We start from the raw sequence: 72,089 nt of genomic DNA, 5'->3' as shown, positions 1-72,089 counted from the left end.
TCGCACCACCACGATACACAACTTGTTGATAAATATCAGATAGCCAGTCACCAATCCAATGCACTAATCTGTTATCCAACCCCATCTCTCTCTAGTTTAACTGTCAACTTAGATTAGATTTAGATTACTAAACATGACCTCCCTTTAGCAAATCCATGCTGTCCATCAAAGATAATAAAATTGTTGTCAACCCAACTCTGGATACAAGTTCTCACTAGTTTCTCCAACAACTTAACCACAACACCTGACATGCAGATAGGCCTATAGTTTGATGATTGAATTCGATCACCTCTTTTAAAGTGGCACAATCTTCCACTCCTTCTACTCCTTAGGAACTTGACTCGTATTAAAAAATATGTTAAGGCAGTGTCGCAAAGTGAAGCAAGACTCGTATTAAAATAATATGTCAAGGTAGGTGTCAACTCCCTGGCACATTCCTTCAGAATACGCAGTGATATATTATCAAGTCCCACAGCCTAATTTGGATCTAGTTTACTCAACTCCCCAAACACCTCTTGCTCACTTACAGTCAGTCTCTCCTCCCCATCTTCAACTGCTCTCAATCTCTCTATTAAGTGAGATTCAAAAGGTTGGAAGATCGTTATGAACTGCTCATTAAGTATCTCCACCACACATTATGCAACAGCTGGCTTTATACTATATTCTCCAATCAATGTCGTCCTTCCATAATCATTCTTTTTTTGCTGGCTACATATCGAAAGAACTCCATAGGATTCTTATTGGCTTCATTTGCTAAATGCTGTTCAAACCACTATTTAGTTACTCTCACCAACCAGGTCACCCACCTTGCCTGGTCTTTGTAGTCCTCATGAAATTCGTTATTTCCCCGTCTCTTATGCTGTCTCCACAATGCCCTTTTTCTCTGTATCGCATGCATAATCTCTTTATTCATCCTTCTTACACCTACCTTATTTAACTTCTCACCTTTGGAATACATTTAGACATTGTATCTACTAGATACTTTTTGAAAATCCCCCCAAGCTGCATTGATCTCTTTTCCAGCTAACTCCTCATTCCACGCTACACCCGCAAGTTGTCTCCTTAGCTCTTCACAGTCAGTCACCCCCTTGCAGTTCCAGATCTACCCTTTTCTCACAGGGGTCCTTGCACTGCTGGCAACCACCAAGGTATTTACCGCATGGTCACACTCACCAATTGGTGGATGATTTGACACCTCATTTATAATTACATCCTCTGATGAGATAACAAAATCCAAGACACTTAATCATCGTGTGCCTCTCTTATATACTGTTTGAGGTAGTTATCCTTCAAAAACTCAAGAAATTCATTTCTTTACTTCCAGTTGCTATCTCATCATTCCAGTCTGTATTGTCATAATTAAAATCACCCATAATGATCTCCCTTTTCTTATTTGCATGGCTAATTTGACTATACATTTCACTATCATCACCATCCACATTACCTGGTCTATAACCACATCCCATCAAGTGTTTCATTCCATTCCCCTCTATCTCACACCATACTGCCTCAAAACTACTGGTATTATTTTTGACTTGCACCTTTACTTTGTATGAACATAACTTTTTCTCTATCTTCTTAAGCACTCCCCCCTCCCCTTTTACCCATTCTATCCTCACGAAACACATTATACCCTTCCATCTCTATTTCTGCCATGATGGCATCCTCTTCCAACTATCTGTCACTTATTCCAACAATCTTTGTGTGAACAGACCCAATTAGCAGAACCATTTCATCTGCCTTGTTTCTTATACTTCTAGCATTGGTATTCAAACACAACAGCTCATTTCTTGATCTACAACTAGTTCCACTGATACCACTCACTTCATGTAATCTCTCCATGCTCGGCTGGGGCCATTTTCCTTCCTGCTTCTTTATTTTAGAACCGTTTTCAATTGCTGTTTTCTCTTGATCCCTGGATGACCAGGGATCAAGAGTATATGCCTACACATGTTCTTGCCGACACATGTTCTCGCCTCCTATTGGAGCATCCACCTTTCTCATGCTGTGTACCCCTATCCACCCTGAGCTATCCACTCTCAGTTTCCCTGCTCCTCCTGCACACCCATTCTCTCATTTTCTATACTCATTCCACTGACTTCCCCATTCATGTCCACCGCTTCAATCTCTCCTGTCTTACTCTCCTGCTGTTCCATGCCACTCCCCTCTCGATCTGATTCATTTTCTCTATTCACTTCTCTACCTTCCAGCAGCAGTCTCTCCAAGCAAATCACACCATAACCACTCAAATGCAGTCCATCGCTCCAATACAGCTCACTACATCCCTCAAACTGATTCCACACATTAATATACTGTACTGCTATCTCCTCACACATTTCAGCCAGCATATCGTTCATAATCCTTACTCTCCACCTCATTTCACCACTCTCATACTTAGGCAACACACTAACTACCCTACCCTTCCTGTCACACTGTTCTCTTTTATCCTTTCAAGCAGCCTACTGATATCCATTCTAACACGTGCTTTGTCCTCTCTCAAGTCATTTGTACCAATTAATTCTATTGACTCTTTTGCTCTATCCAGCCTCATATCCTATGCCTCAGTCACTCTAAGTTTACTGCCTGGAAAACATACATTGCACATTCTATCCTCTAGCACACTTTTAATAATGGAGTCGCCATGCAACACTACTCACTCATCTTTCGTTAACTCTTTCATGGCATCATGATTTATTTTAATAGTTTTGTCCTTAATTCTCTTAATTTCATTCACCATCAATTTCATTTCTTGCCTCATTCAATACAATTGAACTGCCAAATCTTGCAACACATTCTCTCTATCATTCAATCTTTCTAACTTTCTAACTCTCGACCCCCCTTCTCACTTTTATTCCCATTCATCTTTCTTTGTTACTGTACTTTCAGTCCAACATGCATCCAACTTTCTCCATCATTCATTCTTTTTTCGCTATCATTAATTCTTTCGATTTTTTCACTTTCAATTTCTGCATCAGGCCATTTCTAGTTTCATTCGTTCTCTCAATTTTGTTTCCTTCCATCACTCTCGCCTCACTTTCGTCCCTTTTAACATCCGTTATGGTTTTCAAATCGCTCTTTTTCTTTTTTACTGATTTTTTAACATTTTTTCGTCTCTCTTTCAAATGTGCACTCATGTTCCCCACGATATTCTCGTTACTAACACTTTTTGTCATCAATTTCATATTTGCATTCATCAGTTCCTCATTCAGGTTACACTCTGCACACACCCTTATTCCATCCATGCTAAACCTCCACAAATCATTTATGTAATCAAAAGAATACATATAACAGACTTCACACTTAATGAAATGACTGAAATTTAAATTAAAATCATGGCATGACAATCCCGCTGCCATTGTTTCCTTGCAGTTTACTAGGTCTAATAATAACGACTGTGCAATTAAGTTTAGGCAAGGAAAATCCCCCACACTAATAATACCGGTAACGCACAACGTTAACAGCCACTCTTACTCAAACAATTATGCATATATATATAATTATTCCTAGAATAACTTATCTCAATCAGGAGCTCTTATCAGACATGTCCACAATGCTTGGCTCACTAGCACCCTCCAGATCAATCACACCTCAAGTTTTATAACATACACAGCTCATCACACCATGCCTTGATCACATTTACCTAATAATTTACATATTCTCCTCTGTTCCAAATATGTTCATTAATTTCCTTAGGCATAGATTCTACCATTGTAAAACACATTTTTATTATTTATGCATCTCAAAACCATACTTTTATAAGGGATAGTGGGCCAGCCTAGGTTGGTCAAATGGTTTTCACATCTGATCTCTAGCCAAAAAGGCTGTGGGTTCGAATAGTGCCATGGAATGGATGCTTTTGATTGTCAGTGCAAATACTAGTGGTGTTGATGATGGGAAGTAAATGACATTAGTTTTGATGATGTGGTTCACTGTAGTTTGTGGATTGAGTGGCAGAGACAGAGAGTTGTAGAGTAGATGCCCTTCTCGAATGAGTCCTTGAACTCCTTGGAGGTGTCACGTAATAATAATATAGAAAAAAATAATAATATGAAGTTAACCTTTGTATCACAATTTAATTACCAAGTCTATCACTATGGCTGACAAATGTTCTATTGGGTTACTGTCAGGAGTGTTGTTTGACCACTGAAATAATTTTTATTTATTGATTACTTCATCATAATGTTCACAAGCTCAAGTGATCCTGGACTATCATGTGTAAGACAACCTGAGAGCATCACTTTAGCCAGGTGTTTAGGAGCTTGTTGATGTTGTGCAAGAGCAGTCTTCTTAGCTGCTGATTTGTGTAGATAATGTACTCGATCTCTGACAGAAATGGCTCTCATCTGAGAATATGACCTTCCACTTTGCAAAAGTACAATCTTTGATGGACTGTCTTGTCAGAAATATTAATCCTGCCAGCTGCCAAGTTTCTATTTACATGTAATCCAGGAAATCTTAGATTCCTTTTCCTTTCCTAACTAGTAAATGATCTTGAGCAAGTGTAGTTTACTTTATTCGCACACAGTTTCCTTTTCTGTCATGATTCCTGAAAGGTACCTGTTTATCTAAATCTCTTTAAAATCACATTAGCAATACCCAAATCAACACTAGACTGACTGTTAATTTGTCTTTGAGTCATGAATGTGTGCTGAGAAAATACATATTTTTAAAACATCCATTTTATGGCTACACAATATCAATAAAAACACTACAAATATCCACTTCTTTACACTGTTAAAAATGCACAATCCTATAATTGAACATTGCAGAGACAGCGAAAACATTGAAAGTATGCAGCATGCAACTCAAATCGGGAGCTAAAACAAAAATTATTGTTTACTGAAACAAAAACAAACCAAAAATAAAAACTTAGTGAAAATTCGGCTTGTTCAGATTAATTTGTTTGCTCTTGTCTTGTTCAGATGTCATCTCCTTCCAGGAGGTTGACTACCATGAGCTTCCACGATGTACAGTTTTGTGCTTCTCTCTCTCTTGCATTCTTCATAGGACAAAAAGATCTAGTCCTTAATATTTCCCATCCACAATGTTCTTTGCCTTTCTCTTCTTTTTCCTTGTATCATTCCTTCTAGAAGTGTTTTTGCAGGAATTCATGCCTTAGTATGTAACCAAGGTTTTCCTTTTCTGAATGGTGTTCACCAGATTCCTACCTTCTCCAATCATCTCTAATATTTCTAAGTAATTTTTTTGGCAGTCCATGGGTTTCTAAGATTTCTTCTGAGGATCCACGTCTCAAAGTCGTTTAGTTTATTTTCACATTATTTTGATGTTGTCCAGGTTTCTGCTCCATATAGCAGTGTTGACCATAAGTAAAATTTGGACAGCCTAATTCTTGTTTTTGTGTGAATTTCCCTTGAGGTCAGAATGGTTTTCATGCTAATGAAGGTTGATCTAGCAATTGCTATTCCTAATATTTCCTTATCACACTTTCCATTCTCTGTAATTAGTTGAACCAAATATATATAATTGTCTACTTGATCTAAAGTATTTCCTCTGATCTTTATATTTATATTGATATTTTCTCTTTTTCTCTTGTTACCAGCATGGTTTTCAGTTTTTTTGAAGTTGAATTTAAGTCCATATTTTTCACTATTAAGTCCACATTTTCAAAACCTACTAGAAGAGACAATCTTCTAGTAGGTTTTGAAGATTTTTTTCATTCTTAGCTAGCAGTACTGTATCATCTGCACATTTTAAGTTGTTTATATTTCTGCCTCCTATGCTGACTCCTTTAAATTCTTCTAATTGCTGGAAAATATATTCAGTATAGAGGTTAAACAATATAGGAGAAAGAACATGCCTTGTTCTATATAGATATTATATTATTATTATTATTATTATTATTATTATTATTATTATTATTATTATTATTATTATTTCCCAAGACCTCATGGTGTCAAAGATCATCTGGGTGGTCCTTTTATCACACACACACATTTCATCATACCATGTCTTACACACACTCAAACTCCTTGCAGACACCACACTCTCAGGCAAGGCATTCCAATCATTCACAACTCTGCACGAAAAAACCTGCTTCTCACTCTCCTACTCACACCCTCCTTATACAGTTTCCAGGGATGACCTCTGGTTCTCCACGGTTCTCCCACTATTCTCTGTAGAACTTCTCCACCATTGATCTTATAACAACTGCTTACCAACTTGTCTCTATCATATCTCCCCTCTTCCTTCTGTCCACCAGACTCTGCACATTGTTTGTTCTCAATCTTTCCTCATACTCAACATTCCAGAGGTGAGAAACTACTTTAGTCAGTCGCCTTTGGACCCTTTCCAACATCTCTTCATCCTTCTGAAAACCCAGTGACCAAATCTAGGCACAATAGTCCATGTGTAGCCTAATCAAAGCCTTATACAATGGAACAAGAATCTCCCTACTTCTACACATCAGTGTCCTCTGCATTATTCCCAGAAGTCTTTGTGTTGTCTTCACAATTTTGGCAATGTGTCCCCTAAATTTTAGATCCTTATCCACTATCACCCACAGATCTCTCATTTCCTCTACCTCCAACAATATATTCTCACCAAGCATAAATTCTGCATCCCATCTTTGTTTTCCAAATTTTGAAACCTTACATTTTGCAACATTGAACTCACATCCCCATTTGCTTGCCCAATCACTCAATTTATTCAAGTCTTCTTGCAAGGCCACAACATCTTCACTACTCTTTATGGTTCCCAACTTTGCATCATCTGCAAACAACTGAATATCTCCATCCAAATCTTCACCAATATCATTAATATACAAGTTATATAGTAATGGCCCTAAAACAGATCCCTGAGGCACTCCACTAGTGACTTTCCTTTTCCTGGATATTGCACCCCCATACACAACTTGTTGATACCTATCAGATAGCCAGTCTCCAATACAATGCACTAATCTAATATCCAACCCCATCTGCTCTAGTTTGACTGTCAACTTATCATGAGGTACTGTATCAAAAGCTTTTGCGAAATCCAAGTATATTACTGTGTATCCTTCTCCTCTGTCCAAGGAAGCAGTCATTTTATTGTAATAAGTAAGTAGATTACTAAAACACGACCTCGCTTTAGCAAATCATCCTCCCTTTAATCATATTACTAAATTTTTTCTTCACGTTGTATAGTAACCTGTACTTTCACTTTCTTGGTTTACTTGTATAATTGGTCGTTACAAAATGAAATTAACAGTTATGATTTAAATTTATATTTCCTGCATAATTCAGATATTTTATTCTCCAATTTTTAAAGTAAGCGATACATTTGCTTATTTTTATCATTAAAAATATGTATATCAAATGTAAAATTTCATTTCCATATTTTTACAATAGAATTGAGTTTTAATTCGCCTCTGATAGTTTAACCCCCCCCGTTGCATTACTATCACACACCCGAAAACTGTTAAGAAACATAGGTGCAGTTTTTATTTAATTTGTTTTATTTAATTCGTTTTATTTAATTTAATTTTTCTCTAGTAATTGTTCCACATAACTTTAATTTTTTGATACAGAAACTATGTGGTGATTATTATAAATTAGCAAATTATAAATCAGACAATATACATATTTCCTGATTATTATAAATCAGGAAATTATGTCATATTCGGATATAGGTGAAATTAATATTTAAAATCACTGTCATCCTTCAAATGCAATATCAGAATAAATAAAGTGGAAAACCCAAAGTTTCGAAATAAAGCGAAGTATGGAGTTAAATTTTTTATGCTTTACAAATCGGAAAGTGAATATCTTTGGGATTTCAAACCTTATACAGGAAAGCAAACTGTAATCGAGCATGATAAATATTCGAATCTCCCCTTGTCGATGTGTGCAGTAATGCAGTTACTAGACCCTTTAATGGGGAAAGGTTACTGCATTATAATGGATAATTACTATATATGTGTCCTGAACTCACTGATTTGCTTTTACAGCATTGTACAGATAGTTATGGTACTGTAAATGCAAAAAGGCGAGATATGCCTCCAGATCTGGCTTCAGGAAAGCTATCAAAGGGGGAAATCCGAACTTATCAGTGAGCGAAAGTCTTTGCACTATGTTTTAAAGACAAAAAAGATTTTTTCTGCTGTCTTCCCTGCACAATCCATCAACAGAATATGTGGAGAAGCATGGTTTGAAGAAAGAAAAACCCATTGCTGTGTGTGCATACAACTACATTATGGGTGGAGTCGACAGGTGCCATCAGCAGCTATCATTCTACTCTGTAATGAGGAAACAGCATAAAATATTACAAAAAAGTGTTTGGACATGTATTGGATTTTGTTATTTGGAACAGTTTCCTCCTTTACAAGAAAAAATGTTTGTCTACCATAACATCTAGAATACAGAATAGAAATTGCAAAAGCATTACTGCATGCACATGCACCTTCTTCAGCAAGCAGAAAAACAGGAAATCCTGCCAGACATCTGAGGTTGAACGCTCCTAACTCCAACCATTATCCTGAAAATCTACCACCAATGGCTAATAAAAAAAAACTGCACGAAAATATTGTGTATGTAATAAAAATAATATCAGAAAGGAAACAAAAATCTGGTGCTCTGAGTGTAAAACTGCTTTGTGTGTTTACCCTTCCTTCAAGGTGTTCCACGCTGTTCAAGAATTTTAAATTCTGAACAGTATGAAATAAAAATGTTTGTTTTCAAGACCATCAAGACAGTCCTTTTCAGGACTACAAATATTGATAGAGGGATACCCGAATGCATTGTTTCTTTATCATCCTAAAGGCTAAATTTTAAGTTCTTGTTATGACACAGAGAAACTGGAAAGAGTATTCCAGGTAAAGTAATTCATCAAAAGAATAAAAAATAATGAAATAAAATCTACCCTATATATATATATATGTATAAAATGATAAGCCTCTTTATGTCATGTTTATCGAAAGGTTTTGAAACTCAGGGGATACTCTGAGTGTCCAGTCTTCAAAATTCGAGTCATCAGAATTCAGGGGTGGAACTCCCTTTCAATTATCACAATTGAAGGAGAACTGGCCTACCATACCGGAACATGGGGGTTGGGCATATACCCCTAGTTAATAAATGAAATATATAAATAATAACGGGAACATTTTCACCTTGCCAACACACAACATTGATGTGATATGGGTTCCAAATTTCTTGTTTCAGATATATATATGTATATATATATATATATATATTACAAAGTTTTGTAATAAACATTTCTGCTACAATGAAGTTTGGCAGAATCAACAATATTATTACTACCTTATTTTTGTTTCTTCTGTGGGAGAAAAATGGTAAAATGTCACCCTTATAATTATATGAGATGTTATAATGGCAAAAATAGTAAGAAAAAGTCATTTGCACTTTCTCTTCAAAACACAAAGAGCATTGTAAATTCAGCCAGTGGAAAAGAAAATACTACATTTTTTTCTCCTGTTATCTGATTTTTTTCTTGTAATACAAAGAAGAAATCACTGCATATAACATGAAGTCTGCAGGAGGGATAAAAATCTGGAAATTGGTTACATTATAACGAAGAGAGAAATCATGTCAGAAAAATTATTCATGTAAGATTCTAATCTCATCAGACATAACATTTTCTTCTAGATTAGATATCTAAAGTAACTGAATCTTTGCTACTATTTTACACTAAAATGAATGGGTATGTTCCCAAATTTATTTACGTTTGTTACAGCTGTGTTGCGAACGATTTATGAAATAAATTATCTGAAATATCGCCAGATTGATTAGTTTAATACCCCCCCCCAAAAAAGAAGATTATGAAAAGCATATGCACCTTTTCTTTGAAAATAATTCAAATCCTCTTTTTCAAGATAATTGTATGATTTAATTTCTAATTTTTGATAATATAAGTGAAACTGATCATTATAAATTAAGCAATTATTTTGGCATAAATAATGTATAAGCATGTAAACGAAATATCAGTATTTTTGTTAGGATAGGTAATCAACAATCGAAAAGGAAACAACACATTCTTGACATATTCTGCACTACAGCCTGAGGCACTTAAGTGTTCTCCCCTTTCTTCTCAGTAACAAGCCTGCAACTTTTCCTCCAGCTAAGAGGATATTACCAAGTATTTACAAGACAGATTATTTCAGAAATATCTTCCAGCAGCAGAAGTAATATTTAGATTATTTTAAAGAAAAACAAACACAAATAATACTACTGAACTTTCTTTTGTGTGGTATGCATATAACCAATTTTGCATGGTGAAAATATACCATATTATTCTAAAATTTCACATAATTTCAGTGGACAGTAGAATAGCTGGTTTTAGATTGCAAATAAATAGAACAGATTTAGAAGCTTCGCGATACAATCTGATTGCCATATATCTATTGTCAAAATAGTAAAATGAAGTAATTGATTTTGAATGCTGTCTAGAAAAGCTTTCAAACCTGTATAGAAATTTAGAGTAATTATGCAATTGAGTTCCAGGAGAGAATAAGGATGGGGGGGAATTAGAAAATCTTCAAAATGAGCAAAAATGTCGAATCATTCCGTATATATTTTTCACATTATATTTTCAACATATCTACGAGATTATACACTAGATATTATCGTAATATGCATAATACAAATAAATAAATAAATGATGAAGGTGAAGATATTTCAGAAATATCTTCCAGCAGCAGAAGTAATATTTAGATTATTTTGAAGAAAAACAAACACAAATAATACTACTGAACTTTCTTTTGTGTGGTATGTAAACAATTTTGCATGGTGAAAATATACCATATTATTCTAAAATTTCACATAATTTCAGTGGACAGTAGAATAGCTGGTTTTAGATTGCAAATAAATAGAACAGATTTAGAAGCTTCGCGATACAATCTGATTGCCATATATCTATTGTCAAAATAGTAAAATGAAGTAATTGATTTTGAATGCTGTCTAGAAAAGCTTTCAAACCTGTATAGAAATTTAGAGTAGTTATGCAATTGAGTTCCAGGAGAGAATAAGGATGGGGGGGAATTAGAAAATCTTCAAAATGAGCAAAAATGTCGAATCATTCCGTATATATTTTTCACATTTCAACATATCTACGAGATTATACACTAGATATTATCGTAATATGCATAATACAAATAAATAAATAAATGATGAAGGTGAAGAATCACTGCTAAAATATCATTGGATATAAATTTTTGATACCAAAAAGACACGATCGGAAACTGAGTAATGCAATTTAGCATTTTAACATTTTTTTTTTATTTTGTCCTTATGAATAACAAAAAAGCATATATAAATCTGAAATGTGATGATCCATATAATGCTATTTGGCTAGAAATGAAAGAAAAAGGATATATTTATTTCAATAAATATTATTTAAAAATATAAATATTTGACATAATATTTTCAAAGCAAACATTTGAAAATTCGAAAATTCGAAAAAAAAATTCAATTATTATAAGTAAAGTCAAAGAACAATCAGTGCAACTCTTCCGGTGCACTGATTTGTAGAATAAAATGCACCAAATTTACTATCACTAAATAGATTCATTGCAAAAGCTGATCAGTGGTCATTTCAGGATTTATTTTTTTCGCATATGTGAAATTCGTTTCAATTTTTGGGAAGAGATACAATAAATCATTTTAGAGGCAAGAAAGGTCAAATAACTTAGGAGAGTAAATGAAATTCTAAGCAACACAATAGACGTAAAGACTGGGGGAGGGGACACAAGGTCGCTCAGAAACAGTTAATCCACAATGAGATTAATGGCGGAGGAAGGTAATGGCATGATAAAAGGTAGAATGTCAACGAAGTTTTGATCCATGAAAAAAGCTAGGGAGTGTTGAATATTTCATCCACACTGGCCAGTTGGGAGGTTAATAGTATAATTATTTATTATTATTTCTCAGATAAATTACATACATTATATGAGGACAATTATGCATAAGAAATACTTTCTCGTACTTAAATTTTTTTTTAAGTAATAATAATAACATTGTTTACAACATATATTATTGTTTACAACATGTATTATACTATTCATAATGATGATAATTACAGATGTTTCTTTGCAATTTTACAATCTATATACAATATCAATGGATATAATCGGGTGTATATTGCATACTCTTGTTACAGTTATTACATACATTTGATTACATATGATACATTACTTACATTTGTATACATATGATACCTACTTTACATACATTTGTTTACATATAATACATACATTAAATACTTTGGTTTACATGTGATATGTACATTACTTGCAGTTGGTTACATATGATACATCTTGGATGAGAATGTTTTATTACATTATATAATAATTTCTCTGCTTTCATCCTCAAAGCTTATATTTAAGCTTATCTGAGGATGACACCAGTTGGTTATTAGTTATTTTATTTTATTATCATTTTTTCCTGTGTTGGTAAGATATGAAATCTATGATTGAGAAATTCATGTGCATGCACGCATGCACGCGCGCACACACACACACACACACACACATGCACGCACGCACGCACGCACGCACACACGCACACACACACACATGTATGTCCTTAGAGCTCATTTCAGGCTATTGTTTTCTGTGTTCAAAAGGTAATTTGTTTATCATATCTGGAATGTAGAAGTTTCGCGATGTATATACGGTCGTTATTTTCTCTTTGTTCCCAAAAGATCAGTTTTATCATTTTGTACTGTAGCAACATTAATCTATTTAATTTGTTGGGTGCACAGAAAGCATATGTTGTCATACCATATCTTAGTATATTTTGGCATAGTGCTTTGTATATTAGTGTTTTTAGGTGTATGGGAACTATGTCTTTTAACCTGTAGAGTTTGCCATTTATTGTTCAGAGTTTGTTGTGTAGATGGGGGCTATTCCAGTTCATATCTGCATCGAAGTAAATTCCAAGGTATCATATTGTTTCAACCTGAGTGATTGTAGTCGTTTTGCTGTCCTGTGTGTTTTTTATGTTGGAAAGTGGATGTTGGATGGATATATATTTCTTATCAACTGGTCGAGTCAGTGGATTTCTGAATATCATGAATTTTGTCTTTTCTGAGTTTAGGTGTATGGAGTTTTTCGTGAGCCAGTCTATGATCAGATTTAAGTCATGTTGCATATTTGTTTGGGCTATTCTTGCATTATTATGGATGGATATTATTGCTGTATCATCTGCATATTGGAATATCTTACGTTTGAGTGGTAGCTGATTAATATCGTGCTTGTAAATGTTGAATAGAGTTGGGGAGAGTACAGCTCCCTGTGGTACTCCACAGGTTACTGGTAGCTCTCTGCTTCAGTTTGACCCAATATGTGTGATATGCTTTCTCTTTTGAGGGTAGTTTTTAAACCACCTGTGAAGAGGCCCATCTATTCCAACATGCCTCAGCTTTTCTAACAAGGTTTGATGTGTAAGTGTATTGAATGCTTTAGTTAGATCAATAAAGACTACCATAGCAATTTTGTTTTTGTCTAAGGCAGTTTTAATTACGGCTGTAAAGTCTTGCAAGAGTGATGTTGTTCCCTTATTTTTCTGAAAACCATATTGTGTTTTGGGGATAATAATAAAGATCTCAGTTATATGCTGTGAGTTTCTTCAGTATGATCCACTCCATAATTTAATTGATAATTGGTAATGTTGCTATGGGTCTGTAATTGCTGATTAAATTTCTTGTTTCCTGTTTGTATATGGTGTGATTATGGCGGTTTTTAACATACTGGGTAGCTGTCCTTTTTTTTTTTAAATATTTTATTTATTAATTTTAGTAGGATAGGACTTAAACTAGTTGCATGTTGCTTTATACATTTAGGTCTAATATGACCAATTCCTGGGCATTTGTTTGGTTTGATTTGAATCCAACTCTTTTTCTAAAAGAAGCAGAGAGAAGCAGAACTTTTCACTGCTTCTTTAATGGTTGGGAACCATAATGTCTGTTTTGATTGTGGTCCAAGTGGAGGGTCTTGTTTTGTGATTGGGGGAATTATTTCTATGCAGTTCTTGAATGGAGTCTGCAAAGTATTGGTTAGAGTCATTTGCTAGTTGTTGTTGGATAGGTTTTGATGAAGCTGTGTTTTATGGTTTCGGAGGCGGTGGTGTTGAGAACAAAATCTAGCATCTCATTGATCAGATGCCACGTTTGTTTCATGTTGTTTTGTGCAGAGTTTAGTTTGTCTCTGTAGTAGCTTCTTTTTGCATTTCTGATTTGTGTTGTAAGGCGATTTCTTGTTATTGTATATTCAGTTTTTAAAGCTGTATTATTTGGATATTGCTTTAATTCTTTCCATAAAGCCTCCTTTCTGTGTATTTCTAGGATTAAGTTTTGTGTTATCCAAGGATTTTGTGTTGTTTTTGAACGAATTTGGACTTTCTTTGTAGCTTTCTTATATATTTCCTCCAGTGTGAGTTTAATGTTGTTGTATAAGATATCTGCTGAATCTGATGCCAAGTGTTCCCAGTCTGTTTTTCTTATTTCGTGGTTGATTATTTCTTCGTCTATTATTGATTTTTTTCGCTTTTCTTCTGTGGGACATTGCATGGATATTGTCTTGGTGTGCAGGTTTAGAGTGGTGAAGTAATGGTCTGCTACTTTGCACTTTATGACTGATGCAGTGTAACTGTTTGGTGGTGCTCAGACTTTTATATGATCTAGACAGGAGGCAGTGATATTATTTCCAAATATTTCTTCTCTAGTACATGATGTTATTGTTGGTATTTGTTTATACATGGATAGCATGTCTAGGTATTGTACAGTGTTGTTCTGGTTTTCATTTGCAATATTTATGTTTATGTCACCAGTTATCATTAGGAGTTCGGTTGAGCATATTTCTTGGCTTCAAAGCCAGCAATTAAGTTCGTGTAAGAATTTTATCATGTTTAGGTTTGGTGGCCTGTAAATAGCATTTAGTATTATGGATGCTGTCTATTGGTGGTATTAATGATTTCGAGGCAGAAGGTTTCAGCATGCTCAAACTGATAGGCCATTTCTTTTGCTATTAATTTTTGTTTGATAAATATTAATATTCCACCCCCTCTTTTTGTTTGGCGGCATGATCTATGTTTTTGGAAGCCTGGAATTTGGAAAGCAGTCGCTTTGTTATTAGTTATGAATACTTCTGTAAGGATCAATATATCAATAATATCAGTGTAATTACTCAGATAAGCCTGTAACATTAACCAATGTTTTCTGATGCTTCTGATGTTAATATGCAAGATTAAGAGATCTCTCGCTTGTACTGTGTGTTGTTTCCATGCAGCAAGCGAATCGAAAGTACAGTTACCGAAGTATTCTGGTATAATTACATCTATCTGATGGTTCACATTCATTTTTGTTGTGTTGAGATCTTCTTATTGAACTAAGTTGGAGTCTTTTGTTTCACTCTGGCAACCTGTCTATATCTTCCGAGCTTTTTATTTGTATAGACTTTGCAGTCTGTGACTTTCTCAAGAATATTTTACCATCCATAAAAATTAATACTTTTTTCTGTTTTTTCTTTTCTTGCTTGGTTCAAAAGATTCTGATTGAAAGGTGTTAAATACTCAGATAGAAAGATTGGCATAGCAATGCAATTAAATCCTTGACTACTGGTTTTTTAAGTCTGCTAGCTTTTATGAGATTGTCTCTTGTAGCCTTGCTTGTCAGACGAACTATGACTGGTGTGGGTCATTGTGAGCCTTGTTTTTTGTTCTTCCTGGGAAACCGATTTATGGTCTGAATATCATTATGCTCTACAGGGATGTCAATTGCATGGCCTAACTTTAAAACTACATCTCTGAGATTTTCTGCGGATGCAGTTTCTGGAAGACTGTTTATGACAAGGTCTTCTTTATGTTGTTGTTGGTTTAAAACTTTGTATTGTAGTTTCAGGGAATTAAATTCTTGACGGAGTTCCGATGTCTTTTATCAATTTGTGCTGCCTGTCAGTTAATGCATTAATGCTGGTTTTAATGTCTTTTACCATTTGTAAGACTTCTTCATCTTTTGAATTATTAAATTTAACAAACTCTTGATATTTGCTAATTTTTTTGATATTTGTTTATTCTGTTTATCAATTAGTTCTTGGACAAGATCTTCCAAGCTGGCCTTTATATTTTCTAAACCTTTTTCTAGTAATAAATTTATGGAACTCAAATTATAAGACTCACCAGTAGTTTGTTATCTGTTCAGTGAATCGTCCAATTCTGCCTCTGGTGTAATCAGTTGCAATCATGGGTGGTGGCGTTTCTTTGTTCTCTCTACAGTTTAGGCACTTCCATTCTTCTCATTTGGCATTGGATTTGTGTTGCCAGGTTGTTTCTGAAAAAAAAAATAAAAATAAAAATTAAAAAAAAAAAAAAATAAATAAAATAATAATAATAATAATAATAATAATAATATATCCTCACTAAGTATAAAATCTGAATCTCATCTTTGTTTTCCAAATTTTAATACCTTACATTTTACAACATTGATCTCACTTCTCATTTCCTTGCCCAATCACTCAATTTATTCAAGTCTTCTTGTAAGGCCACAACATCTTCCGTACTCTTCATGGTTTGTCCTAACTGTGCATCATCTGCCAAAAACAACTGCATATCTCCATTTAAATCTTCACCTATATCATTAATATACAAGTTATCGTTAATATACAAATTAAGTGGTAATGGCCCAAAACAGACCCCTGAAGCACTTTACTAGTGACTTTCCTTTTCCTGGATATCACTCCCCCCATACACAACTTGTTGATACTTAGCAGATAGCCAGTCTCCAATCCAATATTCAACCCTACTCGCTGTAGTTTGACTATTGCATTAATCTATCAAAAGCCTTTGTGAAATCGAAGTATATTACTCAGTATCCTTCTCCTCTGTCCAAATAAGCAGGTCATTTTATTGTAATAAGTAAGTAGATTACTAAAGTAAGTAGATTACTTTGTAAGTAAGTAGATTACTAAAGTAAGTAGATTACTTTGTAAGTAAGTAGATTATTAAGTAAGTAGATTACTTTGATGTTGTCCATCAAAGATAATACCATTGTTGTCAACCCAACTCTGGATCCTAGTTCTCGCAAGCTTCTCCAACAACTTAACCACAACATATCACACACAGACAGGCCTATAGTTTGATGCTTGAGTCTGATCACCTCCTTTATGAAATGATACAATCTTGCCCTCCTTCCACTCCTTAGGGACCTTACTTTCATTCATTATTTTCAGTATCTTCTCATTCATCCAGGATTAACTCATCTTCTTCTCAAATTTGGGAATTGTTTGTTTTATTGCCTTTTTTATTCCCTCTTTAAATTTATGCCATCAATCCTCAATCGCATCTTTATGGTAAGGATACTTGGTGGGATCAGGAACATTAACAGCAGTGGATGGTACCAGTTCCTTTAAAAATTTACCTTTTATTTCTTGAATTTTAAGGAAGGCAATATCATATTTTTCTATGTGTAGAGGTTTCATTTTGTTTTCTTTAATTTTATTGCTGCTTTAATGACTGCAGTGCTGTAGTCTAATCCAATATCATCCTCAGGGTATGTTCTTTCACTACTGTGTGCTTATCCAAAGCATGATTGCAAGAACATACCATAGTCCATAATCATAATCCATTGACCATAGTCACGATCAGAGATGTATTTTTTTATATTATTCCATGCCGATTTTGACTGAATTTCCTGTCTGTCCATAGTAGGCCAACTTGCAGGAACAGGGAACTCTCTATACTTCAGGAACTGAGGGAGTAGGGTTTTCATCCTCAGTGAGAGCATAAAGATTGGTGTTTCAAGTAGGGCTTGAATGCCATGCAGAGGTTGTAATTTTTTTTACATTCTACCTATTTTTTCTGAAGTGTCTCAGACATTAGGAAATGAAGATAGTATTAAAAAATATTTCTGAAGAGGTCCAGGTCCAGAATTGAGGAAGGGGTTATTAATATTTTGATACTGTGGAAACTGTAGCCATTAAATAAGAAGGTATGGTATATATGATGAAATCCTGCTGCAAGAGTGGACTCATTGAAACAAAGGTTATCTCTACTGGCTTGTGTTTTAATTATACCATATTGTTGAAGATAGGTGATGGAAAATTTGTGAGTATATGCCTGCATGAATGTGTTTTTGTATACTGAAGATGAGAGGCTACCATTAGGTAGGATTGTCACAAGGTGTCTAGAAAAGCTAAACTGTTATTAATTTCCTTTCTAATGGTAACCTGGATTATAGAGTGAAGACTATTGAGGTGAGAGAGGAAAGAGTCTTATGTGTCTGGGCCACCAAGTCATTTGGAGAACATATCATCCACACATCCTGAACAGATAGGAGGTTTGAGAGGGCTGATTGAAGAGCTTGTATATCAGAATATGACAAAAATGTGATAATGGGGGATAAGACGGGGGAGAACCTACAGTGGTAACTTCTAGTTAATTAATTTCACACTTCCAAGAGAAATATCCATAATGTATAGTAGAAAATCGACATCATTCTCAGAATGATGTCCGTTTTCTACTATATTCACTGGCACTAAGAATTAGAGTAACACTCCCATTATCAGCTCTAGTGATTACTGTACTGTTAACTTTGTGTAGTCTCTTGAGAGCATTTAGTTGGCATGATGGTAGATATCTTTTAGAGAAACTGGATCAGAGAAACTAGATCATCATTGGAGGAACAGTGTATGTGTTTGTGTGTGCATGCATGTATTCAGCTGTATGCAATGGTTTTCACATAAACCAGTGATATGAATGTCGTTGAGTAAGGTTATGAATCTGGTGAAGAGGAGAATATATCGTTTTGGCTCAGACCTTTTGAGTGTTTGCATGGACAGAGAAGTGAGCTTTCTAACTGGGCCAACCAGAGTGTAGATGTAAGAATACAAAAACCCAAGAGGTGACGTATTGTAGCTATAATCAGAGACAAAACAGTAAAATTCCTTGTTAGTGAATATGTTTTCGCTTAACATTATTGGTTAAAACTTGCTATCAGAGTCATTTGTAACAAGAATTTATTATAAAGGATACATGTATTAAGACACAAGAGGTAGAAGAGCAAGGGACACTACTAATGATATTAACACTTTGTGTACAATTCAGTTAGGAAATCATGAAAGCAATAATAATGACCCAGTTGCAGTAAGTCTCAGGCTATCTGATGTAAAGCTAAAGCCAACAGGATAAAATATATGTTCTGATACTGTTACAGACCTGGTGGTTCAGCTGGGGGGATGAAATACATCAGGAATTTACTCTGAGTACTAAGCGATTTGTTATATATAACCAATTGGGTTGAAGAGAATTCTCATGATGAAAAAAAGGAGAATTTATTAACTGTTGTGAAACAACTTTCTCATCAAGCATGTTATTATTATTATTATTATTATTATTATTATTATTATTATTATTATTATTATTATTATTATTATTATTATTATTCATAACACCTGCAAAGAGTCTGAAGACTCATTGTGGGAGGACACTATTGTACAACTCTCTGAAATAAGAGATAAAATATGAAATAAGAAACTGTAGATCAGATGGTTAGATTTTTTCATAGTATCATAATGGGTGTCAGTTAAGAATACAATTCTTTTTCCATCAATTGGACAATCATCATGATGTTGGGTCTGGAAATTATCCAACTACATGGATCTTTCAATAATGACTGGTTTCTTGGTGAAGTATAAAGCTGAAAATTATGTTAAAAAAAGGTGATTGCTATTTTTGATCCCATGGTGTCAATTATATTAGTACATGGGAAATTGACCATTTAGACTTATGTGTTGGTTTCAACTCATTATGTAGTTTTATCACATAAATGCATCATATATAAATAATTAACATGTTTAATCACTCATATATTTCATCTCAGTCACTCAGACACCTTCCAATCTCCTGACATCCATTTCAATATATTGACTATAGTAATTCTATCATTGTTCTTTAAACCCAGTTACCTCAGAAAAATTTATCAGAACTCTAAAGCTGTAATCTCTGTACCTCTTTCAAATGTTATCTATAGCTGGCTATCTCATCAACTCTCCCAAGAATTCTCTACTTCCTCTATTGGTTCCAAGAACAAAGAACTTTTATTCTGTAAATTTTATTATGGTTACAGATCTGCTAATATCAGCCTAGAAGAACATGAAAAATATATCTGTTGCCATATTCAAGGCAAGGATATCCAAGTATCCAAGAAGACATGTTCAACAAATACTGACTGATGATACCATGCCTTAGATACTTTGCACAGAATCAAATGAAAAATCTAATATGATTCACAACAAGAAATACAATTTGAAAGAATTTTTATAATCAAAAGCAGAATTTCAAATACCAACCTAATATTAATAAACATAGTTCTTTCTTTTAGAGTTTCACGGTGATCAGCATTCATTTTAAAAATTTATGGAATTTAAAACCCTGTTAAAAAAACGTTTTTATTATCCTAAAATTTCGACCTTCACATCAAGATCATCATCTGGAGCATACATCAATATACAAGACAAGCTGAGTTACATTATTAACTGTAAGCTAAAGAAACGATGATTTCATCATATGTTATTCTACTGGCATGACCTCTAGTGAAAAAAAAATTACAGCAAGCTAAATTCTATTTACGATTGAATAACATTCTTTCAGAAACAATGATGTCCTATTTTTAGTATTACAATTCTTATTTTTGCTTTTAAAATACTGGATTTTCTACAGTCCTGTTTATAGTTGTTCTTAGTGAGGAACATTCCGTAGGTCGACTATATACCTTCCATATGTTTGCGATTTTTAGACCATGATTATTGTTCAGATTAGGGTGGTTGATAATAATCTCACATGATACTTGTTGATAATAACAAACAACACAAACGCATACAATTCACAATTGAAATTGAAAAACACAACATACTTCCATTTCTGGATACTCTGGATACAAAAAAGAAATAAGTAGCAACTATGAGAACTGCACATTTTAATGTGGTATACAGTGGAGTTGCAGAGAGCAAAGAGCACGAGCAGGAGTAATGATTTGGATGCACAACTCCCTTTCAAAACAGTTAAAACATTGTAAATTATGGAATGAAAGAATAATAGAAGCTAGAATAAAAATAGATAGAGGCTATTTAACAATAATTGGTTTATATGCCCCAGATGAAGGAAGACAACAGGATAACATTGATTTTTACAATCAGCTACAAAACATATATAATAAAATAAATAAAAATGATTACATAATTTAGCAGGAGACTTAAATGCAAGAATTGGAAACACGAAAATTAATAATAATATAGGAATACATGGAGAACATGCTCTAAACAGGAATGGTAAAAAATTGATTGACTGTGTGGTTTATAACAACCTAAAAATAATGAATTCCTTCTACAAACATAAAGACATACATAAATATACTTGGGCAGCTAGATGATGGAAATCAGTATTAGATTATTTTATATTAAATGAAAAGACATCAAAATTTTCACTAGATGTTAGAGTTCACAGAGGATATGAAATAAGCAGTAACTACTTCCTTGTTAAAATAAAATTAAGATTACCACCTAAATGACTACAAGTAACAAGAACAGCAAATTGAAAAATTTTAAAGCAAAGAAAGCTTAGGAAAGACCAAAAAATTCAATAAAAAGAAAAAACTGAAGATCTGGGATGATACAATCAAAGAAATAATCTAAAAGAAAAAAGAAGACTATCACAAATGATTATGCAGTAAAATATTAGAAGATGAAATAGAATATAAAAGAATGAGAGCCATAGCTAAAAGAGAAGTCAGAAAAAGACATAGAGAATCATGGAATAAATTTGTTTCTAATTTAGAACATGATTTATATAAAATAAGACCCAATGTATATAAGATTTTGAAACACTTAAATGTAGATACCAAAGAAAACATAAAATTAAACACCAAATTGAAATTAGAAGAATTTCTAAATTACTACACAAAATTGTGGAGAGACAAATATTTTAAAAAAGACAACTGGCAAACAACGAAAATGAAAAGGAAATAACTAAAGAAGAATTCGAAATCAGCCTGAAAGAAATGAGAAATGGAAAATCACCTGGAGAAGATAAACTAGGTTCAGAATTATGTAAATACACAGGAACAAGATTCAAAGAAAGACATTATTTTTAAATAAAAATTATTTAACTTGTATCCCTTCAATAGAATGGAAAAAAGCAATTTTGATTCCAAAGTTTAAAAAAGGTAATAGACCCTAAAAACTATGGAGGTATCAGTTTACCAAATTCCTGTTAAAAATTATATAGCAGAATCTTAAATAGCAAACCAATGAAATATTCCAAAAAGCTCAATGTTGCCAAGTGTAAGGTTTTGAGATTTGGTAAGCAGCGATGCGATGCACTTCGTGGGGAAACTTGGTAATTATACACTTGCTGGGGAAACTTCAACAGAAGTAGAGATGATGAGAGATCTAGGTGTGATAGTGAACAATGACCTGAAATTCAGGTGCCACATTGCACAAGTTGTGATGACATCACATCGCATAATGTCAATGATTCAGAGAACCCTGACATTTAGAAATAGAGAGGTTGTGATATCAAAATACAATTTTATTTAATGCTGACAATAAAAACAAACTTATATTATAGCCTACCAATATCACCAGCAGACTGTCTGTCTTTCTCAAGGCATTCATGAAAAGACAAAAAAACTAGTAAATGCAAATTGAAAGGAACATAAAAACATCATAAACCTACTAGTAGCTTAAGGTTACACATTCGTGTGACAGAGAGGACTTATTGTTCTTATTCATTATCATGCATGCATGTTTGTTGTAAACATGTAATGTGATTACTGGATAGCTGTAGTTCAGCTTGATTAAGAGAGAGGTTAAGGTTTTTCCACAAACTGTTTAGAATTACACCCTGATTTCTGTTGAGTTTTCCACCTCATTATTTCATTATTTCTGTTCCTTTCCTAATAGCACATCACACTTCCATTCTGATATAGATCAAATGGAAACTTTTGGATGATGTGAGCAGTATACTATGGAAATACAGTTTTGCTATTTTAGATACCCAAAGTAAGTTATTAATTTTTTCTCTTTTCTTTATAGTGAGATGTCTCTTCTATTGATTGTCTCTCACCAGTTCGAACAAGTAAAGCTATTTCTCCCATTATCTTCTAGTTTGCTTACTATACGTTTTTGGTAATGTCTTTATATTTGGTTGTACTAATAATGGTTCATTATCATATTATAATACTTCACATATTTCGTTTAGGACATGCTTGAGCAACTTTACTTTATAGAGAATAACATGAAATTCTTTAATAATAACACTAAATTTTTTCTTCATGCTGTGTAGTAATCTGCTATTCTTTGTACTTTCACTTTCTTGGTTTCCTTGTATAAGTGGTCAATACAAAATGAAATTAACAGTTATGATTTAAATTTATATTTAGATATTTTCTGCATAATTCAGATATTTTATTCTCCAATTTTTAACATAACTGATATATTTGTTTATTTTTATCATTCAAAATATGTATATCAAATGCATCAAATGTGAAATTTCATTTCCTTTTACAATAGAATTGAACTTTACTTTGCCTCAGGAAATTATGTGATATTCGGTAATAGGCACAAATTATTATTTAAAATCATTGTCATCCTCCAAATGCAATATCAGAATAAAGAAAGTGGAAAAACCAAACAAGAAATTTCTGCCAGTAAAATACTCAGATATTGCTTCAGCCTGTTTAGTGTGCTGTATGTTCTATTGTTTTGTTTCTCAGTGGGGGTTAATAAATCTCCATTAGCTGATAGCTGGGCAGAAAGGAATTACTCAGCAGAAAGGAATAATTAGTAAGTATACCCAAGACACATTTCATTTACGAGATGGCAAGCAGCAATTCTCGTAAAATTTTGGAGCCCAATAGTTATCAACATGCTCCTTACATTTATAGCACTCTTGATTGTGCAAGGTATCATGAAAAAGCCTGCTTTCGAAATGTATTGGTCTAGAGACTGGATTCTGAACACGGCAATGTTTCGTGATGTTATGACTGAAAAACAACTCAGTCTCATCATGAAGTATTTGCATTTTCAGAATAATGAGCATTAAGATCAGGCAACACATTCTTGCCCAGTCCTGAACAAAATTTCTGATTTTCTGATGAAAATCCATCAAAAATGTAGACCACTCTACATTCCTGAGAGAGACTTGAGTATAGATGAAAGCCTTATGCCATTCAAAGATAGACGAAAGGTAAGCAGTATATTCCCCAAAAAAGAAAGTGAAGTATGGAGCAAACTTTTTCATGCTTTACGAATCAGAAAGTGGATATCTTTGGGATTTCAAACCTTATATGGGAAAGCAAACTGTAATCGAGCATGATAAATATTTGGATCTCCCCTTGTCGATGCATGCAGTAATGCAGTTACTAAACCCTTTAGGGAAAGGTTACTACATTACAATGGATAATTACTATGTGTCTGCACTTGCGGATTTGCTTTTACTGCATCATACAGATAGTTATGGTACTGTAAATGCAAAAAGGCGAGACATGCCTCCAGATCTGGCTTCAGGAAAGCTATCGAAGGGGAAATCCAAACTTATCAGTGAGGGAAAGTCTTTGCACCACATTGGAAAGACAAAAAATATGTTTTTCTGCTGTCTTCCCTGCACAATCCATTAATTGAATCCATGGAGAAGCATGGTTTGCAGAATAAAAAACCAATTGCTGTGTGTGCATACAATGACAGGTGCAATCAGCAGCTTTGATTCTACACTATAATCAGGAAACAGCATAAAAATATTACAAAAAGTGTTTGGACATATATTGGATTTTGTTATTTGGAACAGTTTCCTTCTGCACAAGAAAAAATGTTTGTCTACCATAACATATCTGGATTACAGAATAGAAATTGCAAAAGCAATGCTGCATGCACATGCACCTTCTTCAGCAAGCAGAAAAACAGGCAGTCCTGCCAGATATCTGAGGTTGAGCACTGCTAACTCCAACCATTATCCTGAAAATATACCACCAATGGCTAATAAAAAAACTTGCATGCAAATATTATGTGTGTAATAAAAAATATCAGAAACGAAACAAAAATCTGGTGCCCTGAGTGTAAAACTGCTTTGTGTGTTTACCCTTGCTTTAGGGTGTTCCAAACTGCTTATGAATTTAAAATTGAACAGTATGAAATAAAGAAGGTTTTGTTTCAGGGCCATCAAACAGTCCTTTTCAGGACTACAGATATTGACAGAGGGATACCTGAATGTATTGTTTCCTTTTCATCTTGAAGGCTAATTTTTAAGTTCTTTTAATAACACAGAGTAATATTGTCAAAGGAATAAAATATAACAGGAACTGGAATACTCTTTCCCGTTCAAGAGGAACTGGAAAGAGTATTTCACTAAAACAATAAAATATAATAAAATAAAATCTACCCTATATATATGTAAAATGATAAGCCTTTTCATGTCACATGTTTTGAAACGTTTTGAAACTCAGGGTGTTGAGTCTCCAAAATTACAGTTATCAGAATTGAAGGAAAACCAGCTTACCAGTATGGAACTCAGGGGGTTGGGTGCCATAAGCGACAGGGGGGAGGAGTTCCCCTTTTCAAGACTTGACACTCAGGGGCTAGTGTGGGCACAAGGCATCGGAACCCCTTTCGAGTCTTCAACATTCGAGTTATCCGAATTGAAGAACTGTCCTGCCAGTCCAAAATTGGGGGTTCAGCATCATAGGTGCCAGGGGGTGGAGCCCCCTTTCTAGTCTTCAAAATTTGAGTCATCAGAATTCAACAATAACCGACCTACCAGTCCGAACTCAGGTGGTTGGGTGCCATAGGTTCCATGGGGGAGGAACCCCCTTTTGAGTCTTCAAAGATTGAGTCATCAGAATTCAAGGAGAACCGGCCTACCAGTCCAGAACATGGGGGGGGGGCTGGGCATAGCTCCCTGGTTAATAATTGAAATATAAATAATAACATCAACATTTTCACCTTACCAACACTCAACATTGATGTGATATGGGTTCCAAATTTCTTGTTTTGGAGATATATATATTACAAACGTTTGTAATAAACATTTCTGCTATAACGAAGCTTGACAGAATCAACAATATTATTACTACATTATATATGTTTCTCATGTGGGAAAAAAACAGTAAAATGTCACTCTTATAATTATATCAGATGTTATAATGGCAAAAATAGTAACAAAAAAGTCATTTGCACTTTCTCTTCAAAACACACAAGAAGGAACATTGTAAATTTAACCAGTGGAAAAGAAAATATTACATATTTTTCTTCTGTTATCTGATTTTTTTTCTTGTAGTAGAAAGAAGAAATCACTGCATATAACATGGAGTCTGCAGGAGGGAAAAATCTGGAAATTGGTTACATTATAACGAATAGAGAAATCATGTCAGAAAAATTATTCACATAAGATTGTAATCTCAGTAGACATAACATTTTCTTCTAGATTACATATCTAAAGTAACTGAACATTTGCTACTATTTTACACTAAAATGAATGGGTATGTTCCCCAAGTGATTTGTAACAGCTGTCTTGCCAATGATTTATGAAATAAATTCTCTGAAATATCTGCAGATTGATTAGGTCTATACCCCCACCCCAAAAAAAGATTATGAAAAGCATATGCACGTTTCCATTGATAATAATTCAAATCCGCTTTTTCCAGATAATTTTATGAAATAATTTCTAAGTTTTTGATAATAAAAGAAACTGATCATGATAAATTAAGAAAATATTTTGGCATAAATATTATATAAGCATGTAATCGAAATGTCAGTATTTCTGTTAAGATATCGGTAATCAACATTCGAAAAGAAACAAGACATTCTTGATGTATTCTGCACTACAGCCTGTGGCACTTTAGTGTGACTTTAGTGTTCTCCTCCCTTCTTTCTCAATAGCACTGAGAGTAATAAGCCTTCAGCCTTTCCTCCAGCTAAGAGGATATTACCACGTATTTATAAGATGTAGATTATTTCAGAAATAGCTTTCATCAGCAGAAGATGTAATGTTTAGTTTTTTTTAAAGAAAAACAAACAAAAATAATACTGAACTTTCTTTTGTGTGGTATGCATATAAACAATTTGGCATGATGAAAATATAGCATATTATATCTAAAATTTCACATAATTTCAGCAGACAGTACAACAGTTGATTTTAGATTGCAAATATTGCAAATATAAATAGTACAGATAACATCGAAGCTTCATGGTACAATCTGATTGCCATATATCTTTTATCAAAATGGTAAAATGAAGTAATAGATTTTGAATACTGTCCAGAAAAGCTTTCAAACCTGTAAAAGTTTAGAGTAGTTATGAAATTCTGTTCCAGATAAGGAGGGGAGAAGCATTAGATCATCTTCAAAATGAGCAAAAATTTTGAATCATTCCATATATGATATTTTTCACATTATGTTTTCAACATATCTACGAGGATATGCACTGGATATTATCATAATATGCATAATACAAATAAAGAACTAAATAAAAGATGAAGGCGATGTATCACTGCTAAAATATCATTGGATATAAATTTTGATACCAAAAAGACTCACAATCAGAAACTGAGTAATGCAATTTAGCATTTTAGCATTTTTATTTTTTTTGTCTTTATGAATAACAAAAAAATCGTTTCTAAAACTGAAATGTGATGATCCATATAATGCTATTTGGCTAGAAATGAAAGCAAAAGGACATTTATTTCAATAAATATTATTTAAAAATATAAATACTTGACATATTATCAAAGCAAACATTTGAAAATTCTGAAATTCGAAAAACAATTTTTCTGTATTATAAGTAAAGTGAAAGAACAATCAGTGCAACTCTTCTGGTGCACTGATTTGTAGAATATAATATACCAAATTTACTATTAGTAAATATATTCATTTCAAAGGCTGATTGGTGGTCTTTTTCAGGATTGATTTTTTTCTCGTATGTGAAATTCATTTTAATTTTTGGCAAGAGACACAATAAATCATTTTAAAGGCAAAAAAAGGTCAAATAGCTTAGGACAGTTATTGAAATTCTAAGAAACACAATAGAGGTAAAGATAGAGGGACACAAAGGTCACTTAGCAACAGTTGAGTGACCTTTGTGTCCCTCAATTTGTGCCCCTCCACTAATGGCTATAGAATAGCCATAACGAGATTAACAGCAGACGAAGGTAAGGGCATGATAAAAGGCAGAATGCTGATGAAGTTTAGATCCATGAGAAAAGCTAGGGGGAGTTGACTATTTCATTCATACCAGCCAGTTGGGAGGTTAAGTCTGATAGTACACAGCCAATTGTTCACAGGTTTAAAATCTAAATTACACAAAAATTTATCACTAACTAAAAATGCAGTTCCCAGTACTTTTCATCTTCTCTTGTCACCACTATAGTATAGCATGTACCCCTGATTGCAGGTTGAGCCATGTCCTGGCCATCGAGACTCTTGTACAGCACAAAGTCCAATTTTATAGTGTCATAAGACATTCGTCACATTAAAAAGAGCTCCTTTTACCAAACTTCTTATATTCCAGGTCTCAAAACAATTGATAATCATCGTCGCAAAGGCGTGTGAATTCTGAGGCTTCTGTGGTGCTTGTTTTGTAACCAATAGCGTTTTTTACAGGAGGGGTGGTAACCTTTCCCTTATATAAGGATTCCTTAACTAAATTGAGCAGCATAGTAGCAACAGAAATATTAAGTACTATAATAAGCTTCTACTCAGGTTAGGCTTAGTTGATCTCACATTCTCTACCACTACAGTTTCATAAAGTATACTCACTAAAACGATAAACAATTTACACAAACCTATATGTGATGTGCTCAACCTAAACATCATAATTTTAAAAGAAATTCTAATCAACAAAAATATTTCACTAAAACGCATAAACTTTATACAGCTAAATCAGCCACCAGCCACATGTCACAGTGCTGCTTTTTATGTTAGATGGAATAATTCCTTTTACTTGGAAGAGTTTTGCTGCAATGATTCTGAGTTTGGTATGAAGGTATTCTATATGGTTCGTCCATTTAAGGTGGCAATCTATGCAGAGACCAAACTATTTTGCATGCATTACAGGTTTAATTTCTGGACACTAGCAGGTTTATTTGTTATTTGCCACCTTATTCGCCATTATGGATCAAATATGCATTCTCATATGCTATGTTCCATGATATATTTCAATGTAATGTCAAGTATTATACTTTTAATATGCACTTTGCATCCATGATAAGCTTGACATCTATTGACGTCGTGGCTGGTAGCATGGTTAATTTGGAAGTTATTATTATTATTATTATTCGTTACACATCCAAGGAGCCCGAAGACTCATCGTACAACTCTCCATCCCCACCACTACACACGCAATTTACAGAAAAAAATACTATTGTTCTGAAGGGCCGATCTGTCTGTATGCGGGATGAAAAATCCGAGGTTCTGGGAGAAAAAACCTGCTAGCTACGTTTGAAATTGGCTAACTCACTTTCGAATGAAAATGTCCATTTAAAGATTCCTCTCATCATGATGAGACTCGAAGTTAGGCCTTTTCTAATTGAAGGGTGCATTGTACAATTGTTCTATGCAGCCACTAATGCAGCAGTATTTGTGACAGAGTATCGATTGTGGTGTGGGCTGCATGAGTCTTGAGTTGTGTATTATCAACATCTGTGTTTTCGTGCCATTGATTACAGTTGTGTTTTGGTAGAAGTATATTGTGATTTCATTTAGGTCTTGTTGTGCATTTGAGAGAACCATTTTGATGTCTATGTGTGGATTGCTAGTAGTGTGGTGTCATACTGAAATATTTGATTTCTTATGGCTATGTTATGAACATCGTTAATGCATATGTTGAATGGAGTGGGTGATAATATGGCACCTTGAGGAACACCATGTTTTATTTGTATACCTTGGCTGTCACATGTACCTACTTTTATTACTTGTGTTCAGTTTGAAAGGTAGTTCCTGAATCATGTATGCAGTGTTCTTCTTATACCTATTGAGTATAGTTTGGTGAGTAGTATGTAATGTTCTAGTGTGTCAAATGCTTTGGTTAAGTCAAGAATTATAAGGATGGCATACTTGTTTTTATCGAGAGTTTTGTTTATTGCATTGCCGATGTCTTCTAATAATGTGATGATCTTTTTGTTTTCTGAAAGTCATATTGGATGTGTGAGATGATGTTATACTCCTCTCAATAGTTCTGTAGTCAAGTGTGTGTTATGTTTTCTAGAATTTTTGAAATGACTGTTAGGGTAGATATTGGTCTGTAGATCTGAGTATTGTTTCTTTTACTGTGTTTGTAAATGGCATAGTTATTGCAGTTTTTAGTTGTTGTGGAACACTTTTATGCATAAATTTTAGTTGTTAATTGTGTTACAAGGTCTGCGAGTTATTTTTTCTATACCTGGAGTTGCCTTTCATTTTAGTTATAAGAGCAATTCTTTCAGCTCCTGTTTTGTTATCAGTGGAAAATGCATAGTTTATTGTTGACATTGTGTTGGTAATTTTTGTTGATCATTGATAGATTATTTTTTTTTAGTTGTGTGATATTGTTTGTGATGCATGGTAGAATGAGTCTGCTAGTTCCTCTTGGTTTGTGTCCAGACCAAAACATTTTGCAATAAAATCTTGTGCTGAAGTTTTCTTTTTTTGAGTTACTAATTCTTTGAGTGTAGCCCATGCTTGCTTCATGTTATCGTTATATTCAAAGAATTTTTGGAAGTAGTAGTGTCTTTTTGCCCTTCAAATTTTTGTTTTTAGTTGATTTCTTATGTTTTGTTTAAGGTTTGTAGTGTGTTATTGGGTGACTGTTTTTAGTTTTTTCCATAGATTTTCTTTTACAGTAATACTATTTAGTGTTTTCATTTATCCATTGATTGTGGTCTGTTTGTCACCTCATTTGTGTAGGTTTTGTTGCTTTTTTGTATATTTCTCTGAACTTTAGTTGGAAATTCTCATATAACGTTACAGTATCAGTTACATTAAGTAGCAATTGAAATCTTTTAATTTTTACATGGTTATTGACAATGCTCTTTAATATGATCGAGTTTTGTTGTCTTTTGTGGTGGTGGGAGGGTGGGTAGGTAATATAATAAAATGAAGTTGAGACAAATAATGATTGGCAATTTTGATGATAATTACTGATGATGTATATGCATGGATGGGAGTCCCTATGTTGATATGATGAATGCATGATTGTGTTAGTGAACTATTGAGTATTTCTTCTCTTCTTGGGGAGTTAATGGTAGGCTTTATGCTGTACTGACTTAGCATATCATGGTATGTGTTTCTAGTTTAAGAAGCATGGTCAAGGGTATTTATATTAATGTCTCCTATTATGACACCTATGTGTTGTATGGGATTCAATGCTGCTTAGCCATGCTTGTAACTCATGGAAAGCCGAGTGGATTATTATCTGCGGGTCTGTATATTATGCATATTGTGTATTTCATACTATGTTTGTGACTATTTGTGATTTTCAAAATAGTGTTTCTGCATTTTCGAAATAAGTTTGTTTTTCAGTCATATTGTATTTTTATTTGATAAACGCCATGATGCCACCTTCTCTTTTGTTTGGTCTACAAAAGTTGTAGGTTTGGTAATCGTTAATGCTTTATGCATAAATTTATGTGTCGTTTATTGCAACTTTGGTCAGTATAGTACATCTATGTTTGTCATGGTGTAGTTGAGCAGTTGTTTTTTTATACTTCTCATGTTTGTGTGTACACTGACCATTTCTTCAGAGTCAAAGATCTTCAAGTTTATATTGTCTGACTGGATATGTTTGCCTATATTTAAGATATCGATTATATAGTTTTCAAATGATTTTTAATCTTGTTCTTAAGAATGTGAAGAGTTAATCTTTTATATTGGTAGACTGTGTAGGTCAGATTCTCTTGCAATTTTATAAACTCTAGGGTTTTCCTACTTTTTCATAAGGCAAATATCTGTGAATCCTCAGTCCACAGGAATTTGTAGTTTTTCTGTTTATGTGTTCGTTGCTTGGAATAAAATATTTTTAAATTATGAAGTCCAGTATTCAGTTATATATATTAATGTTGGGAGTTTCTTGTCAGTTAGGATCAATGTTTACAGCCTTGTTTTCTTCCTTTCTGCAAGAATGGAATCGCTCAGACTTCTGCTGGTAAAACGATCGATGATTGATTGTGGTGGTCACTCTTTGTTTTTTTGTCGCCTCAGTTAATTGAGGTGATATCTGTGGTTGTGACTTGAATGCCAATTTTGCTGGTGATCAGTTGCATTATGTTACTTAAATCTTCTGTCTTTTCTTTTGTTATTCCCTCAATTTGAAGCTCTTTTATTTTTATTTTTGTAACATCTCCTCCATCTGACCCTCAAGTGTGTTTATCTCTTTCCACAATTTTTTATTTTCGTGCTTGAGTGTTTCTTGTGTTTCTATCACTGCTATTAATTTTGTCTTTATTTCTTGCATGGTTCCTAATATTTCTTCAGAGGTCACATTATTAAACTGTATGTAATGTTCATACTTCTAAAATTTTTTGTGGATTTGTCCCATGAGTTTATTTAGCATGTCTTTATCCATCAGTTTGAATGAATCAAAGTTGTCTGTAATTTTAGGATTTTCCTTCTTTTTTGTAGTATGTGTGCCATTTGACTCTTGAGTGTGTTCACCCCTTTCTTCATTTCTTTCTATTCGTGCTTCAGTGCTTCTTGTGTTTCTATCACCACCATTAATTTTGTCTTTATTTCTTGCATAGTTCCTAATATTTCTTCAGAGGTGATGTTATTAAACTGTATGTAATGTTCATATTCCTCAAATTTTTTGTTGGTTTGTTCCATGTGTTTATTTAGCAAGTCTTTAACCATGAGTCTGAATAAATCAAAGTTGTCTGCAATTTTAGCATCAGGAAGCAGCTTACTTTGATGTGCATCATTGCTTTTCTTAGATGTCTGTTGTTTATTCTTCATGTTCTCATGGTAGACAGTTGTAGACAGTGCCATTCAGTCTGTTTTGTGGCTCCTTTTGCTTTCCACATGCTTTCTGAGATCCCAGAGCATTGGTAGTGTTGTCTTTTTCCATATCCAGAACAATGTGGCCCACGTCGCTTAATAGCTTATTCACTTGTTACAGTTCATTTTGCTTGACCTTTGCTGTCTTGGTCGCCTGTAGACTTTTTCCCATTAGCAACTCTAGTGTAACTTTCAAGATGGTGACGTGCTTTCTTCTTTGTTGTTTGATGACAGCAGTGCACTCTATGAATTTCAGCACTGAAAATTTGGATATTACTTAGCCAATTTTGATGATTTAACATCCCTATCTTCACTGTGACTAGAAGAATTAAATAGCTGAACTTTCAAATTAAAAACATAAGTTAAAACTATTTTAAATCTTTTAAAACCGGAGCAACAATAACAGCATGCATGCATCCGTCTGCCTACACAGTGCCCTCTGAAAAAAACAAACAATAATAATAATAGAAATAATTCATTTTTCTAAATTTATTTGTATATACTAAAGAACACATCTGTTACCAATTACTTCTGTTGATGGTTTTTATTTCTGTGTTTATCATTTTAAACATCAAAATACTTATTTGCTATTATTGATCCCACACACACACAAGTGATCAAATCAACAGAACCTTGATCAAGATGAAACCTTTATTCTAGCTGAAATGAGAAATCAGAAACAACTTGACAGAGCCTGCTAAAGAAATGCATATTTGGCAACAACCAGTGGAATGAAATTATAAAGGAAGCTGAAATTTCACATTCCCAAACAGATATGAAACTTTCAGCACTGAAAATTTGGATATTACTTAGCCGATTTTGATGATTTAGTTGTCCTTGTCTTCACCGTGACTAGAAAAATTAAATAGCTGAACTTTCAACTTAAAAACATAAGTTAAAACTATTTCCAATCTTTTAAAACAGGAGCAATGATAACAGCTTGCATGTATCCGTCTGCTTACACAGCACCCTCTGAAAAAAAAACGAACAATAATAAGGGCTCTTGGCTTGGGCCATTGTTGTTTAATTTGTATATAAATGATATAGGAAATGGCTTAAAGGGAGATATTCAGTTGTTTGCTGATGATGCCAAGTTGGGTAGCACAATAAAAACTCAAGCTGATGTTGAAAGTTTGCATGATGATTTATATACGCTGGTAAAATGGGCAAAAGATAATTGATGTCAGTTCAATGTGGAAAAGTGTAAAGTCATGCATTCTGGGATTAAAAGATTACCAGCTGTGTACTACATTGATGGAAAGGTTCTCCAAGAGATAGATGGGGCTAGGGACTGTTGGCAGATAGGGAGGAAGTTCAGAGGATACATTGCTAAGGTGTCCAAGATTGCACATAGCATTACTTGGTTGTTGAGGAACACACTGACATCCAGAGATAAAGAGGTTATTATTTCCCTTTATAAAGTGTTCATACTTCCACATTTGGATTACTGTGCTCAGGTCTGTCACCTGGATTCCTCAAAGATGAGGAGGCTGTGGAGAGGGTTCTGAGAAGAGTGACCAAGTTGGTGAGTGATGTCATAAATGCTCCCTACATTGATAGATTGAGAGCTTGTGGATTGCAGAGATTGGTTGATAGGTGAAGAAGAGGGGATATGATAAAAACATTTAAATTACCGAAAGGTTTTTATAGGATTGATGCAGGGGAAATGTTTCAGCTGTGTAATAGTGATGGAAGAACAAGAGGTCATCCCTGGAAATTAAAGAAGAGTGTGGTTAACAAGGGTGTCAGAACAAGGTTTTTTGTCTGGAGGGTGGTGAATGAGTGGAATTCATTGCCTGACTTATTTGTGAGCTCTTCGTCTGTAAATGAATTCAAGAAGAAATATGACAGATATTGTTTTGCTTGTTTGGGTCTCCTGTGATGAGTCTACTGCCTCTATGGAGATACCCGTAATAATAATAATAATAATAATAATAATAATAATAATAATAATAATATTGTTTTCATTTTTCTAAATTCATTTGTATATACTAAAAAACACATCTGTAAAATTCCTTTTAAAACTAGCTTCTGCCAAGCTAGTTTGGAATTGCAACATTTTTTCTTCAAGAAAACCTAAATGCTTACACAGACTATTCAATGAACTTGGTTACTAATGATGGATTGGAAAAATCATGACTATGGCTTAAAATCACAAATCTTTTACTTTTATATGTGTTTGGGAATGTGAAATTTCAGCTTCCTTTATAATTTCATTCCACTGGTTGTTGCCATATATGCATTTCTTTAGCAGGCTCCGTCATGTTGTTTCTGATTTCTCATTTCAGCTAGATGAAAGATTTCATCTAGATCAAGGTTTCTGTTGATTTGATCACTTGTGTGTGAGATCAATAATAACAAATAAGTATTTTGATGTTTAAAATGATAAATACAGAAATAAAAACCATCATCAGAATAATTGGTTACCAAGAAGACGAAGTCGGAATCAGATGCATAATGGTGGAAGACAAGACAAAAATAACATAAGTTATCATTATTTAGTTTCATTTTATTTATATTTAGTACACTTAAATGTTCTGTTTGTACTTTTACGTATATAGTTATACCCCTTTATACTTATTTAGCATTTAGTTGTGACACTATTTGCAACACTATTTTTGACACTAATTAGCGACACTATTTTGAATAATGGTGGGAGCAGCAGTTAAAATTGCAAAAATAGCATATCACCAAGTCCTCCACTTTTTAACACTCCATTTTGCATGATATCATATGGGATTTTGTATCATGCATGACTTGCGGAATGTATGTGTCCCAGTAGTTGTATATGTGGCAGGTGAGAGAAGGGGGAATATGTATATGCGCAAAATGCAGGCAATGGGAGGAACTTAGTGAGTTAGAGATTACTATAACTGATCTTGTTGAGACTGTAACTTTCCTCTTTGAGTCACAGATGGGAGATTCTACACACATAGAGAGGTGAGTGGTATGATACAGGGTGAGCTAAATATGAATAAAATAATTAGAGTGGGAAGTATGGAAAGGTTGAGTGATGGTAAAGATTTGGAAATGGCCTCAATTAGGAGGATGAATGGCACATAAGAGTGGATGAGTTGCAGAAAGAGTTAGATGAGCCAAAATAGCAGGTGGAATGTCTAGGGAATAAGATGTGAAGTATGACAGATGAGATTAGCCAAATGGAAGAGACGAATGCAATCCAAATCAGAGTAGGAGTGAGAGAGATTTATGGGAATGGTATAAGAGGAGAGAATAGGAATAGTATAAGAGAGAGTTATGAGAATGATAGAAGAGGAAAGAATGGAAACAGTAGGAGAGAGGGAATGAGAGGAATGCATGGGAGCATTGCAACCAGGGATAGAGTGATGTCAGGAAAATAGGTAAGTTGGGGAGCAGAGAGAGAAAGTCTTATGGGAGAGAGAGTGAGGGATGCATGTGAGCAGTCGAGGAACAGGGTGGTAAGAGCTGTATGTATGGGGACTCAATGATCTGTGGTGTTCAGGATTGAATGCATGAGGGGTGTTTGCCTCGGGGAAATGATAGAAATTGTGGCTACAGCAATTAAGAGGGGTGAAAGGGTGGATGAGATGATTGTGCTAGTAGGAACAAATGACGTGAGAGGAATGTAAATTGGGAAGCAAGACATATGAGATTCTTGCTTGAGGTTGTACAAAAGAAGACACAGGGAGGAAAGGTAGTGTGCATGTTGTCTAGGTATGATAGTGATGAGCTGAGCAGAAGAGCAATAATATTTAATAATGATTGGAACATGTCGATGCTTGGAAGGCATTTGAGGACAGAGAGAACTTGTTGTGAGAGACTGCTTCTATTTGAATGAGGAAGGACGTTGGCATCTGGAGAGATTGGTGTTCTGACTGAGTCTATGTGTCTCAGAGTGGATGGTAGCAGGGGTGGCCTCTTGTGGGAATGGGTACTTTGGAGAAAGGGGACAATATCAGGTAACACTGAGCCCAGTTGAGTCTAAAGAGGATAATGCTGGAAATAGAAACAATTGCATTTTTATACTGTATACTAATGCCAGAAGTATCTGGAATAAAGGGGAGGAATTGGTGGCATAGATAGCATCAGCCAGGTCAAAGATTATTGGGGTCACTGAGACGTGGTTGACAGAAGATGATATAATAACAGGCATAGAAGTATCAGGGTACAGCATTTTTTGGCAGGATAGGAAGGAAAAGCATGGTGGTGCAGTACTGCTTATGAAAAGTGATGACATGTCCTCTCAGAGCGGAGGCTTTGGAAGACAGTGACACTAACGATTTTGAAAGCACATGGTGTGAGGTAGAGGTGACCAAGACAGGATATTTACTGGGATTTTGCTACAAACCAAGGAGCACAGAGAGTAGGGAGCAGGTGATGTTTAGGCAGTTCAGCTTGGCAAGTGCAAGAAGAATGATTGTTATGGGAGATTTCAGGTACAGCAGTATAAGCTGGGAAGAGGAGAATCATGTATTAATAAGGGGATGAAATTTCTAGATTTCTTGAGGGATAAATATCTTAGGCAACATGTAATAGAGGGAACAAGAGATTCAAGAGTTTTCAGTTTGGATTTGGATAATAACAGATGATATCTCGCCCACCAGTTGGAGAGAGTGACCATATGATTTTGACTTGGAAGATGAATAGACATGGAGTATCAAAGAGACAGGAACATATGTGAAATTATAAGGCAGATGATTATAAGGCAGATGAAACTTCCCCAAGTTGATGGCGAAGACGTCAATTTGGGGAAGTTTCATGGATGGAAGAATTGGATGGATGCAATATCATTAGTGTTTGGGAAATTGTGAAGGAATATTTGTTAGCAGCAACAGTAAACTGTATTCCATGAGTGAAGAAGTGAACACAATTTGGAGTAAATAAATTAAATTTGGAGTAAACTGTATGTGAGAGACTGCATGCATTTGAATGAGGAAGGACATAGGCATCTGGAGAGCTTGCTGTTCTAAACGAGTCAGTCTATCCCATGGTAAATGGTAGCAGGGTTGGCCTCTAGTGAGAACGGCTACTTATTAAATGGGTACAATATTAAACAGGAACTTCATCCAAAAAAAGGCTATAGAAGGAGACAGGTGAAGAAAAGATGCATGAAGAATATAAGACAGAGGCCAGGAGAGTGACTAGAATGGTAAGGAAGGCAAAATTGGAATATGAGAAGAGATTGGTCCAAAGATCCAAAGAAAATCATAGGGAATGTTTTAGCTATGTGGCCAGTAGGAGGAGAAATGACTGTGGAAGAATGATATTGTGGGATAAAAATGGGAATAGAGCTACTGATGCTGGGGACATAGTGGATTTTTTCAATGAGCACTTTATTGGAATATTTCATCCTGTTGGAGTAAATTTTAATCCTAGAAGGATAGGGCAGGTTCGAGGTTTAAAGATGCAGGAGGAGAGTGTGTTCCAAATACTGAGTACTCTGGATATCAGTAAAGCTGTGAGACTGGATGTTATTTCACCATGAGTTTTGAGAAAATGTGATAAGGAAATGACAGCATCTTTGACCTGGCTTTTCAATGAAAGTCTGGCTATGGGAAAGGTTCCCAGGGAATGGAAAGAAAGAAAGTAAGAAAAGTAAAGAAAAGTAAAGAAAGTAAGCCATCTAATTGTAGGCCAGTTTCTGTGTCATTAGTGGTTGTTAAGATCTTGTAGAAATTAGTGATGTAGCATATACAGCATTGGGAAGATGAGGATAATGTTATCTGTGAGAATCAACATGGATTTGTGAAGGGGAACTCTTGTTTTAGTAATACGATTGTCTTTTATAATAAAGTTACATGAGCAGTAGATGAGTGGAAAGGCATATACTGGAATTTTCTTGGAATTAGCGAAGGCACTTGACAGGGTGTCACATTGATGATATTTAAGTTGCAGCTGATGGGTCTGGATGTCAGGTTGCTCAACTGGATTCAGGATTGGCTGTCCAATAGGTATCAGAGAGTTGTGTATGGTGGGGCAGTTAGGTGGAGGCTGAGGGGTACAAGTGGGATCACACAGGGCTCAGTACTGGGACCTTTATTCTTTAACCTTTATATCAATGACATTATCAGTGGCATGCAGGGAATATTCAGTTGTTTCAGATGATTCAAAGCTTGGGTTATCACTAATAGTGCAGATCTGATAGGCCCTGCAAGAGGATTTGAATGAGCTAGACAAATGGTGAAATGAATGGGGATTTCAGTTTAATGCAGTAAAATATAAGGTCCTGAGGTTTGTGACACATTGATGAGATGCTTCATTCTCACTTGGTGGAGCTATACTGGACAGAGTAGAGGAGACAAGAGATCTGGGGTTGATGATTGAGAGAAACCTGAAATTTAGGGGACATATTGCAAAGGTGGTGAAGGTAACACAGAGGATTGCAGCAATAATGAGGAGACTGACCTGCAGAGATAAAAGAGTTATGATTTGGTCGTATAAGACTCTCATCAGACCATACTTATAATATTGTGCTCAGATTTGGTCCCCAGGATTTGAAGGGGAGAAATTAACTGTGGAAAGGGTACCAAAGTGGATAGCAAAGATTGTTTCAGGATTATACAATCTTAGTTATGAGGATCGGCTGAGGGAATGTGGTCTGCAGAATTTCGTGAATAGAAGAAGAAGAGGTGATATGATTGAGACTTTTAAACTGTTGGGAGGTGGTTACAGGGTTTACACTGGGGAGTTCTTTCACTTGGTTGAACAGCAGGAAGGAGTGATGACAAGGGGGCCATTCCCAGATCGAAAGGAAACTGTGAGTAAGAGGGTGAGGAATGGTTTCTTTGTATGGAGAGTTATTAAACCATGGATTGCATTGTGTGATAGGGTGGTGAGAGCAAGAACAGTCGATGAGTTTAAGGAGTGGTATGATAGACTTTGTGTTTCTTAGGAAGGACTTCCTGCAATGAGACTTTTCACTCCATAGAGCCCTGAATAATAATAATAGTAATAATAAAAATGCAGAGTAACTCCTTTATGGCATGTATAATATTGCACATCATGGTGCAAATCTATTCATAGAGGTTTCAGCCTCATTGAGGTGTTGTGTAGCAAGACCTGTAGAGATACTAGAAACAAATTCTAGCTGTCATTTCTGTGTCCTGAGTATAGGATGAAACAAGTGAGATCATATGAACTTCCTCCATTCTATCCAGTGATACACAACACACTTCATTCAACCAAGTAAAATGCCAAGCATTTTAAAATCAATACCCATCTATTTAAATTCAATATCCATGTAATCACAAATCATGGCATTTTACTTTGCTGACTGGAGAATGTATGCATCATAGGATACAAAATAGCAAATTTATTTCAAGTCATCTGTCCTCTCTGTATAATTTGAATAGTTACCAAATTATTTTGAAGAGTTTCTACACAAAAAACTGACAGCAGTACAGTGCTGAAACATTCTGAAGGAATACACTCAGGAATCCATATAGGTACTTGATTATGGAGATCAAGTACCTTAAATCCAATGTAAGTGATATTCAAATGGAAATGGTAAAATATGGATGCATAAAAATTCGGATTAGCTACATTGCATAATTCAGAAGGTCCAGTTCTAACTCATGAGTTTAGAGCTGGTAAAACACCCATTTATATGAAAATAAAACTTATTGGAAAAATATAAAGAACTTTCTCCTCTAAGCCTGGTAAGATTTATGCAAAAGGATAAGAAAAACTGGAATCATAATTTTGAGAAGAATGACCTAGAATGTCCAACAGAGGTTGTTAGACATTCTAGGTCATTAATGCAAAAATCTGGTTAGAATCAGATTTTTACATTAACATAATTAGTCAAGAAGTCATTGAAATATAACAAAGATCCATGTTTAAGTTTTGTATATCTGTAAAAATCATATACACAATGCAAGAAAAAATTTCAAAATGCAACAGTTTCATGGATGCACATTATATTTAGCAGTATGAATTGCAGTCATCAGGTAGAATTCAAGCTGCTCTTATTGTAAATCATATGTTAACAGGGATGCACATTATCTCCACTGTTATATATCTACATGGATGCATTATGGAGAAAACTTCAATTACAAAGATATTGTATCTACAATTAATTGTCTGGACATCCCACTTATTTGAAGTTGTGGAATACTCTAGGTTTGTTAATAACATAAAAACATTGTGCAGTTAGTGTTAAGGAGTATTTCATTATAGCAGTTGAATACAGGTGGTATGACAACACAAAATGAACCAATGAATTTGAGAGAGGTGTCACAGAGGGCTTCACATTGGTGGTATGTCCACATGTGCTGCCATTGCTACTCAACTGGAGCAACCAAAATAAATGGTTCATGATATGATCAATAAATGGAGATGTTATGGCATCACTAGCATAGGAAAATATGCAAAACAGCAACCAAAATTACTGATATGGGCAGGAGGGTGTTTAAGCAGTTAGCATACAAAAACAAGCTACAATCAGCACAGATCATCCATGATGAGTTCCAGACCACCAGTACCACCATGGTGAGTACAAATATCATATGAAAAGAACTTCATTAACTGGTTTCAATGGAAGAACAGCACCACACAAACAGAACATCACAATAATGTGGCTCAATTTGACAATTGACAATGGAAATATGGCACTCTGGAGAAATAAATCAAAATTCACCTGTTTCAAGTCTGATGGCAGGGTACAGAGGCAGCCTGGTAAATGCTTGTTACCAGTGTGTTGTACCAACAGTGAAATTTGGTGGTGGTGGGAGTAATGGGACCACTGTATGTTGCATATGGTTTCTTGAAGGCAGCTCACTACCTTGATATTCTTGATAATCGGGTGCTGATTACACTGTGGAGTGTTTATGGAATGGACCCTGTTACTCCTAACACATCAATGACCATGCCACAAAGCTGCAGCTGTTAGGGAATGGTATGAAGAGATGAATATTGAACAAATACTCATCTCTTCATACCATTCCCTGGTGCATCATAGAATACAAAATAAATGGTTTACGATGGAGTTTAAGGAGCAGTGTCATTGTGAGCTGTCACATTGGTGGAACATGTGGACATGCCACCTATCATGTTAAATAAATATTCAGAGTCTTGATGTCAACTCCAATGAACCCTTGTTGGAAGAACTGGAGCAGTGATTGAGGTAGAGAGCATGTCATTAAGCTGTTGCTGAACTCAGTGCTGCTTTAATGGAGGAATGGAACAAAATTCCACCTGATATCTGCCACACATTGGTGGAAAGCCTCCCTCAATGGCTGCAGCAGGTGATTAAAGGGAAAGGTGGACATAACTGATATTAGGGTTCAACTGCTGGTGTGAATTTTAAATTAGTAGTGTCTGGACAATTATTGGTTGAGAATATATCAAATGGGAGATGGTAGTGTCAGCTCTCTATATTGTGCAAATGATATTATATTCCTAAAAATCCATTGTATTCAGGATTCCCTCAATCACGGGTCGACAAAGTGGTTGATATCAATCCCTCGGGGTCGATGTGGCTATCCAAGGGGTCAATAAATGTCTGGAGTCAAAATGGGATATAAATTTCTTTAAGGATTTTATATAAATCTCAAGCGCTTCCATAGTGCAATTGGAATAACAACAGTACGTTGTGTCCTTTGTTTAGGAAAAGCATAAGTTCGATTCTCATCATGAAGGGAGGAATTTTGATATGGACTTTTTCAATCAAAGATGAGTTAGCCAATCTCATACAGAGGTAGCAGGTTTTTTCTCCCAGAAACTTGGGTTTTTCATCCCACATACATACAAATCGTCCCTTCAGAACATACACAATTTACAGACAAAAAATACTAGCTGTAGTGGTGGTGGTTGTGGCCAGTAGATGGTGTTGATGTAGGTGATTGGTAGTAGAGGTTTTCTCTATAGAGTGGTTGAGACAAAGAGTTGCACAGTGGGTAGCCTCCTGTGATGAATCTTTGGACTCCTCACAAATAATAATAATTATTATTATTATTGAGAAGCAGTAATGAAGTAAAAGGGTGAAGGAGTTATTATTTTTAAATCGAGAAATTTATTATTGATTAAATTTATTACTGATAGGGTCGATGAGGGATCAAGGATTCCATGAACACATCAATGGTCAAAAACGTTTGCTGACCCCTACCCTAAATGAGTTTATTAAAGCATATAATCAATTGTGTATGAAAATCTGTGAAAATAAACAGAAATGTCATAACATTAACTGGATTTGCTTCCAAACGGCTAGGACGACTATAGACATCCAACTAAATCTTGATATGTTTCAGCCCACCTGTTTAAAGAACCTGGATAAGAAGTGCAATTTGACTGTCATGTCCATTAGAAGGTGTGATAAACCCTCACACTGAAGAGAATGGTTAATCGGATTATCTTGCATCTGTAGCTGCCTCTCAGTTGCCTATAACAAGAAATGCACTTCCTTGTTCCATGCTGGTCAACTGGATTTTAGTTGTATAGGATAGGCTAAAAATAGAGATTTATTTATATTTTTGTTTTCTCTTTTTATTGTACAATACAATTTTAATCTCTGGACAAAATAAAGGTCTTGTATAATTTGTTCACTTAAAAATATTTAAGAGAACAAAGCCTTACCTTCTAGAACCAATTTAATTTTTTATTTTTTTTCTATTCGCTTACTAGACAAAAGATTTTTCTTTGTTCTCGAAGAAATTAATTCACGATAATTATTTGAAATATTATTTTAAAAAAAGAAAAGAAAACCGGCTGCCAACGTTCCAGTTTATATTATTTTTATTTTTGTACAAAACCTTCGAAATCGAATAATACTTCACAGATTTCCTTTAGGACATGCTTGAGCAATTTTCTTTATAGAGAATAACATGAAATTCTTTAATCATATTACTAAATTTTTTTCTTCATGTTGTATAGTAATCTACTGTTCTTTGAACTTTCTCTTTCTTGGTTTCCTTGTATAATTGGTCATTACAAAATGAAATTAACAGTTATGATTTAACTTTATATTTTCTGCATAATTCAGATATTTTATTCTTCAATTTTTAAAGTAAGCGATACATTTGCTTATTTTTATCATTCAAAATATGTATATCAAAATTTCATTTCCTTTCACAATAGAATTGAACTTTATTTCACCTCTGATAGTTTAACCATTCCCCCATTGCATTACTATCACACACCCAAAAACTGTTATGAAACATAGGTACAATTTTTATTTAATTCATTATTTTTCTCCAGTAATTGGTCCACATAAATGTAATTTTTCAATACTGAAACTATGTGGTGATTTTTATAAATTAGCAAATTATAAATCAGACAATATACATATTATTTATGTATATTGTCTGATATTGAGAGACCCCTTACTGGGGAAAGGTTACTGCATTAAAATGGATAATTACTATATGTGTCCTGAACTCGCTGATTTGCTTTTACAGCATCGTACAGATAGTTATGGTACTGTAAATGAAAAAGGCGAGATATGCCTCCAGATCAGGCTTCAGGAAAGCTATAAAAGGGGGAAACCTGAGCTGATCAGCGAGGGAAAGTCTTTACACTATGTTGGAAAGACAAAAAAGTTGTTTTTCAGCTGTCTTCCCTGCACAATTCATCAAAGGAATCCATGGAGAAGCATGGTTTGAAGAAAGAAAAACCCATTGCTTTGTGTGCATACAATGATGTTATGGGTGGAGTCGACAACTGCGATCAACAGCTATCATTCTTCACTGTAATGAGGAAACAGCATAAAAAATATTACTAAAAAGTGTTTGGACACATTAGATTTTGTTATTTGGAAGAGTTTCCTCCTGCACAAGAAAAAATGTTTGTCTACCATAACATATCTAGAATACAGAATAGAAATTGTGAAAACATTGTTGCATGCACATGCGCCTTCTTCAGCAAGCAGAAAAACAGGAAATCCTGCCAGACATCTGAGGTTGAACGCTGCTAACTCCAACCATTTTCTCGAAAATCTACCACCAACAGCTAATAAAAAAAACCTGCATGCAAATGTTATGTATGTAATAAAAAATATCAGAAACGAAACAAAAATCTGGTTCCCTGAGTGTAAAAATGTTTTGTGTGTTTACCCTTGCTTTAGGGTATTCCACACTGTTCAAGAATTTTAAATTCTGAACAGTATGAAATAAAAAATGTTTGTTTTCAAGGCCATCAAAACAGTCCTTTTCAGGACTACAAATATGGATAGAGGTATACCTGAATGAACTGTTTCCTTTTCATCTTGAAGACAAATTTTTAAGTTCTTTTTATGAAACAGAATGATATTTTCAAAGGAATAAAATATTAGAGGAACTGGAACTGCAAAGAGTATTCTAGGTAAAGTATTTCACCAAAACAATAAAAAATAATGAAATAAAATCTACCCTATATATCTATATAAAATGATAAGCCTTTTTATATCATGTTTTTCGAAATGTTTTGAAACTCAGGGGCTACCCTGAGTATCTAGTCTTCAAAATTCAAGTCATCATAATTCAATGTTGGAACCGCCTTTCGATTTATCACAATTGAAGGAGAAGTGGCCTACCAGACCAGAACATGGGGGGGTTGGCATATCCCCCAGTTAATAAATGAAATATATAAATAATAACGGGAACATTTTCACCTTCCCAACACTCAACATTGATGTGATATGGGTTCCAAATTTCTTGTTTTGGAGATATATATTACAAAGTTTTGTAATAAAAATTTCTGCTATAATGAAGTTTGGCAGAATCAACAATATTATTACTACCTTATATATGTTTCTCGTGTGGGAAAAAAACGGTTAAATGTCACTTATAATTATATGAGATGTTATAATGGCAAAAATAGTAAGAAAAAATCATTTACACTTTCTCTTCAAAACACAAAGAAAGACCTTTGTAAATTTAGCCAGTGGAAAAGAAAATACTACATATTTTTCTTCTGTTATCTGATTTTTTTTCTTGTAGTAGAAAGAAGAAATCACTGCATATAACATGGAGTCTGCAGGAAGGAAAAATCTGAAAATTGGTTACATTATAACGAATAGAGAAATTATGTCAGAAAAATCATTCACATAAGATTCTAATTTCAGCAGACAACATTTTCTTCTAGATTACATATCTAAAGTAACTAAACCTTTGCTACTATTTTACACTAAAATGAATGGGTATGTTCCCAAATTGATTTACGTTTGTAGCAGCTGTTACTGTTACAAACTTATTGTAACAGCTGTTGCTGTTACAAAGGTAAACCACTTTTTATGACATAAATTATCTGAAATATCCACAGATTGATTAGGTCTATACACCCCAAAAAAAGAAGATTATGAAAGGCATATGCAACTTTTCTTTGAAAATAATTCAAATCCTCTTTTTCAAGATAATTGTATGATTTAATTTCTAATTTTTAATAATAAAAGTGAAACTGATCATTACAATTTAAGCAATCGTTTTGGCATAAATAATGCATAAGCATGTAAACGAAATATCAGTATTTCTGTTAGGATATAGCTAATCTACAATCGAAAAGGAAACAAGACATACTTGACATATTCTGCACTACAGCCTGAGGCACTTTAGTGCGACAATAGTGTTCTCCCCCTTTCTTCTCAATAGCACTGAGAGTAATAAGCCTTCAACTTTTCCTCCAGCTAAGAGAATATTACCAAGTATTTATAACATGTAGATTATTTCAGAAATAGCTTCCAGCAGCAGAAGTAATATTTAGATTTTTTAAAGAAAAGCAAACAAAAATAATACTACTGAACTTCCTTTTGTGTAGTATGCATATAAACAATTTTGCATGGTGAAAATATAGCATATTATTTCAAAAATTTCATATAATTTCAGTGGACAGTAGAACAGCTGGTTTTAGATTGCAAATAAATAGAACAGAATTAGAAGCTTCACAGTACAATCTGATTACCATATATCTTTTGTCAAAATGGTGAAATGAAGTAATTGATTTTGTATGATGTCTAGAAAAGCTTTCAAACCTGTATAGAAATTTAATATAGTGATGCAATTCAGTTCCTGGAGGATAAGGACGGGGGAGCATTATTAAATCTGCAAAATGAGCAAAAAATTTTGAATCATTCCGTATATGATATTTTTCACATTATATTTTCAACATACCTATGAGGATATGCACTAGATATTATCACAATATGCATAATAAAAATAAATAAATAAATGATGAAGGCGAAGAATCACTGCTAAAATATCATTGGATATAAATTTTTGTTACCAAAAAGACACAATCAGAAACCGAGTAGTGCAATGTAGCATTTTAACATTTTTTTTAATTTTGTCTTTATGATAACAAAAAATCGTTTTGGTGGCACAGATAGCATCAGCCTTGCCAAAAATTATTGGGATCACTGAGACGTGGTTGACAGAAGGGGATATAATAACAAGAATAGAAGTCACTGGGTATAGCATTTTTTGTCAGGATAGGAGGGAAAAGCATGGTGGTTGGGTACTGCTTATGATAAGTGATGACCTATGTCCTCTAAGAGTGGAGGCTTTGGAAGGAAGTGAGACAAATGATTTTGAGAGGCATATGGTGTGAGGTAGAGGTAGGCAAGACAGGATATTTAGTGGGGTGTTGCTACATACCCAGGAGCACGGAGGATGGGGACCAGGAGATGTTTAGACAGCTAAGTTTGGCAAGTGCAAGAAGAATGATTGTTATGGGAGATTTTAACTACAGTAGTATAAATTGGAGAGAGGAAGATGCATGTAGCAATAGTGGAATGGAATTTCTAGAATTCTTAAGGAACAAATGTCTTAAGCAACATGTAACAGAGGGAACAAGAGGTTGAAGAGTTTTAGATTTGGTTATAGTATCAGAAGAGTTGATAATAACTGAGATGACACCTCTCCCACCAGTTGGAGAGAGTGACCATATGGTTTTGACTTGGAAAATGAATAGACATGCAGGAGTATCAAAGAGACGGGAACTTATGTGGAATTATAATGCAAGTGATTTTAATAGTCTTAGATGTCAACGTCAGGAAGTTTCATGGAGCAAGGAATTGGAAGGCCGGAATATCGTTATTGCGTGTGAAATTGTGAAAGAATATTTGTTAGCAGCAATGGTAAGTTGTATAACACGAGTGAAGAAGAGTACACAATTTGGAGTAAAGTGGATGACAAACAATATTAAACAGGAATTGCATGTGAAAAAGAGGCTATGGAAGAGATATAAGGAGACAGGTGAAGAAAATAAGACACAGGCCAGAAGAATGACTAGTGTGGTAAGGAAAATGAAACTGGAAAATGAGAGGAGATTGGCCCTAAGATCCAAAGAAATTCCTAGGGAAATTTTTAGCTATGTAGCCAGTTAGAGGAGAAATGACTGTGGAAGAATGATATTGTGGGATAAAAATGGGAATAGAGTGACTGTGCAGAGGACAGAGTGGAATTGTTCAATGACCACTTTATTGGAGTATTTCATCCTGGAGGAGTCAGTTTTAATGCTAGAGGGATAGGGCAGGTTCAAGGTTTAGAGGTACAGGAGGAGAGTGTGTTTCAGATATTGAGAACTCTGGATGTCAATTAAGCTTTTGTACTGGATGGTATTTCACCATGAGTAATGAGAGAATGTGCTAGGGAACTGACAGTGCCTTTAACCTGGCTTTTCAATGAAAGTCTGGCTTTGGCAAAGGTGCCCATGGAATGGAAGGAAGGTAAGATAGTGCCATTGCATAAGGCTGGTAACAGACTGGAAGCATCTAATTATAGGCCAGTCTGTGTGTCATCAGTAGTTAAGATCTTGGAGAAAGTAGGGAGGGACCGTATACAGCACTGGGCAGATGAGGGTAATGTTATCTGCGAGAGTCAACATGGATTTGTGAAAGGGTGCTCTTGTTTTAGCAATATGCTAGCCTTTTATAATAAAGTTACAAGAACATTAGATGAAGGAAAGGCATATACTGCAATTTTCTTAGACTTAGCAAAGGCATTTGACAGGGTGCCATATGATAAGCTGATATTTAAGTTGCAACACATGGGTCTGGATGTCAGATTAGTCAACTGGATTCAGGATTGGCTGTCTGATAGGTATCAGAGAGTTGTGTATGGTGGAGCAGTTTCAAGGAGACAGAAGGTTACAGATGGAGTCCCACAGGGCTCAGTACTAGGACCTATATTGTTTAACCTTTATATCAATGACATTGCCAGTGGATTGCAAAGGGATATTCAGTTGTTTGCAGATGATGCGAAGCTGGGAAAGATTATTAGTAATAGTGCAGTTGTGGTAGCCCTGCAAGAGGATTTGAATAAGCTAGATATATGGGAAAATGAATGGGGTGTCAGTTTAATGCAGAAAAATGTAAGGTCTTGAGGTTTGGGAAACATGGATGGGATGCTGCATACTCTATGGGAGGAGTTATACTGGAGGAAGTAGGAGAGACAAGAGATATGGGTCTGATGACTGATAGAAACCTGAAATTTAGGGGACATATTGCAAAGGTAGTGAAGGTAATGCAAAGGATTGCTGCAATTATGAGAAGTAAACTGACCTGCAGAGATAAGAGAGTTATCATTCCGTTATATAAGTCTCTGATCAGACTACACTTGGATTATTGTTCCCAGATTTGGTCCCCATGATTTGAAGGGATAAATTAACTCTGGAAAAAATACAAAGACAGATGACAAAGATGGTCTCATGACTGTACAAGGATAGTTATGAGAATTTGCTGAGGGAATGTAGACTGCAGAGTTTGTCAGATAGAAGAAGGAGAGTTGATATGGTTGAGACTTTTAAACTGTTGAGAGGTGGTTACAGGGTTGACACTTGGGAGTTCTTTCACTTGGTTGAACAGCGTGAAGGAGTGATGAAGAGAGGCCATCCCTGGAAGTTATGAATGGAAACTGTATTCAAGAGGGTGGGAGTGGCTTCTTTGCATGGAGGGTGGTTGAGCCATGGAATGCATTGCCTGATAGAGTGGTGAGGGTGAGAACGGTCAATGAGTTTAAGGAGTGTACGATAGATTTTGTGTTTGTTAGGGGGAACCTCCACTTGATGAGTCTTGACAGATTTTATGTTGTTAGGAAGGACCTCCCACGGAGAGTCTTTTGACTCCATGGAGCCTGAATAATTTTTTTTGTTCTTTCAAATATTTACATATGTACAATGATCATCTATTCAGTATATTATTTTACGAGGTTCAGCACATTGTGCTACATATAATGAGATTTAAATAGTAATGATGATAACAGTTTTTTATATAACAATCATAATAATAATTTACAATTATATTGTTCAGAGTTACATAAGTGTATAATATTACATGTTGTGGTTTACAATTTTTTTTTCAAGTTTGAAAAGGTGTGATTATACAACAGTATTTACAGATATGCAATCTTAATATTATGTGTCCTTATTTTCACAAACATAAACATATGGTGGAAACTCATTATTTACTTTTAAATTATTTTTTTTTACATTGCATATATTTGTTATAGTTATTATAAACATTACATACATTTGTTACAATAATTATATACATTACATTCATTTGTTTATATATGATACATTAATTAAATTTGTTTACATGTGATATTTAAAATACGTACATTGGTTTACATATAATACATACATTGGTATTGTTTTTTCCTGTGTTAGGATGCTATGGAATCTATGATTGAGAAATTCATGCACACACACTCACATGCACACGCACGCACGCTCACACACACGCACCCCCCATCCCCCACAATAAATTGAAATGTACTGATGCGTCACTGAACTGGAAGCCTGAGCGAATATATTGTGTTTCATTAAGTTTGTATGGTATTTTGGGTGCATGTGTCTTATTCACAGTATGTCCTTAGAGCTCTTTTCAGGCTATTATAGTTTGTAAGGTTTCTGTATACAAAAGGTAATTTGTTTATCATGTCTGGGATGTAGAAGTTTCATGTGACCTTTCCATGGTGATTATTGTATTTATATGTGATATAAGTAGTAGTCTGAGGTCTTGTTATACGGTATGTATTTCTAACTGTCCTGTAGTTGGCATCGAAATAATGTTTTAGTAAGGCTGCATAGTGACATAAATGTTTTGCTATCGGTATTTTGTGCTCTGCCATTGCAATGTTTATAAGGTCGTGATGTTCTCTTTGTACCCAAAAGATCAGTTTTGTCATTTTGTACTGTAGCGACATTAATCTATTTAATTTGAGGGTGCACAGAAAGCATACGGTGTTATAGGGTATCTTAGTATATTTTGGCATAGTGCTTTGTATATCAGTGTTTTTAGGCGTATGGGAACTATGTCTTTTAATCTGTAGAGTTTGCCACTTATTGTTCGGAGTTTGTTGTGTAGATGTTTTATATGGCTATTCTAGTTGATATCTGCATCGAGGTAAATTCCAAGGTATGGTATTGTTTCAACCTGAGTGATTGCAGTGATTTTGCTGTTCTGTGCGTTTTTTGTGTTGGAAAGTCGATGTTGGATAATTATATATTTGTTTATCAACTGGTCGAGTCAGTGGAATTCTGAATATCATTAATTTTGTCTTTTCTGAGTTCAGGTGTATGGAGTTTTTCGTGAGGCAGTCTATGATCAGATTTATATCATGTTGCATATTTGTTTGGGCTATACTTGCATTATTATGGATGGATATTATTGCTATATTGTCTGCATACTGGAATATCTTACCTTTGAGTGGTAAAACTGATTAATTTCGTGAGTGTAAATGTTGAATAGAGTTCGGGAGAGTACAGCTCCCTGAGGCACACCACAGGGTACTGCTAGCTCTCTGCTTCAGTTTAATCCAATACATGTGATATGCTTTCTATTATGGAGGTTGTTTGTAAACCACCTGTGAAGAGGCCCGTCTATTCCAACATGCTTCAGCTCTTCTAACAAGGTTTGATGTGTAAGTGTATCGAATGCTTTGGTTATATCTATAAAGACTACCATGGCTATTTTGTTTTTGTCTAAGGCAGTATTAATTAAGTCTGTAAAGTCTTCCAAGAGAGATGTTGTTCCCTTATTTTTCTGAAAACCATATTGTGATTTGGGGATAATATTAAAGATCTCAGTGTATGGTGTGAGTTTATTCACTATGATCTGCTCCGTAATTTGATTGATAATTGGTAATGTTCCTATGGGTCTGTAATTGCTGATTAAATTTCTTTTTCCTTGTTTGTATATGGGTGTAATTATGATGGTCTTTAGCATACTTGGTATCTGTCCTGTTTTAAATATTTTATTTATTAGTTTTAGTAGGATTGGACTTAAACTAGTTGCATGTTGCTTTATATCTTTAGGACTGATACCATCTATTCCTGGGCCTTTGTTTGGTTTGATTTGATGTATTGCTGAGAAAAGTTCTGCTTCTTTTATGATTTGGAACCATAATGTCTGTTTTGATCCAAGTGGAGGGTCTCGTTTTGTGATTGGGGGAATATTTCTGTGAAGTTCTTGGATGGAGTCTGCAAAGTATTGGTTAAAGTCATTTGCTAGTTGTTCGATAGGTTTTGCATCTTTCATGAAGCTGTGTTTTATGGTATCAGAGGCAGTGGTGTTGGGAACAGAATCTAGCATCTCATTAATCAGATGCCAGGTTTGTTTCATGTTGTTTTGTGCGGAGGTTAGTTTGTCTCTGTAGTAGCTTCTTTTTGCATTTCTGATTTGTGATGTAAGGTGATTCCTTGTTATCTTATATTCAGTTTTTAAGGTTGTGTTATTTGGATATCGCTTTAATGCTTTCCATAAAGTGTCCTTTCTGTGTATTTCTAGGATTACGTTTTGTGTTATCCAAGGATTTTGTGTTGTTTTGATCGAATTTGGACTTTCTTTGTAGCTTTCTTATATATATCCTCCAGTGTGAGTTTAATGTATAAGATATCTGCTGAATCTGATGCCAGGTGTTCCCAGTCTGTTTTTTTTATTTTGTGGTTGATTATTTCTTCGTCTAATTGTTTTCTGTCGTTTTTCTTCTGTGAGACATTGCATGGGTATTGTCTTGGTGTGCAGGTTTAGAGTGGTGTAGTAATGGTCTGCTATCTTGCACTTTATGACTGATGCAGTGTAACTATTTGGTGATGCTTGGACGTTTATATTGTCTTGTCAGGAGGCAGTGATAATATTTCCGATTATTTCTTCTCTAGTACATGATGTTATTGTTGGTATTAGATTGTACATGGATAGTGTAAGTATTGTACAGTATTGTTCTGGTTTTTATTTGCAATATTTATGTTTATGTTCCCAGTTATCATTAGGTGTTCGGTTGAGCATATTTCTTGGCTTGAAAGCCAGCAATTGTGTTCATGTCAGAATTTTACAATATTTAGGTTTGGTGGCCTGTAAATAGCATTTAGTATTATGGGATGCTGTGTATTCGTGGCATTAATGATTTCTAGGCAGAGGGTTTCAGCATGCTCAAACTGATAGCCAGTTTCTTTTGCTATTAATTTTTGTTTCTTAAATATTAGTATTCTACCCCCTCTTCTTGTGTGGTGGCATGATCTATGTTGTTGGAAGCCTGGAATTTGGAAAGCAGTCGCTTCGTCATTAGTTATGGATACTTCTGTAAGAATTAATATATCAATAATGTCAGTGTATTTCCTCAGATAAGCCTGTAATAATAACCAATGTTTTTGGATGCTTCTGATGTTAATATGCAAGATTGAGAGACCTCTCGCTGGAATGTGTTTTGTTTCCATGCATCAAGAGATTCGAAAGTACAATTACTGATGTATTCTGGTGTAATTACATCTATCTGATGGTTCACATTCATTTTTGTTGTGTTGAGATCTTCTTATTGCACTAAGTTAGAATCTTTTGTTTCACTCTAGCAAACTGTATATCTTCCAAGCTTTTTATTTGTATAGACTTTGCAGTCTGTGACTTTCTCAAGAATATTTTACCATCTTTGATCCATAAAAATTAATACTTTTTTCTGTTTTTTCTTTTCTTGCTTGGTACAAAAGATTCTGATTGAAAGGTGTTAACTATTCAGATAGAAAGATTGGCATATTGTCTTGCGATGCATTTAAATCCTTGACTACTGGTTTTTTCAGTCTGCTGGCTTTTATGAGATTGCCTCTTGTAGCTTTGCTTGTCAGATGAACTATGACTGGTGCCGGTCGTGGCAAAACTTATTTTCTGTTCTTCCTGGGAAACCGATTTATGGTACGAATATCATTATTCTGTAAGGGGATGTCAATTGCATTGCCTAACTTTAGAACTACGTCTCTGAGATTTTCTGTGGATCCGGATTCTGGAAGACTGTTTATGACAAGGACTTCTTTATGTTGTTGTTGGTTTAAAACTTCTTATTGTTGTTTGAGGGAATTAAATTCTTGATGGAGTTCTGATGTGTCTTTTATCAATTTGTGCTGCCTTTCAGTTAATGTGTTAATGGTGGTTTTAATGTCTTTTACCGTTTGTAAGTCTTCTTCGACTTTTGAATTATTAAATTTAACAAACTCTTCATATTCGGTAATTTTTTTGTTATTTCTTTATTCTGTTTATCAGATAGTTCTTGGACAAGATCTACCAAGCTGGCTTTTATATTTTCTAAACCTTTTTCTAGTATTAAATTAATGGAACTCAAATTATAAGACTCACCGGTGTTTTGTTGTCTGTTCAGTTCATCATCTGATTCTGCCTTCAGCATAATGAGTTGCATCATGGGTGGTGACGTTTCTTTGTTCTCTCTACAGTTTAGGCACTTCCATTGTTCTCTTTTTGGCATTGGATTTGCATTGCCATGTTGTTTCAGAATGTCCAGAACATGTAAAGTGAAGATTCCTATGGCATTTCCTGCAGGTTATATAACATCCGTCGGGCTGCAATTCCTTCTGACACTTGTTGCACTTCATGACTCTCCTTTCTTCCTCTGGACAGCTGCAAAGATGGAGATGTCCTTTGTTCTGTACTCTTTAGCAAGCATCAAAATGGTTCCTCTTGGCTGATTTCGATGAATTATATGTCACTGTCTTCGGCGTGACAGGTAGAGTTTGGCATTGGATTTGCATTGCAATGTTGTTTCAGAATGTCCAGAACATGTAAAGTGAAGATTCCTATGGCATTTCCTGCAGGTTATATAACATCCGTCGGGCTGCAATTCTTTCTCACACTTGTTGCACTTCATGACTCTCCTTTCTTCCTCTGGACAGCTGCAAAGATGGAGATGTCCTTTGTTCTGTACTCGTTAGCAAGCATCGAAATGGTTCCTCTTGGCTGATTTCGATGAATTATATGTCACTGTCTTCGGCGTGACAAGTAGAGTTTCTTTATGGCACTTTTAAATTAAAACCAGGAGTTAGAATCACATTAAAACTATAAAAACGGGACAAGTGATATGACCATGCAACCATTCGTATGCCTACACAGCGCCCTCTTCTTGATAATATAATAATAATAATAATAATAATAATAATAATAATAATAATAATAATAATAATAATAATAATAATAAAAAACTGAAATGTGATGATCCATATAATGCTATTTGTTTAGAATTGAAAGCCAAAGGACATTTATTTCAATAAATATTATTTAAAAATATAAATATTTGACATAAAATTTTCAAAGCAAATATTTGAAAATTCTGAAATTCAAAAAAAATTATTCAGTTATTATACTTAAAGTGAAAGAACAATCAGTGCAACTCTTCCGGTGCCCTGATTTGTAGAATTACCAAGTATTCATAAGACATAGATTATTTCAGAAATAGCTTCCATCAGAAGCAGAAGTAATATTTAGATTTTTTAAAGAAAAACAAACAAAATATAACATATTATTTTTAAAATTTCACATAAATTCAGCAGACAGTAGAACAGCTGGTTTTAGATTGAAAGTAAATAGAACAGAATTAGAAGCTTCACGGTACAATCTGATTGCCATATATCTTTTGTCAAAATGGTAAAAATGAAGTAATTGATTTTCAATTTTATACAGGTTTGAAAAAGCTTTCAAACCTGTATAGAAATTTAGAGTAGTTATGCAATTGAGTTCCAGGAGAGGATAAGGAGGTAGGGGGGGAGCATTAGAAAATCTTCAAAATGAGCAAAATTTTGAATCATTCTGTATATGATATTTTTCACATATTTTCAACATATCTACATGGATATGCATTAGATATTATCGTAATATTCATAATACAAATAAATAAATAAATAAATAAAAGATGAAGGCAAAGAATCACTGCTAAAATATAATTGGGTATAAATTTATGTTACCAAAAACACACAATTGGAAACTGAGTAATGCAATTTAGCATTTTAACATTTTTTTTATTTTGTCTTTATGAATAACAAAAAATCGTTTCTAAAACTGAAATCTGATGATCGATATAATGCTATTTGGCTAGAAACGAAAGCAAAAGGACATATTTATTTCGATAAATATTATTTTAAAATATAAATATTTGACATAATATTTTCACAGCAAACATTTGGAAATTCTGAAATTCAAAAAAAATTATTCAATTATTATACGTAAAGTGAAAGAGCAACTCTTCCGGTGCACTGATTTGTAGAATAAAATACACCAAATTTACTATCACTAAATAGATTCATTGCAAAATCTTATCAGTGGTCATTTCAGGATTGATTTTTTTTGCATATGTGAAATGCATTTCAATTTTTGGGAAGATACACAAAAAATCATTTTAGAGGCAAGAAAGGTCAAATAACTTAGGACAGTAAATGAAATTCTAAGCAACACAATAGACGTAAATCCAGGGGGACACAAAGGTCACACATGAACAGTTAATCCACTAATGGCGATAGAATAGCCGTAACGAGATTAACAGCAGAGGAAGGTAATGGCATGATAAAAGGTAGAATGCCGACGAAGTTTTGATCCATGAGAAAAACTAGGAAAAGCTGACTATATCATCCACACCAGCTGGTTGGGAGGCTAAATACAGCGATAGACAACACAATTACAAATTACAAAAACAGAATTCAACAGAATTAATTTGGTTCTCTCATTGACAGAAAGAAGGATATGTACAATGCAGATGGACTGTATCTGAATGGTGTTATGTATCTAGAGAGAGAGCTTTCAGCATGTTCAGTAAACATTCTGATGTGCAAATTCAGGGAAACATAAGCAATTAGGGTGGAAGCAAGTCTGAATGAAGGCACCATGAAGTGAGTGTGAGAATAACAAAGTGTGGAATCTAGTCTCTCAAGCAAAATATTGAACAGGGTAGTCAGTTCAGAAAATAAAGGTGCTTTCAGGAATAAAGTGATGTTGCTGTTTCTGTATGCTAATGCCAGAATTATCAGGAACAAGATGGATGAATTTTGGCATTGATTAGTGTTAGTACAACTTTGACAAAAGTTATAGGCACTAGTGGGACTTGGCTAAGCAGATGATGTAGTTACAGGGAATGAATGTGAAGCATTTAGCATTTTCAGGGAAAATAGAGAACATGGGATAGGAGAGCGGTACTCATGAAGATAGCAGATGAATTGCAACCAAAAAGAATAAGAGACAGGTGAGAGGATGAGAGGTTCATTTGAAGCAATCGATGTGAGATTAAGACTAATACGACAACATATACAGTTGGCTGTGTTGTGGAACTCCCTGGAGTATAGCTAAGGAGTTCCATGGATGAGCTGGTAGATATGCATTGTTTAATGAGTACCATTCGAGTGATTATCATGGGAGACTTCAACAATAGAGTATTGTTTGGTAGAAGATCACATGGCAGAAAGAAAATTTATACATCAGCTGAGAGATAATTACTTCAGGCAGAATGTGATGGAGGGGATTACAGGTAGGAGAGTTCTGACCTGTTCCTAGGATCAGAAGAGCTATCTATAACCAAGGTGACAACATTGCATCCAACTGCTGGCCTGGTTGACCTAATGGTTAGCATATCCACTCTCCAGCCAAAAGGTTGTGGGTTTCACTTCTGCTGTGGACATGGATGTTCGGATTGTGAAAATACTGGTGGTGTGGTAGGCAGTAGATGGCATTCATATAGATCATGATAGTTGCAGTTGGTGGATTGATGATGGTGGGGACTGTGAGTTGTGGAGTAAGTGCCCTCCTTTGATGAGACTTTGGACTCCCTGGAGGTGTCATGTAATAATAATAATAATGAATAATAATGAAAAATTGCTGAAAGTAACCATGTAGTATTGAATTGGGAGATTGTGAAACATGAGGAATAATCTGTCTATAAGGGATATTTGTGGAAGTACAAGGAAGATTATAATATGCTTAGGAAAAAGCTTAAATTTCTACCAGGTTATAAAACAATGCAGGATAGGGATTTTAGTAGTGCATGGGGTACAGCTAACAGTCATTTAGACGAAGTAGTATTACTAACTCATACGAAGTAGTATTACTAACTCATACGAAGTAGTATTATTAACTCATACCTGATTAACCCTCCTTACCTACAGTAAAGAGGGTTAATCAGGTATGAGTTAGATGGATGAGTAATATCATTAAGCATGAGCTACAGAAGAAAATGCTGTGGAGAGTATATGAAGTGAAAGGTGACCAGCAAACTAATGATTTGTACAAGGTATTGGTAAGGAAGATGAGAAGCATGGCAGGGAAGGCAAAATCGAATATTGACAAGAATTTAGCCAAGCAGGCCAAAGGAAATCCCAAAGAGTTATTTTGTTATGTGGCAAGTAAGAGGAGGAATAACTATGAAAGATTAACCTTAATGAGTGATGATAGTTATGAGAAGACAGAAGCAGATAAATTAGATGAGTTACTGAGTGACCACTTGGCAAGTGTATATCTTCCTAGAGCAGTACTGCTTTAACCTACCCATGTAACAGACACTAATGTGGGAACAGAGGTGGATGAATTGGAGGATCTTGGGATACTCCAGAATCTGAATATAAATGCACTTGTGATATTAGATGGGATATCAGCTATAGTTTTGCAAGAATGTTCAAGGGAATTGGCAATGACTTTGACTAAGTTGTTTATTTTAAGTCACAGCTCTGGGAGTGGAAAGAGAGCAAAATTATTCCTTGAATAAGGGAGGGTCTAAGATTAGAGTAGGAAATTAGAGACCAATCGATATCTCAGGCATGGTAGTAAAAGTACTAGAAAAATTAGTACAAAAGAAAATTCAAGAATGGGTATATAAAAATTTTGATAATGTATGAGAGTTACCATGGATTTTGAATGGCAGGTCATGGTTTAGTAATTTAGTAACTTTTGTAACAGTGTAACTGCTGAGTTTGATAATCAAAATGACTATATGAAGATTTTTCTGGATTTTTCAAAGGCATTTGACAGAATACAACATGGAACATTGCTACACAAATTAGAACAAATGGGGAGGTGACACTGGTGAAGTAAATAAGATGGTGGCTGCTGGATGGATATCAAAAAATGGTATATGGAGGCACCCAATCGAGATGAAAGCAGTTGAGTAGTGGTGTCACAAGGTTCAGTGCATTACCATTGCTGTTTAATTTATACATAAATAATACTGGAAATTCCCTGAAAGGAAATATTCAGTTATTTGCTGATGATGCAAAATTAGGTAGAATAATAGTTAATCAGGGCAATGTGAAGAGATCGCAGGATGATTTAAACAGGCTTTCATTATCGGCAAAAGTTAATGGCTGTCAGTTTAATGTCGAGAAATGTAACATTATGCATTTTGTGATAAAAATATTAAAAACTGTGTTTTGCGTTGATGGTACTGTACTCCAGGAAATAGATCAAGCTAGAAATTTAGGAATGTTGGTAGACAGAGAGTTAAAGTTTAGCTGACTTATTTCTTAGGTAGCTCATAAGATTACTTGGCTAGTGATGAACACATTACAAATAGAGATAAGGAAGTTATAATTCCTCTTCATAAGGCCTTGATATGCCCACATCTGGAATACTGTGCTCAGGTTTGGTCTCCCCTGCGCTTCTTGGTGATGAGAAAGCAGTGGAGAGGATTCAGAGGTAAGTGACCAAGATGGTGAGTGTCCAGTGGAATGTTCCATATGAGGATAGATTGAAAGTGTGTATATTGAAGAAGTTGGTTGATATGAGAAAACAGCAGATATGATAGAAATATTTAAGTTGCATAAAGGGTTTTATAGTATAGATGCACTGGAAATGTTTCAGTACTTGGCTATAGGTACCAGAATAAGGGACGATCCCTGGAAGACGAATGAAGGTGTGGTTAGGTGGAGTGAGGAATAGATTTATTGCTTGGAAAGTTTGTGAATAAGTTGATTGCTTGCCAGAGTCAGTTGTGAGTGCTTTTTCTGTTAATGGGTTCAAGGAGAGCATGATAGATTGTATCGATTGTTTGAGTCTCCTGTGATGAGTATTTGGATTCCATGGAGGTCCCTATATAATAATAATAATAATAATAATAATAATAATAATAATAATAATAATAATAATAATAATAATAATAATAATAATAATAATAATAACTTCCTTCATGGAAAGAGCTTTCTTTATACACAATTCACTCAGTGCAGCCTTTTTCATTTTATCCTATTGAGCGCTACAACACCTCTCTGCTCGATTCGAAAATTTGAATGTGTACCCACTTTTTGCTCCAACTTGTAAATTAACCAATTTGCCACAAGCTGATTCATCTGAATGTACTGTTCTAATCACAAACAGTGTTCATTCTTAGGATTTGGATAACTGTAATCTACATTGAAGTTCTACAAGAGAAAAGGAACACATATCTCTAGTATCACCATGTTTTGAAATGAAAGATAAATAAATAAAGGATTACATACTTCTTTGTTGGATCAGTGACAGACTGTCAGATGGGTATCAGAAAGTTGTATGGGGTGCAGTATCTCAAAACAGAAAGGTCATCAGTGGTGTGCCAAAGGTGTCAGTGTTCGGGCCATTGTTGTTCAATTTGTATGTTAATGATATTTGGTTGAGTTTAACTAGTGATATCCATCTGTTTGCAGATGATGCAAAACTGGGGAGAGCAATGCACAGTCAGACTGATGTTAATGACTTACAAGAGGACTTCAATAGTTTGCATGAATGGGCAGGTAAGTGGATCTATCAGTTCAATGTTGCCAAGTGCAAGGTATGAGATTTCATAAGCAGCGATGGGATGCAAAGCATACTTTTGGTGGGGAAACTTTAACAGAAGTAGAGGAGATGAGAGATCTAGGTGTGATGGTGGACAATGACCTGAAATTCAGGGTCCACATTGCACAAGTTGTGAAGACATCACATTGAATAATGGCAATGGTGCAGAGAGTCCTCACATGGACAGAAATAGAAAGGTTATGATTCCATTGTATAAAGCGTTGATCAGGCCTCATATGGATTATTGTGCAGGGATTTGGTCAGCAGGTTTTCATGGTGACAACAATATGTTGGAATGGGTACAGAAGATTTACAAAGGTAGTCAGTGGTCTTCGGAATATGGAGTACGAGTACAGATTGAGGGTGTGTAAGTTGCAGTCTTGTGACTAGGAGGAAGAGGGGGTATGAATGTTACATATAAACTGGTCAGGGGTTATCAGGATGACATGGTAGCGATTTTTCATAGAATTTCAGAGGGAAATAGAACAAGAGGCCATTGCTGGAAACTGTATAAGGAAAGTGTGAGCAAAGGTGTGAGAAGCAGGTTCTTTGCATAGAGAGTAGTTGGTGAGTGGAATGCATTGCCTAAGTGTATTGTGGATGTTGACATATTGAATCAGTTTAAGATGTGGTTGGATGAGCATTGTAGGCAAATAATGAGTACTTCCCACGATGAGTCTCTGACTCCTTGGAAATCAGGTGTTTATAATAATAATAATAATAATAATAATAATAATAATAATAATAATAATAATAATAATAATAATAATAATAATAATAATAATAATAATGATAATAATAATAATAAAAGTGTTATTTGTAATATTTATATTAATAATATATGTATTAATTTTTCCTTAGGATATAAATCCTTATAAATTTTTGTGTTAAAAAAATTGGCTAAAGCTTTTTTGTTCCTGTATAGGGAGTAGGCGAGGCTGTTTTTTTGGCCTATCTAACTTTTGTAGACTGAATAGGCAGTTCAATCTCCACTGGTAGCCACTGGTGGTTTCTAACTCTTACACAATATTTTTAATGTCTGAAAATAGTGTGGGTTCAATGGCCTATTTTCTTGTGTTTATGGGACAAAAAAGCCAAGTTTCCAGGAGTAAAAACATGCTAGCCCATGCCAGAGATCGACTAATTCTGGAACCGGTCAACAAAAGTCTTAGAAAAAGTTCCTCTAGTCAGTGTCTAGGTTTGAATGCCTTTCGTCATGCAGTCAAGTGCTGTAGAGTGCAAATGCCACTTCTACTGAGCTACAACTTTTTGTGTTTTATATTTTATATTTCAACATTTTTGTTGATTTTCTTTTAATAATGTTTTTAAATACAAGAAATTACTTGTAAAATACAGGTAATTAAAAATTGGTAAAATTTGCAATCTGTAAGATTAACTTGAAAAATATATGAGATCAGAATTTAGGTTTTTTCAACAAAAGATACCTTCATAATAAATTGTACTTGAGAAGAAATATTCTTTTTGAATCTTTTACCCAACTGTGAGGAAACACAATTTACTTGTGAAGTATCTTCATATGAGCCAAATGCAAAAACTTTCTACAATTTCTACAATTAGTATTTTGATAATAAGATAATACACCTTTTTTCTACTTGTGTATGCATAATATGACTAATGCTTTTTTTTGTTAGGCCCATACACATAAGGTTGTTTTGTCAACCTATAGTACATTAATACTGTGTATGGATAGTGGGCTTGGAAAGGAGGAATTTGTTTACATTTGATTTGAATTACTTTAAATTGTATTCCCTGGGAACACAGCAGGTGGCAGACTGTTCCACAGCACAGCACTTGCAGGGATGAAGGAAGAGGAAAAGAAATTTGTTCTGTTTGTTTCTTGGTGTACTGTGAAAGGATATTGTACTGCAGCTGCCTGTGTTCCAATGAGTTTAGTACTGAGCAGAGGAATTATTAATGTTATTTCAGATAAGCATTTCCCATTGAAATATTTGTAGAATGTACATACTGAAGAGACCATACATCTGTGTGAAAGTGGGGGGGAGGGAGTTGCTAAGGGATGGATCTTTATTAAGTTTAATTGCTCTCCCCTGTATTGAGACAAGCATTTTGAGAGAGCTTTTGGGGGCTCCACCCCATATGTGGGAGCAGTATTCAATAGTTGGGTGGATATGTGACTTGTATAATGTTAATAGCTGTTTGGGGTGAAGTAACATCTTGAGTGAGAGAAATCCTAGTTTTTTTAGGCTGAGGATGGAATGTTTGAGATATGTTTGTGCCAGGAGAGGTTTGATGTGAGGATGATTCCAAGGAGCATGATCTCAAATTATCTGGAAATTTGGGTACCGTCATGAAGGATACTGAGAAAAATGTTTTTTTTTATGTAAAATGGTACCAAACTGGGTTTTATTGGCATTGAAATTTATGACATTATCCAAACCCCATTGTAGGATGGCATTGAGATCGCAGTTGAGGGTGGTAGGGTTGATGCTCTGTAGGTTGAGGTGAGTTGTGTAGGGCAAGGCTTATCAAATGCAAGCAAGGAGTGTTACGGTTGGAGGTCAGTTACAGTAGGTCATTGATATATATAGCATTAAGAGGACAAAACCTTGTGGGACCCCAGCATGAATTGGATGGTGAGAGGATAGGGAGTCATTCACTGTCACACACAAGGTGCGACCAGACAGAAAACTGGCAATCCACCTACAGAAGTCCTGGGTCAGGCCGAATGTTGGTAGTTTGCCTAGTAGGCTTTGTGCCAGACATAGTCAAATGCTTTGGAGATATCTAGTGCAACCACTTGAGATTTGCCAATCTTCTCCATTGCATTTGTCCAGAGATGGGTGATGTATGTGAGTAGTTCTTCTATTGGTCAGCAGTGGTGAGTCCACCCTGATGGTCATTTATTTTGTGAGTGTCTTCAGGATAGTGAAGTAGTTTGGAATTGATGGTTTTTTCCATTACCTTTGACAGGACTGAGGTAAGCGAGATAGGGGAGTAATTGGATGGCAGTGACTTGTCACCCTTCTTGGGAATGTGCTGAGTTTAGGGCAATTTGCAGTTTGTGGAACAGATTCCAGTGGAGTAGGAGAATATATATAGGTGACATAGGATAGGGGGACAGTTCTGGAGCATAAACTTTCAGAACAATTGAGGAAATGCCATCAGGGCCAGGAGACTTTTTTTGTGTCTAATTTGGAAAGTATTTTTCTGATCTCATCCTGCAAAAGGATGTATGGGGCATGTGTGCTGGGTATCTGGAATGGTTGGTAGACATTTACCATCATCAGTTATGCATGCAATTTGAAGCAAAGTGCCATGCCAGAAGATTGGCTTTTTCTCTGGGTGATGATGCAGTAGAGCCATCAGGGTGTGATAGGGGAGGGAATAGTGTTGGGGAGAAGTTATGGCCAATTGCTTTGGTGAGACGCCAAAAGGCTCGACTGCCATTTGAACAGGCATTAATTCAACCTTTGTATCTTTATGGTCACGGATGAGACCACAGGTCTCATCAATGGGAATAGTGGTCCTTCCCATGATGCATAGCAATACTCACATAAAAAGGGTGTACATGTATATTGCTAAAGGAAGGAAGACTATGAGCAATTGAAGTGGAGTTCATCAGCTTCTCTATATACAAGTAACCTAGTCATGAAGATACATAATATTGATGATACTGATATTTCGTGGATGAGCACTGCACATCTAGCACACCCAGAATATTGACCCCTGATATATATATATATATTTCCCCAACATATACCTGTTGCAGAATAAGGAATATCCTTCTAACCTCAAAGCATATCATGTTGCTTGAAGGCAGGTAATATGATGAAAATATTTAAGTTATTTGAAGGATTTCATAGAATAGATGCAGGGGAAATGTTTCAATACTTGGATTGAGGGACCAGAAAGGGATCATCCCTGGGCATTGAAAAAAGGTGTGGTCAGTAGAGGTGTGAGGACTAAACGTTTTGCTTGGACATTGCTTCTGGACATTGGTGAATGAGTGAAATCAGTTGTCAGAGTCAGTTATGAGTGCTTTGTTTATTAATAGGTTTAAGGAGAGGTATGATGCATTGTGTGGATAGATTGGGTCTCCTGCAATGAGTCTTTGGACTCCATGGCTTGCCCTCATAATAATAATAATAATAATAATTTTTGAATAATTATATATATATTTATTACTAGTACACAGAGTATTGATATGTATTCAATTAAGACATGGTTAGCTTTTATGAAGAGAGTGAGAATAGCCTTCATTGTTGTTATTTGGTTCTGTTTATGTTGTAATGTAGGTTGAATGCTGGTGATTTATGGAGTGCTTGCTGTATTATCTGAGTTGGTAGAGATTCCATGGTTTGTATTTTAATATTCTGTAGTTATGTATGAGTTTAAAATTTGTTTGTAGGTTGTTGAGTAGTGTGGATATCAGATATGATCTCACAGAAGAACCATATGAATGGTTGAAGGGTCTAGGGATATAAACGTTGTTGTGGATTGTGTTATGTGATATGTGTCTCTGTTCTCATGATAGGTGATGTTGATGTAATTTCTTAGGAACATTATGTAGTGTTCCAGATTTTTATTGCTCAGGATTCTGTGTTGCCAGAAGCATTTTGGATATTGGCTGTTGTGTATATGGTCTGCAAATTGCTGATGACAGATCTTCCTGTGTAATATTTCTAATTTTGTTAGGTGGCTGTTTGATGTGGCTGCATAGACTGTTATGCCATACCTGAGTAGAGATTCACAGATACTGTGATATAGGAGTTTTTATGTTAGATGGAATCGTCTTTTACTTGGAAACGTTTTGCTGTGATGAAGCAGAGTTTAGTATGTAGGTAATCTATATGTTTTTCTCCATTTAAGGTGGCAATCTATATAAAGGCCAAGATATTTTGCATGTGTTATGTGTTTGATTTCAGGACATTTGTAGGTATTTTTCTTGTTAGTGCAGCGTTATGTGTGGCAATGTAGCTATAGTGGTGTGGGATGCATGATTCTTGGATTATATATAATTAATACCTGTGTCTTGGTTCTGTCGATTACAATTGAGTTTTGGTAGAAGTTAAATTGTCATTTAACACGTTCGCTGCCAACTACGAGTATACTCGTAGTGGGTAAACCTGCTTCACAAGCCAGCTACGAGTATACTCGTATGACGCTTACCGCCGGGAACGAGATTATTATAGTGACCTTGAAGAAGTGAAAATGCTTGGCTTGTGGGGCTAGCATCAAATCTGTGTATTCTCATAGACCGTATATATGCTCTGTACAAGCCAACTACGAGTATACTCGTAGGACGTTTACCTCCGGTAACAAGATTATCATACTGACCTTGAAGAAGTAAAACTGCTCGGCGTAGGGGAACAGACCATGCCAAAGTAGCGTGGCAGCGAACGTGTTAATTCTTGTTGTGCTTTGGAGAGAGCCATGTTCATTCTGTGTGGACTGTTAGTAGCATCGTGTCTTCTGTGTACTGATATATTTTATTTGATATGGACAGGTTCTAAATGTCGCTAATGTGTGTGTTCAGAGTAGATCAGAGTAGGTGATCATACACACCTTATGCAACCACCCAGGATTTAATCTAGGGGGGGTCCAAGTTGAATGGATAAAAATATTTTTAATATAATGAATTTGCATTAAAAATAATTTTATCCATTCAGAAACTACACACAAACTGTTGTTACAAACTCATTTTGTATTATCACTGTCATCGGAGCCATTTTTATTTTTCTATTTAAAGAATGTACCAATGTACTTATCCATTATTGAAATTCCATAATTACATATAAAACTGTAAACATTTGTTGAATAATAACACAATATTGTAGGCATAATTACCATAAATGGAGAAAAGTCACAAAACAGAAAATGTTCCTACACACTAACCAATCATTTTCATTAGTTTGTAGGAACATGGCAATCCACTGGGCGAGTGTCCATCAAGTCTACAAATCTTTCCTTTTGTTAGGCAGAAATGGATCATGAAATCACAGAAATGTCTTATAAAAAGTTATTCTGAAAATGTTTTCAAATTCTGTTTCATAGTTTTGAGGTAGACAAAACCCTTTCCCAGTGGTTAAATTCTAAACTAATAAGTTTCTGGGCCTATACAAAATAACCAATTGTAATTACCTTTTGAATACTATCTGGGGAAGCTCCAAACCTCCCATCCCTTTCATCATTGAAGAAATAAAGGGTACTGTTAATTTAGTAATTTGGTAATTTGTTTAATTTGTTAATGTAGTTTGGTTGTGTTATATTTTCAAGAATTTTTGAGATTACTGGTAGGTTAGCTTTTCATCTGTAGTTCTGTGTATCTTTTCTTTTACAATGTTTGTAAATTAACAAAATTATCAGATTTTAGTTGTGGAATAATGCCAGTGTCAAATATTATGTGTTCAAGTCTCAAAGGTATTAGATTTATTTCTTCAATGTCTGTGAGAATTCTACAAGTCTTATGTTGTCTATTCATGGAGTGGTCTTTGGTTTTAGCTACAAGAGCACTTCCTTCAGTACCTACCTGCTTTGTTACAGGTGGAAAATACACACTTTGCTGTTGATTTGTGTTGGTAATTTTTGTTCACCATTGGTAGATTATCTTTTTTGAGTTGTGTGATATTGTTTGTAAATGTTGTGATACCTTGTAGAATGAGTCTGCTAGTTCCTCTCAGTTTTTATCCTGGATGAACTATTATCCAATAAAATCTTGTAGTATAGTTTTGTTTTTACTACTCAGTAATTCATAAAGTGTAGTCTGTGTTTGCTTCATAGTATCATTATATTCTGTATATTGTTGAAAGTAGTTGTATCTTTTTGCCATAGAAATGTTTTGTTAGATGATTTCTTCTGTTTTTCTATAATGCTTGTAAAGGAGTGATACTGGGTGACTTTTTTTAGTTTTTTCCATAGATTTTCTATTACAGTAATGCTATTTAGAACATCACCATTTATCCATGGGATATATTTTTTGTCACCTCATTTGGGTAGGCTTTGTTACTTTTATTGTATATTTCTGTGAATATTAGTTGGAAGTTTTCATATAATGTTACAGGGTCATTTGTTTTCAGTAGGCAATTCCACACTATATTTTTATAAAGGATATCAACAATCCTCTTTAATATAGAGTTTTTTCAATGTTATGGATAGGAGGAAGTGGCATAATGAAACAAAGTGATTTTTGTGTCAATGAATCCCTGTGTTAGTGAATTGATGAGTATTTCTTCTCCTGTTTTGAACTTTATGGTAGGGTTTAGGTTGTACTGACTTAGTTTATCAAATTATGTGTTAGTGGTTCAATAAGGATGGTCAAGAGCAGCATTTCTCAAACTTTTCTTATGATGGAACACTTCACAGATCCTGAAATTTTAATGGAACACCTTGGTTAGAGTTGAGTATCATTGGGCCTGTATTCAATATAAAGCTAAGCACACACTATTGTGTGCTTAGCTTTATCCAGCATGCCTGTAGTTGTGCTGGACTGTGTCAGTCCAGCTTGCCTGTAGTTGTGCTGTCACATCACAAAAATGTGACAGCACAACTACAGGCATGCTGAACTGCAGCACATCATATTGACCTTGGTTGTGAATGCACATTTCCTAGAATAGATACCTCTGTATTTTGCTCTCTCTTGGAGTGTCGACACCTATGGGTGGCTCAGTCAAGCCAAGCACATGCTGGCTTTAATAGTACAATCTACCCACAAAGTGAGGAATGCCTGATTTTCAAACATGTTTGAACTTGTTGCAGCATTGAAAACCATTTCAGGCTCATATCGATTTTGATAATTTTTCACAGGACACTTATTCACTTTTTGAAGAACACTGGTGTCCCACAGAACATAGTTTGGGAATCCCTAATCTAGATTATTTATATTAATGTCTCCTCTTAGATTGCGTCAATGTGTTGTACAGGGTTCAAAGCCACTTAACCATGCTTCTAATTCATGCAGAAATCAGAATGGATTTTATATGGAGTCTGTATATTATGTTTACCATAATATACAGACCTCCAGTATTTACACACAGTATTCCACACTGTGCTGTTATTTGTGATTTCGAATTAGTGTTTCCATGTTCAAAATTAATTTGTTTTTCCATCGCTTGTATTTTCATTTGATAAATGCCATGATTCTGCCTCCTCTTTCCTTTTGTCTATATAAGATGTAGGACAGGTAGTTAATGATATTGTATGCATAAGCTTCTGTTATATATTGCAAATTTGGTCAGAATTAGTATATCTCTTTGTCAAGATATAGTTCAGCAGTGTTATCAATGTAAGTTAGTGTTTTTTGACACTTATATTTGTGTTTATGATGGTAAAGATAGTATTTGTGGAAACGTTTTCTGTCCATTTCTTCAAAGAGTTTACATGATTGAAATTTATATTTCCTGCCTGGGTATGTTCATCTCAATTTCAGATCTCCATTCTACAACTTTTAAAGATAATTTCAAATCTTGATATTAAGGATGCAAAGAGTTAATGTGCTATATTCGTATTGAACCATTCATCCACTGGAACTTGTAGATTTTTCTCTTTTTGTTTTTTTGCCAGTAGTGAAGATTTTTAAATTATGGAATTCAGTGTTCAGATATATAGATTGAATTTGGAAAGAACTTAAGAGTTAGGATCAATGGTTTTGATTTGCTTTCTTTCTTGCTATTAGAATGTGTTCTCTCATATTTTTGCTGGTAAATTGAATGATGATTGGTGGCATTCTCTCTTTATTTTTTGGACCCTTGATTAACAAAGGTAGTATCTTTGGTTTTGACGAGAATGCTGTTGTTGATGCCAATCACTTGCACTATTGAGTTATATCTTTTGCATTTTCTTTGGGTATTCCCTCTATTTCTATCTATTTTTGTCATTCTATTTGTAGTATTTGCTCGTTCTGGCACTTGAGAGTAGCTTTTTCCACAATTCTTCATTTTTGTGCTAAAGGTTTTCTTGCCTTCTGCGACTACCGCTAATTTCATTTTTATGTCTCTAACAGTTCCAAGTGCATCTCCGACAGTGTCATTATCATATAATGTGCAGACCACTCGAATGTTTTGTTGATTTGTTCCTTGTGAGTATTAAGCAATTCTTTATCCATGAGTTTAACGGTATCTAATTTGTCAATAATCATAGGATCAGGAAGACCTCGCTATACACCATTACTTTTGCCTGTGTATGTTTGTTCTTTTTCTCATGGCATTGCAGACAGATTCTTTTGCTTTCCAAATGCTTTCTGAGATTTGGGAGCACTGGTAGTGTTGTCTTTGAACACATTCGGAGCAATGGAGCCCCACCTCTTCATCACTTCATAGCTTATTCCACATGTTTCAGCTCATTGTGCATGGTGACCTTTGATGAATTTTTGGACTTTCTTCCCTATAGTAACTACAGTGCAACTTTTAAAATGGCAAAGCCTTTGTTCTTTGCTCATTGGTGACAACAGTTCACTCTATCTATGGTTTTCAGCAAAAAATTCAAATACTACTCAGTCAATTTTGATATATTAAATGTCTTCAGCATTACAAGAAGAATTAATAATAATTTTTAAAAATATATATCAGCTAATGCCTTTTATATTAGGAGTAAGCTAGACCTTTATACCCTATCTAGCTTTTGGGGACTGAGGGGACAGTTCAATTGCCACTGGGTAGCCAATCAGAGATAGGCCAAACTAATTACAGCAGCCACCAATGAAGAGGCTGGCGAAAAGTGCTGCCATCTCTTGGTACCTAAACCTAACAACAAATGTTGCTGTCTGAAATAATGTGGGTATTTAACTTGATTTTCTTGATTTTATGGTAAAAACACCTGAGTTTCTGGGAGGAAAAACCCACTTGCCCAAGCCAGAGATCGACTAACTCAGGAATCAGTCAAAGTAAGGCTTAGTAAAAGTTCCTACAGTCGGTGACTATACTTAAACTTAAGTCTGATTTTGAGCAACCAAACACAGAGGATGCAAGCATCACTTCCACTGAGCTACATAGGCTTGTAATAATTCTTTTAAATCCTGTTTTTTTAATTAAAATCATGATTAATAATTATTTTAAATCTTTTTTGAATTAAAATTTTGATTATATATTATGAGTTTATGACACATATAGTTCTGGGTATTTTATAACAATGAAATTCACACAAACTTTCATTTTTTCTGTTTAAATTTCTTAATAATAGTTACTGTAGTGGAGAAATTAGAGTTGTGGTTCAATAATGTTGGATCTTATTCAGCATTTATTCAATAACGAGTTATATATATTTACAATGTTTGGTTTAGTGTAGTTTAAGCACTGTAACCACAGCACTTAAATGTAATATGTACATTTTTTCTTGATCTGAGTTCAGATGTAATTTCTTAATTTGCAGCACTTAAATGTAATATGTGCATTTTTGTTGATCTGAGTTCAGATGTAATTTCTTAGCTTGCATCCTTGAAGCTCTTTGTTTATTAAGCCTATCTGAGGAGGACACTGGTTACTTATTGTTTATTCATTTGATTGTTGTTGAAATTAGATCTATACTTTGAGAGGTCTAATATCAGCTTCAGCTATAAGTTGAGAAATTCATTCACATGTACACACAGGGATGCACGAGCACATGATAATTTGGAATGTCATGATGAATTGTGAAACTGGAAAGCCTGAATAAATGTATTGTGTTTCAGTAAGTTTCAAGTGATTGTAGGATGCGTGTTTCTTGTTCAAGTATGTCTTTAAGGGCTCTTTTCTAGCTATTGTAATTTGTAAGGTATTTTATTGAAAAGGTAGTTTTTTTAACACATCTGGGATGTAGAAGTTTCAAGTGGATGTTTTGTATCACATATATTTATATGTAATTACATATTTGATCCATAATGGCTGGTAAGGTGGTTATAGCTGTATCATCTGCATATTGGAAGTCTTGCCTTTGAGAAGTAACTGGTTAATATTGTGATTATAAATGCTGAATAGTGTTTGTGAAAGACCAGCTTCCTGTGGCACTTGACAGATTACTGATAGCTCTGCCACTAACATCTAGCAGGCCCATTTATTCCAACATGTATTATCTTTCCAAATAAGGTTGGAGTACAAGTGTGTCAAATGCTTTGGTGAAATCGATAAAGGCAACCATTTCAATTTTATTTTTATCTAAGGTGGTATTAATTACATCTGTAAAGTGTTCCAAGAGAGATGTTGTTTGTTTTTTTATTTTCCTTATTTTTCTAAAAAACTATTCT

The sequence above is a fragment of the Typopeltis vanoorti genome, chromosome 9 (assembly GCF_054136105.1).
Source record: "Typopeltis vanoorti isolate ZY-2024b chromosome 9, IOZ_Tvanoo_1.0, whole genome shotgun sequence".
NCBI lineage: Eukaryota > Metazoa > Arthropoda > Arachnida > Uropygi > Thelyphonidae > Typopeltis > Typopeltis vanoorti.
The sequence above is the reverse complement of the archived record's forward strand: the minus strand, read 5'-3'. Positions refer to the sequence as shown.